Source organism: Strix uralensis, chromosome 3 (assembly GCF_047716275.1).
Source record: "Strix uralensis isolate ZFMK-TIS-50842 chromosome 3, bStrUra1, whole genome shotgun sequence".
NCBI lineage: Eukaryota > Metazoa > Chordata > Aves > Strigiformes > Strigidae > Strix > Strix uralensis.
In genome coordinates this window covers 76,122,371-76,194,459 of record NC_133974.1, presented here as the reverse complement: position 1 = coordinate 76,194,459, position 72,089 = coordinate 76,122,371, and the positions used below count along the sequence as shown (strand labels likewise).

The following is a 72,089-nucleotide window of genomic DNA, read 5'->3' as shown; positions in this document are numbered from 1 at the left end:
CTGAGTCCCAGCGCACAAGGGGGCAGAATTTTTATCTTCCCCCTTTGGAGGCAGACGCAGAGCAGAGGGGTTGTTCTCTCCATGGGGGCAGACAATGAGGCCTCTATGAGCAATGGAGGCATCTTGCTGACACGGGTTCATCTCCATCGTGGTTACCAGCTCCTCACCCCCAGGCGCACCTGGCAGGGGTGTGTTAGTGCAGCTGTCCCTTGGGACATGCCACTTCGTGCTCAGTATCTGACCAAAACCCCAAGCCCGGTGCTTCAAGCATGATCAGTGTTTGGTTTTTTGATTCCCTTCTTCTCTTTTTAATCCAAATACCGCAGCGTTTACAAAGTGTCGATTTACTGAGCACACAGGGGCTGTTGCTGTAAAAACAACCTGATGTTGCCGAGTCTCTGCAGGGCCATTGTCAAAATGTTTGACACGCTGTTGTGAAATGCCCCAGTCAGACCAGCCCACACATCTGCTTGGTGTCCAGCTGGGCTGCGCCCCCAGCCCTGCCCTGCGCCCTGCCTCGCTCATGAGGCGGACATGGACCCTGGGAGGGTGCAATCCTGCCTGCCACCCTCCCCGAACAGGGGCAGGACCTCAGGATTTGCCTCTGCCCAGCCTCTGGCCAGCAGCTGCCCTGCAGGGCCTCTGCTGAGCTGCAAGGCGAGGGTGTCATGTCCCCCACCCTGGCCCCACAAGGCCCGTGCTCCTTTCTCATCCAGATTGAAATCTGATAACCTGTTACTACATGATGCACATCATTACATTGCCCATTAGTGGCTTACTGTCTCTGCAATCACTGTTAAGGCATGGCTGCCACGTTCTGTGCTAGGTGCTCTGTGCAGCCTACCTGCCCCCTGCTCATGCAGGAATGGGTCCAAAAGCACCTGTGGAGTCAACATGGATGTTAGGGATTTTTTTAACCTTCTTTGAGTCTTCCTTCTTTGACTCTTTCTCTTGCATTTTTTGTTGACTGTGTTACGTCCCCCTCCAGCCATGCTGCATTCCCCTGCCTCGCCATTAACAGGCAACTCTGCTGCCTCTCTCTTGATGTTTCTGCTTGATGTTATATATATCTCTGGTAGTCTACCAGTCTCTACGGTTCTGTGGGAAGGAAATGGCAGGAGCAACAGGAACAATGCTTCCTGGAAAAAAAGAGGCCTTTTGCCCTGTAGAATAAGTGATAGTCCAAAATAACTCAGTAAGAAAGGCAATCAATCAATTCACAGGCAAAAGTTCATATGGCTGTACCAACTTCAGCATAACCAGGGCAGCTTACCACAGGTGAACAAAGTCAGTCGCCATAAACAATTGATCTGAGGCTCAAGGTGGATCTGGCTTTCAGTCTCCCCATATATACAGTGTATAGAGCATAGAGGGTCGGGTATCCCAGGAATGGATCCCAAACTGATAGTAAGTCAAACAAGGCATCCTCCAAGGGCAGTACTTTCAATGTTCAATTTCCAGATCTAGACAGCCTCCTACCACTGAGCATTGTAATAACACCCAAGTATCAGATCTTTTGTATGTGTAGGACCTTCTGCTTTGAAAGGCTGAAGCTGAATCTTAAACCAAAAAAAGCAAGAACAATTGGTTGAACTTATGTATGTATACATGAAAGACTTACTGAATAAGATGAAAAGCAAGAAGAGACAGGAGTGACTGGATAAACAAAGAGTTTAGAGGAATACACAGACAAGACAGGAGCTCAGGGCCAAATCACAAGATCAGAGAAGAAACTCAGATATTTGTGCAAAGAAAGGTAAGCATAATAAAGAATGTCTGAGCAAAAAGTAAATGAGAGAAAGAATCTTTTGAAGAGCTACAAGATATACAGAACATCTCTTGATGCATCTTAAGTCTATGTATTTAGCAACTATAAGGGATCATCAGGAGCAGTGTATCCACTGCAGGGAAAGGGAGCAAGCTCAGCTATTCTCTTCATGCAAAAATGTGCTGGCCTGTCCCCTGTAGAGTTGTAGTAGCATCTGAAGTAGTCTGTCTGGGACAATTGCTTCTCAGTGGCCACGTCAAGAGAAAATGAAAGTGTGTGATATTACTTCCACTTACCACCAGCAGCAACAGGCAAATGCCTGGCTTCACTTCTGCTGTTCAGATGAAGCGATGGGAGCGAGGTTTACTCTCCATCTCTGTGCATCAGACTATATGGTTAAGGCAGACCAGTTACACTGGGCATCCGATGGAACAAGGTGGCTAGCTCTCCTCCTCTTCTTCCAGCATGTGTAAGATGATACTCACAGATGGGTCAGGCTTGCGGACAACTTCAGTGCGAGACAAATTTATGAGAGCAGGTTTGAATGCATGCTGTGCTTCTGGCTTCCCACCACATTCTCCTGGATGTTGAAATATTTATGGGGAAAACAGTCTTATGAGTTGAAAGAAAGAGATAATGAGCTACAAAACTGCTGATTGCCATAAAGACTCATCCTCCTTTGGCAGACTTAAGTTTCTCCCATTAACTTGTAGAGATAGGCTTAGTCTTTCTGGCATGGAAGTGACTGCGGTCCAAGATTTCACTTGTTTGATGAAATGGGAGTAAACACCTCTGAGCCAGTAGCTCTTGATGAGATTCATTCTGTCATTATTCTCCTTTACAGTAGAAGACTGGGGTATTGTGATAAAGACTGGGTGAGCTCTCCTTAAATGTTTATGCTTGCTTTCCAAGTCATAAAACTTTCCAAATATTACATGCTATCTCCTCAATTTTTAATTTTTAAATTTTCTTCTGTTGGCAGTAAAATATTCCTTTGATTGATAGCAGAACTCAGGCTCCATCAAAGTTCAAGCCATGAATTCCCTGTGGCAGCCAAAACCACTGAGTAAGGGAGCCTGGCCTGGAAAGATTTATGGGAGGGAGGTTCTGGGAACTCAGATTTGGGATGCCTGGAAGGTGTTGGGAATGTGATGCAACTCAGCTGAGGGCTTTCAAGCTGTCATGAATTGTGCTTCAGAGGAGGCGAGCTGGAGAATCATTGTTTCTGATTGGCAGGTGGATAAAGCTAACAAAATTGTTTTAAACATCATCCTGAGATGAAAACCTAAAGCTAAGGAATCCTATTCTAGGATCAGGTCAGAAAGTCTTTCATATCTTTAAAATCCATCAGGTGGCTAGCTTTCCCCAAGAACTGAGAACCTTTCCACAGTAGCTCCATATGGTCCTGCAGGCTGCCAGACCATCCCCCACCAATTTTCTCTCAAATTATACAGTGGTAGACAGCATGAGCGGAGAGCAGAGAAACCCCCATCTCTACACTGTGTGAGTATGCAGGTCATGGCTGAAAAGAACAGGAGGCAGCACCTGTCTTTTAAGAAAGATTGATGTGGTTAGAAGCAAACTGGAATGAAACAAGACTGTTGAAGACCACAGGTACCTCCAGCTGTCACTGCTGACACCGAGCCGCTGGAAGAGAGACAAGTACATATGGCTTTAGATCAAAACCTCACTCACACATACCTTCTGCATGGAGTGGGAGACTGCTCAGGTAGTAGGTGCGGATCCTTTTGGGGCTGGCCTTTGTGGGAGCAGCTAGTACCAGCCTTGCCACTGGAGCCATGCCATGGACAAACCCCTGCCACTCCCTGCCTCTATCCATCCCCACGCCTCACTGGGGAGCTGCCACTGCACAAACCTCTCACACCCATGTATGTCCCAGTGCGCAGAGAAAAGTTTGGGGATACTTGGAATATTTGGACACTCCGGCATCCCAAGGATTCGCTTTCTAACAGTTGAAATGGCATTTCCTTTTGAAAGGTTTGGTAAGCTATTTGAGAAGAAAAAACATTTGGAAACATTTTTAAAAGGTCAAAATCAAAATAAACATTTGGAAAATAGAGAATCCGCTCACCCGGTCTGGCATGTTAATTTCCTTTGGATTTGCTACGTGTAATTTTTTTTTTTCCAGGGCTTCAACATTTCTTCTTTTCTGGTCAGAAAAGAATGTCAGATCTTGACAGTCCTTGTGGGGCTGGAGGAGCCTCTCCCACTTGGCCCTTCTGTGCATGCATCATTCATATGAGAAACGGGCCCTTGGACTGTAAACCAGTTGAGCAATTTGCTTCCAAAAGGAAACCACCACCAGAGTAGAAAAAGATGTCGAGAACAAAAGTTATTGTTTAATGTGATAAAGAAAATCAGTGTTGAAAACAGCTTCCACTGTATCCCATTTCCTACAGCTTTGTCATTTGAAAACAAAGATTCTACTCTCTCTCCTCCACAGGCTTGACCTAAAGCTTATCTTTCTCCCATTTATGTGTCTTGAGTTCTACCAATTTTACACTCCCTGCAGTTTCTGTAACTTTTCTTGTCAGGTTCATGGGGCAGGGATACATTTGTTAGCCACTTTCCAAAGCACAGCGGGCTACTGCTCCCTGATGCAGGCACTATACCAGCACAGATAATAAACAAAGAGGAATGTGCCAAGCCATACAAGAATTATCACTTTGAAGTCTTCTCTCTTTCTGTTTTTCTCATTGCAATTTTAATGTAGTTATTTAGAAGTCAATATATTTCACCCTTGCTGCTCACTAAATAGATCAGCAGAGATGTAGAGCTGCTGAACATGCTTAAAGCAAGAAGGAGAAATTGTTTGCCAAACAGATGTAGAACATTATTACTAATTTCTTATTTGTCATCATTCCTCTCCAGTCAAGAAAATATCGAATAATTGAAGTCTGAAACTGGTAAGAAACCTTATGGCATTTGGATTCTGAAATAAAAGAGAAACCCTGTGTCTGCAGTCATCCGGCAATTTGTCCTTCAGCCTTAACATGTTTGTTGTCCTTGGCGTTATTTTTAAAACATCTCTTATCTCAAAAGTTATCTTCTGACAAGTGGGGATTTCTAAGGTATTGACGGTGCCCTCTCTCTGACCCTGTGAAGGCAACAGCCTGAGATGTCTGGGACGTCTCTGGGTTTCACTCACCAGACTGTTGGTGAGTACAGGCTCACTTACCCTGCATTTATTCTCACGGTGCATCTGATATCCTAAATGCAATGAAGCCATGACAAATGCTTTGCTCCCACTATAGTGCAGGTTTCCAAATTCCCAGCAATGCTCCCTGAACACTAGTGGTGCTACCAGGCAGAACGTCAGTTTCTCAGACCCCTTGTTCTCTTACTTCTGCTAATATTATGAGACTTTCTGAATCCATGACATGTGGTAGGGTTTCAGAGCTGCACTGAATGACCAGTGTCCCTCCTCAGAGGCAGGTATCCTGTGTCCCCTACCCTGACAGTTCAAAGGGCCCCACAAGCTATTGGCTTTGCTCAGAATGCATGAACTCTTCTAAAATAATAAACATGAGTGTCTTCCTGCGTGGCCAGCCTCTGGCAGCCCCAAACCATTCACTTAGAATTGCCAAGCTCTGATCCCCAAGCATGGAAGTACCTTACTTGATTCTGAGGTGACAGCTAAGATCAAAAATGGACTGAAGAGAAGCCAGCTGCAGGCTGTGCAGTGATCTGACAGCAGCTGATAAGAAGGGCCATGCCCAGGTTAGCTCCCAATTCCTGAGGCTACACCTTGCACCTTTCCCCAGATTGGAAAGGGGATGAGGGCAAGGTACCCCAGAAGAGCTACCTTCTCCATGTAGTCTGCATCGCTCCAGGCCTGGATCAGGACCAGATATAGAAAGAATTTGACCTCAGGTCTCCTCAAAAGGCACTCATCTCACCTAACTTGAGCCATCTGCTACACTGCTGCCTAAAAGTAATTTTGCACAACATAACCTCTCTGCATAGGGCAATAGAAGGCAGCAGGAAACCTTAGGATAAGAGCCGTCTGGCCAACTTAGGCATCTACAGTGGGATTTATCTCAGATATGGGCACCAAAATGTTTGTGTCCCCATGTAAGTATCTGTGGTAAGATTTAAAGTCTTCAGTGAAGAGCTACTCCATGGAGCCAGCAGAGCCTACAGAGCCATGCAGTTCACTTTCATTCCCTTGCCTAATCATAGGTGTCTAAGGGTAGGCACCCTGTGGGGCTGGCAGGCACAACACAAGACCTATGGGTGACCACAGCCTCCCAGGGTCATGTCTAGGGACCCACACGAGATGCACTATTGCATCTCAGGGAGGCCTGTGTTTAGGCAGCTGAGTGCCCCCTCTAGAAAGCATGTAGACACCAATACTCAGGTGTTTGCCTAGAGCTAGATCCCTCCACCGCTTCAGGATGAGCTGAGACTTTCCATAAAAGTGCCTATTTCTCTTCTTTGACTGTACAGGAAATCCACCCAGCTGGGCAGGTGTCAGCAGCTGTGCTGCAGATGCTGGAGACCCCCAAGTCTAGGGGAATACCATGACCACCACCACAACAAGTGAGTATTGAGGGGCTCTTCATGTTTGTGTGAAAAAAATCCTTTGGAAGTACTGACTTCTTTCCAATGAAAAGTTTTAACCATTTGGGGTAGGGGGAAAGGAGGGAAATGGTTTTATTTGTTCTAAAATAAATATCAGGTTGACAGATTTCTCCAACACTGACTAGCATGCATTTCTTGTCCATTTCAGGTTTGAAGTCTATTGAAAAGGTTGTGACTGCTCATTGATCCCTCACGGTGATGCTAAAGGCAAGCAGTGTTCCAGGATGAAATCTTGTCCAGCCAAAATGATGGAAAGTCTCCTATGAACTTAATTAAGGGCAAGATTTTACCCCTAATTTTTGTGACCAAAGTATTTCCATGGGCTTTAGCTCTTCTTCAGCATATGATCCCCAGCTGAGGCAGATCAGGCCACCACAGGCAGAAATACCCCCAAATGCCACACACTTGCAGAGGGATGCTACAAGGGGATTTGAAAGCAGCAGGGCAATGAAGAGCTGGAGGAGGCTGTCAGGAGTCGAAGTGGTCCTGGAGGAGGTTGGAGGAAGGCAAGGTGAAGACTTTTCTCCAAACTGCATGAAAGTGCAGCTTGAAACTGGGTGAAAGTTCAGGGCTGTGCTGCCTTTATCCAAACCAGATTTCCTAGCTTCACTCTCTGTATGCATGATTATTTTTTAGTTATTATTTCCTAGCTTTTCTGTTGCTGTATGTAATCACTCCGAGGAATGTTTAGCTATTTTCAAAACCCTGCACTTCATAACTGAGATGGATTTTGGAGGAGGCCATGGCTTTGTCTGCACCAACAAGCAGTCCAGCACAGTTGAAGCAGATCTGTTGAGTAGGTCAGTGCTGAGGACCCACCTCACACTACTCAGCGCCTTGCGGTTTTCTTCAACCCAGCTCCAGCCTGGACTGGGTGCCCATGAAGAAGTGGCACATGCTACAAGCACTCCGAGGGACCACTCTCACCCTGGTTTCACCTGGCAGGAGCCCAGTTTGAGCTCCTTGAGGCCAGTCTGCAGTACAAATCCTTGCAAGTTGTGAATGGGGAAGAGATACTTCAAAAGCGTGCTCCTGCTCCAACCAAGTGCTGGTGTCAGCAGAGCCCTGCGTTAACTGTAATGCAGGGACAGCAGAATAGCTCCCCTCTTTGCCCCGTCAGAACAGACTGAACTATGGTGCTCCTAGCTACAGCAATGCCATTTGGGAAGTGCTGGTGTGGCACCAGATGGGGAATGAGCCTGGCAAGGCCAGAGGTGGCCGCTATCAAGGCATTAACTATAGGCAGCTACAACTATTTTTCCTACAACCCACAGCAAACCATGCTGATCCAACCCATCCAGAGCACCTGGGGGTACAGAAATGAGTATGTAGGAAGTGGTCAATGAGGAGTTAAAAACTAAGCTGGCATTATTATGAAAGGGAGAGGGAGAAAGCTCCTTTCCAGTCACCTCTCTCTAACTGGTGCTAACAAGCTGGGCTAAAATGCACCAGCTCAGCTTGCACTCAGGTGCTGACAGCTACCTGTTGAGATGTGAGTAACACCTGCCAGGCTGCTTGCAGTTCATACAGCCTGTAAAAACACAAATCACTTAATCTCTGGACTGCACTTGAAAGGAGTCACTAGTTCAGGCTCAGTTTAATTGTCATTTATATGAGTATTTCTGCTTGGAAAAAAGCAGGAAGCAAAGAGGGAAAGCACTGAAACCTCCCCCACTCCATGATCACTGATCCACCTCTAGCCCTGCAAAGGTGATAGATGCAGTTAGCACAGTGCAACACCAAGCTGCTCTGCAAGAGCACAGTGCTGCCCAGATGCAGCACTGTCAGCTCTTAAGGGCAGATATGCTCTCTTTGAGGGCAATTCTTTCAGTGCTTGGTGTTCTGCTTGCCCAGAGGTATTCTGTTTCTGTGTACCAGAGATATTCTATTTCTTGAGCCCAGCTTTTACTATCTCAGAGGAAACTTTGTGAGAGTAAAATGCTCCAACTCAAAAATGGAAATGAAGATAACTTTAAGTTTGCTGTTTAAAAAAGTACTTAATTGATGCAGCTATCTCTGGGGTGAGAAATACAGTGTTACACTTGGTGATTTTGTGTGAGTTGAAATAATTAAACAGCACTCTAAAGCTAAGGGTTAGCTAAAGTCTTCTCTCTTTCCAACCTCTCTTCTAAATTGTCAGTATCTCCCATGTGCTTGTTGCCTCCTTGTCCAGGAATGGATTCTCATCCCTGACAAGAGTTCAAAATATTCATCTTGAATGACCCAAAACCTTTTCCTGGATCCATGAAGACATAACTCCTGGGTTTAAGTGGGAAATTTCTTGAACGTAAACCAAATATTTCATGATCTGATCATGCAAATGCCCATGAGTCAATAAATCTATGGCAGTTGCTCATGCACATAAGCGTTTGCAGAACTGGGTCCCCAAAAAGGATTTTTTTTAGCAGGGTCAGCAAAATCCCTAACGGTTAGGGGTCCAGTGCATAAATTTGCATGCTTGTTACAGTTATGTAAACCTTTTGGATCGGCAACACTTGGCTGTAAATACAAGGAGTAAGACAGCGGAAAGAATTGTAGCACTTCTACTATTAGTCAGACCCCCAAAGAGCAGTGAGCGTCATGAGGAAGAAAAAACACTGGAAATGAAATTAACCAAACTTTGCTGAAATGACAATAAAAGCTCATTGCAGATGGAAAGTATATGATGTTACCAGAAACGCCTAACCTTTCCAGGTCCATTCCAGTCAACCCTTCAGCAGATTTGTAACTTGAATCTTCTTGTTTTCTGAAATGCAACATGTTGCCGCTCTAGCCCTCTGATCACAGTCCTGACACTGTCAGTGTCCTGCTGTCTGGTGACATCTGTCCTCCCAGGCCTCCAGGATGCTGTGGACAGCTGACCTTGAGCTGGTGCAGATGTTTCACAGGCAGTACCATGACCACAAGTGCAAAGTATGTGAAGAAGAAATCACAGATCTAAACAGGCAGCTCAGCTTGATGAAGGAATGCAAACATATTCCTTTGGCTCTTGTTGATTTCGTAAAGCCAGCATTTCACCACATCTCTGAATTTCCATATCAGTTTCATGTTTTGCAATAGTGGATATGGCTCCAGTATGACCAGGGACTCTGTCATGCATCTGAGGACATGACCCACTCGCAAGAGAGCATGGGTGCCCCACAGGGCAGTCCTTTTGAGGAGACCTAGAGGGGTGCTACAGGTCCCTTAAGCCCCAGCAAATTCACGGCTGGTGTTGTGTGCATTAGTCATATGGGTGTAGGAAAATGGATGAGCACCATGGAATTTGGTCTGGTGCTAGGTGGAGGAGGTGCCTGCCCAGCAAGGTCTTAGTGTATGGCTAAGGAGCATCTACTTTCCTCCCTTGAAGTTTTAGTAGTTAGCAGTTTAAAAATTCATTGGGTTTTGTGGTTCAATGTATTTTAGTTATTTTTTAACCTGGTTTCTGCATCACTCTGTTGCTTTTCTCCTCAGCTCATGATGAGAGACAAAGCTCAGGTAGTGATGCTGAAAGCTATTTAGTCTGGTCCAAATTTTGCTTTCAGGTCCAATGGATAAAATTAGTGACTAATTTAAGTATGAGCTATGTCAGGACTGTTCCCTCTGACCTTTCTGTCCGAAGGCAGCAGAGATGGTCAGCAGCTCCCTGGGCTGCAAGAGCAGGAGCACAGCTAGCCGATCAAGGAAAGTGACTGCTTTTTCTACTGAGCACTCGATAGACCACATCTAGAACACTGTCCATTTTTGGGTGCCCCAATACTAGGAAGACATCAGTAAACTGGAGAAATTTCAGCAGATGACTACCAGTATGGTCAGGGCTGAAGCACTTGCTTTGTGACGAGAGGCTGAGGGAGCTGGGCCTGCTCAGCCTGGAGAAGACATGGCTTCATTGAGACCTGACAGCAGCCCTTGGTGCTTGCATCAAGGATGGAGCCAGGTTCTTCACAGTGGTGCACAGGGAGAAGAGAGACAATGGGTATAAACTGAAATAAAATAGGTTCAGTTTGGATAAAGGGAGAAGCTTTTTTCACCCTGAGGACAGTCTAGGAGGCAAACAGTTTGCCTAGAGATGCTGTGCCATCCAAAGCAGGTTGACAACAGTGCATTCTGTCAATGGACTGACAGACCAACGGACTGACAGATGGAGTCCTTCATGTCTGTGCAGTGCCTGTACACTGAGGCAATGCCCATCTTAGGTACAGCAGCAAAACCTTTATTAGCTCTGCTTTGTTATTACTATTTTTTGGGGGGGATCGTTCTGAATGAGGCTGGATAATTAATTAATGATTATGAAAAGCCAGCTGCTTCCACTGTTCCTATAATGAGCTGGGTAAATAATCAAACACTGTCCAGCTCTGTGTCTACACCAATTTCATATCTGTGTAACTTCACTTAAGCTACAGTGGAAGGGGAAAGGAAGGTACCATGAGCCATTTGCATCTGACCGTGTGCCCATAGTTGACACATGGCACACACATACATCAGGGGTTTTGTTGCTCCTTTTGCAGATATTTCTCCTCTGGTGCTTGCATGATATATGCATTCTTTCCTCATGGGAACAAAGTCTTCTGACACAGAGTGCAGAGTAACACAAGCTTTGGGTCAGCAAATAGTCACAGAGTAAATAAAATGTTGCCTTCTGTTCACAAAAGGGTTTTTTTTCCCTATTAATTTAATATAATTACATATCAGAAAATACTTCATAGACTAAGCTTTTCAAATTAGCCTAGTCCATATGATGCTGGGAAGCAGGGATAACACTGATCGTTAGGGGAACCAGTCTTCTGGTCTAATTTGTGAAGGAGGACATGGGTGACCAGGTTGACCAGGGACCAGCTACAACCTGTGGTGCCATTCTTATGGTCCCCAGCCATCTGACTGCCCTCTGTGCTCATGTTATTACATTACTGGGTACCATTAAGGGACCTGGCCTGCCAAAGCTTGGGCCTATTTGGGTCTCAGCAAGGAAAATGTTCCTCACCCCTGCTCTGAAGGAAACAGCACATTTCAAAAGTTTTCAGATAGCTCAGCATTTCCTTGTCAGAAGATGCTGAACTCAAATCATGTCTTTGGTAACCAGTGGATTCACAGTGAGACTTAATAGAGATAGGGGTGCTGACGCTCTGCTGGTGATCACTATGCTCCATGAAGCTCTAAAGGCCTAGTTATAGTACCTTGAAGTGCCAAACAAGGTATTTAATATGGGTCTAGGTTTCAATGACATTCTAGTTTCTGCATTGTTTTTATAAAGTGGCCAATGAACTACAGCTGTAGAAACTGCTTACTTCAGAAAACTTACCTGTGGCTTTCAGGGGGCAAGGGAGACCTGGACCTGGAATAGGATGTCTCAATCACAAAGGGAAGTGATTGGGCTTGAAAAGCATGGGCTTAGAGTTTCCCATACCAGCCTGTGTTGTACTGGCAGTACAGAGCAGACACAAACTCATCCTGGCCAGCCACAGTCTGGATGCAACATGTAGGTACCTGCCTCAGAAATGTTCTGGCTCTATTAGGTCTTCAGGCTTTCCAATCTTGGCCCTTTCTTCTACTTCATATATTTGAGAAGACTCTTTAAAACATGGGTGAGGGAGCAGCGGTGTTAGCAGGAGCTGTGTATTTTCGAATGCCTTCTCAGCACAGGCCAAACAGTGAAACCGCTGAAACCCCAAACCAAGCTGGTGACTTTTAATTCCTTGAGGGATTTCTGTCCCTGTCCCCAACATCCTGGAAATGGCTTGACTTAGGAATGTAATATTTTTTTTCCAGTTTAAGATTTCCAGGGACTTTTGCAGTGTTCTTCAGAAAAAAATTGTTCTGACACTTCAGTGCTTTGAAAGCTTTATTGGTGGGGGGTAGCAGGGAAAGAGCAAATACTGACATATGAATGATGTGTGGATTAAGAAAAGTGTAAATATAAATTGGGTTAAGTATTTTTTCTTATCTCCAGCTCACTGTACTTTTGTCCTCTTTCCAGCTCAGCAGAACTTTTAGCCAGCTCAGATGTTTCCTCAGAGACCCATAAAAGCTCCACAGCCTAGAGCAAGCCCCATAAAATAAGTAAAACCTCCCAGTGTGAAGTTCTGCCTCCCTCCCACTTAGCAATTAACTCTTCTTCCTCCCACTTGCATACAAGTCAGCTTCCCACACACTGAATGCCAAGTTTTCTGCTACTCTTCTTTCACACCAACCTCAACAGAAGGGGAAGGGATTTTTAACCATCCTGTCCTTGGGCTCTGCTGGGTTCTTCTCCAGAACTCTCCTGAGACAGCTGCAGTCTGCTGTGGGCCTGTCTTGATTTTATTGGCCATTGAAGGACACTCAAATCTCCTTGCTTTCATCCGTTTCTCATATGGGAATGTGTCTTACCCATATCTATACGCCTTCATCTCTCTTACTACCATCTATGCTACCAACTTAGAAAGAAACTCTGGCTCCTGAAAACAAAGGTCTTGGCATTTGGCAGCTCTTCTACCTTGTACCACAAGCATAGAGAGGTTACAGTAAAACAAATTCCCATGGTCTCAGGTAACTCACATATCTCCCTGTGACACAACCCCACACTGTCCCAGCTCACATTCCTCCTCTGTTGATGGCAGATCTGCAAAAAGTCTCTTAATTCATTTTTTGACCCTTTTCTGGAGGATGAGAAATCACTTCTAACCTCCATTTCCTTCTCCTGCAACTCTATATTATAATTACTTATTGCTGAGCCTGTTTGCTCAGAAACTCTGGAACCACAGTGCAGTTTGTTTTAAAGACCATTTGCAAGAGCAAAATATCAAATGTTGGGAATGGTGCCAACATTTATTATATGGAGTTCCCCCTGTAGCTAGTTCTTATGAAGCATTCATCATACAACATTGCAAACAGCATGTGACTGACTGACTGACTGTTTTCAGAAACAGCAAAGTCTCTTCTATAGCTGGCTTCCAGCCCCACTACAGCTGGCTAGCTTCTGCTAGTTTCACAGGGACAAACTGGATGAGCAAATACATGTGTCTGAATACGGCCTATTTAAGCTCTACATAAAAAGCTGAAAGCTCTGGAAGACAAGTCTAGGCAAGGAAGACATGTTCAGATGTGGATGCACCATTTCTTGAGATGCTTTCTGGAGTTCAAGAGCGGGTTAAGCTGTCCATGTCAACACAGCCAACAATTGGAGCATCCACACAGCAAGGGAGCCAAATGTAAACCTGGCACTGATATTGGCTTCTCTGTGGTAATTCCAGATATTAAGATTGTCATTTCCTACCTGAGTGGAAGAATTGCAATTCATCTGGGGTTTGACTGTCTCTGTCGAACCATGTCTGCATGTTCTGGCATGTATTATTTCCCATTAGATCTACTCAGACCTTGGAGGAGAACCACTTCCTGGTTCAATGTCACAAAACACAAAGCAGTGTAACAGTAGCCAAATAAACACTTCTCATAAAACAGGGAAACAGCAATAATATGCATGTGAAGAAAGCCACATTTGCTGTGTGACTAGAACAGACTCCTAGAATCAGTCAGGAATGGGGGAAATGACAAACAAACCCTTACACAGTACTGTTCACTCTCTAAAATACTGTTTTCTGTAGTCACTTCCAACCTTAAAGGTAATGAGCCTCATAGGTGAAGCACAACAGAGACATCTCTGCTGACTTTGTCATGGCTGCTCTGCCCTCCTGGCAGCACACCGAGGCAGAAAGTGCAATGTGATCCCAAACACAAGCGTTTAGTTTATTGCATCTGTAAACAGTTAGTCGTCTAATTTTATATACCAATTCAAATTCAAGATCACTAAATGTTCTCTTGAGGCTGACAACTGAAGCGAAACCGTAACTCAACTGAAGTGAAACCATAACTTGTCCCCAACCCAGTACTGAGGCAACCAACTACTGCTAATTAATGCCATTTTTTAATAGGAAACCTCAGCTTTCAGAAGGCAGATTTTGCATTTTCAGTAAGTGAAAAGTTTTTCTACTGCAATGTAAGGAAGGAGATGGGGATTAATCAGCTGGTCTAGAGCCTCCAGCTCCAGCCTGTTTCCTTGCAGCTGTTAGCAGCTGGCTAACCCATGCCCTGGGTATCCAAATGATGGAGGAACCTGTGATTCTGATTGTTAGTTGAGGCCCTGAAAAAGGACTACAACCCATGTGTGTGAAATGTGTGATCCTGTACCAAAGTGGCTTTTTACAGAGTTTTTCAGGCTTAGTGACAACAACAGAAACAAAGGGCAGTGGAAAAGACATGAAAACAAGGCCCCATATTGAGGAGCTTTCCCTATAACTGGGCTTCCTAAACAATGCACAAGTCTCTCAGGACCAGTGAAACTTGGAGAAACCCATGGCCAGATTTTGACCCATGCTGAGAGATCCCGAAGATAGATCTGAGTCCAGTCCTGTGAAGCATCAGGAGTCAGTGGGGATTTCAGAGGGTCCCTTTAATACTTCTGTAATTGCATAAAGCAACATTACAAGGATAATATTTATCAGGGGATTCTCTTATACAGGAAAACCCTCAGAAATGGTTCCACTGACACTCTTGCAAATTCCTTCCCTGCTATTCCTTGGTAGGGTGAGATCCAAGAGGACCAAAGCAGCCTTTGTTTGCTGTACTGCTATTGAATGAAATGCAAGGTGTTGAATGTAAGAAGACCTCAGGTTTAGTTGCATGCCAAGGACATATATTATCATCATAAAGGGATGAACAAGGGACACATGACAAAGTCAGCAAAAACCCAGAGGACAAATGGCTATCATACTGATTCTTGCCTCTTTTTCTTTTTGGAAAACAAATGTGTTGAGTTTGATGTGGCTGACAGCTATAGAAAAATGAATGCATATCATGCAGAAGCACACTCCCCTCCACAATAACTGAGCCAACAAATAAAGTGTTGAATGGAGAGATGCAAATTAGGCAATCTCACTTGTTTTACATAAGAGCTGTAAAAATGTCAATATTCCATATACTGCAGAAATTAACCCACATTACAATATTTTTACCTCCCAATTGATACATTACACAATTATTTCAAGAAAACGTTTTTCACAAGCCTGAAGTTCTTCTTTGGAGCTGTGACCCCTCAGGTGCACAGAATGCAGAAATGAAAATTTGGATGCCAAGAATGGAAAACTGCATTTAGGCACCAGGATTATAGGAATGCCCCTCAGCATGGAGAAGCTAGACACCTGTCTTCAGCTGCTTGCTTTTGCTGATGACAGAGCAAAGATCCCTGAACCAAACATGCTTGCATTGGCAGACCGTGGTTCAGCCCTCCTTTTTTGCAAAGGAAGCCAACGCCTGGGAATCTCAGAAGTTTGAAGGATCACAGGAAGTGCATCACATTTTGATCACTCAGCTGAACTGACCTCAAGATGTTTAGGGGTCACTGGCAGTAGCAATAGACATTGTACAGCCTCTTGAGAGTGCCGCGGTAGGTGGACCAGTGAAAGATTTCCAAATGTTTTCAGAATTTTCCAAGTTCTTGCAACTTGCATGGGGGTTTCACATGCACTAAGTTGCCCTCCCACTGTTGACAGCATATCTTTCCCTTGTCTAATGAGGATATTTTTCCTCCTGCTGTGGGGATTCTAAAGCAGGTCCAACAACCTTGCAAAGTCTGCAGAAATCCGTTGTGGTGGGTCTTCAGCATGACAGCAAGCCCATGCCCTCACTCTGTCCTGGGTCACAAACTCAGTCTTGGGCAAAATGTGTAAGCGTCATTCTAATGTGTAAGCATCTTCTAATACCTACTTAATCCTACTTAATCCACTTGTTTGAAACATTAGTGTATCACTAAGACTCATTAAGAATTTGCTATATAGTACCATGTGTTGTACATCTGCTATATACTTCAGTACCATACATTTTTCTCCTCAGATGCAACTCAAACCATCCTTATAAAGCTTTTTGTCTCTATATCTTATATGATGGCTCTTTGGAGCAATCCTGTTTTCAGTACAGGTTAATCAAATGTGATGTGATATATTGATTGATGTATACAATATTATAATACGCTCCAGATATACACAAGAATTCACTAACTGTATGAATAAATGGCATTTCAATCACTCTGAGCAACATGTTTTTTCTTGTTTCTGAACCTTTAGACTTTTAAAGAAAAACAGTCCAAACAGATTTCTCAGCACACATGATATCAGAATATTTTTCAAAAGAAAATTTCAAAAGGAAGAAACCAAAGCAGAGTGTTCTTTGGAACCAAAAAATCTTAAAGCGTATTTCTATCAGGAGAGCTGAAAATCCATAAAAATAGTATAACCTTAAAATGTAAAATGAGTGCTGCAGCAGCAGCAGCAAAGGCAACTAGGTAATGGCTGATCAATTATAAGATGCTCCGATCTAACCTAGACCATTTCTGTGCAAAAAACAAGTGGGAAAGTTGGGAATCACCAGCTTTCCCACCAGAGGAAGATTCCCCATCACCTTGAAAATCATGCCGTGTTTGCGGAAAGATCTGTTTTGAGTCTTTGCAGACTGAGGACTAGTAGAGCACCTGACAGGACAGCGGATGGGTTGCAGCATGACCATGGGCGCACTGTGCTGATGCAGGCTGATGCAATACAGTGGATAAGCTTATCAGTGTGTGGTTTTGAAAGGTAAACGTTCAGAGCAGGATAGTACCAGAAAATGAGTAGTAGAGGTAATAATAACCCATAGCGCTACTTGAAATTAATGGATGAGTCTTCATTCTGGTTAGTAACTTCTCTGTTTTGTTTAGGTTACACTGCCTAAAGCCAGTGTTGACAATAGTATTCATTTTATAGGTCTTGTTTGTTCTCACATTCAGGGAGAGGAAATAGTAACATATTCACAGCTTGGAACATTTTCTCTTGTTTGTTCACTGCTGATTAGCAGCATAAACTAAACACGACTTCAACTGACTTGTATTTACATACTCTTCTGTTTTGGTAGAGAACACAAAAATATGTAGTGTACCTGCTCTTTGCAACCTCTCATCTGTACACACATGTCTTCAGGCAGCTCTGCCTGTATGGGTCACGATGTCACACAGGTTTGGGCTCTCACCTGCCCTCCCCTGGGGGATGGGACTTCCAGCATCTGCCCAAGGAGGTCTGGTGAGATGAAGGGTGCAGCTCTGCAGGTGCCCTAATGCCTTTCTCAAGGCTATGCCAACCAAAAAGCAGGGCAGCCAGGACACTCTGAGGAGCCATTTGGAGAAGCCCCTTCCTTCATCTCCGCAGCTGTGAATACAGACCTTCCAAGGCTGGCCAAAATGTTCCTCACCACCCAGTGTGATGGCACATGTAGCCTGGGGAAGGAGATGTAGCCTGGGGAAGGAGGTGAGTCGGTAGTGCCTGAGTCCAGCCCATGAGCTTGCCACAAGCAAGAGACATGATGCCAGCACTCCTGCTCAATAGGGACACCCATGGGCAGCATAAGAAGGGCTCATACAGGAGAAATTTTGCAGCCTGGGTCAGGCAGGACAAGGGCTAGCATGAAGCCAGAGATGCTGACTGAGCTGGAGGAGCAGAGAAGATTCAATCCCAGGTTCTCTCTTGTCTTTTATTGCCTTCATTTCATTCCCTCATGATGCTACTGACCATAGGGAAGGGACAAACACTGCTACTGTGTGTTTTGGGGGGACTTACAGAGTTGTGGCATTAACATCTTATCTGTTTATGCAGTAGAGAAATGTGTGGGCAATCCAGTTTAAACATCTGCTAGAAGACATTGAGTGGGACAAGACAGATCATGCCCATGGGTGCCAGGGAGGAACACCAACCTCTGAGTGCTCCATTATGAAGCATTTTTGGACATGCCCTAGATCATACATTCAGGACACAGTCAGTGCTTCACTCAGCTCCAAGAAAGAATCTCCAACTACAGAAGCGAGAAGGTCAATGAATGGAAAAAATGGAGGTTAATGATGGAGAATCAGCAAAAGCTTGTGGGGATTTTATTAGCAGTTTAAATAAACACAGCCATATTTTTAATGCATGAATAGGACCTGAAGCTCACAGAACAAAGACCTTCAGAAGGATGAAGTGTGGAAAGCAATTAGGTGGGCAGAAAACTATTGCAATTACATTCAAGAAGAGTTTGAAAACCTCCTGGAAGTAGTCTGTAAAGCTTTTACTCCTACTGCAAGATACACTGGTTCTTGCTACCCACAGTACTTTGGGGAAAATCACAGTGCCTGCAATTTTAGCAAAAGTACCTCCTGAGAAAGCACAGCAGGAGCACACTGTGTATTTGCACTTTGTCTGTTTCTACTTATAACCTTCCAAATCTTTAGACATAACAGATTGCAAGTTTTGCCTTGTGAAGGACGGACTCCTTAGAGATTCTCTCTAAGACCTGGGAATAGACTGCAGCTCCTGAACCAAAACTGCTCTCAACAAAGCAGTTTTCTCACTATGTGTGTGCAACGCTGAATGTACATGCCATCTGCACTCCTGCCACTCAGTCCCTGCTGTAGGAGCCTGCTGCAAGGCCTGGCCAAATAGCATCTCCTGCCATCTAGAGGCTTTTTGCGTAAGCATGAGGTTATCCCCAATGCTCACGTGTGACCTGAGCCCCAGATGCAGCTATGAGCTTGCATAAGTCACATTTGGAAAGCATGTGCAGGACCTACTCTACCAAGGTCAGAGATTCTTCATGGGAGTCTAGGAGACTACACTCCTTCCCTCTCTTGCCCTCACAGCCTCCCTCACTTCCTCAAAAATGGTCATCTGGGAGCCAGCTTGCACCTTCCATTTAGAAAAAAAAAAATGGCATTTTTTTTAAATTAAGGTGTTTATTTCCAAAAAGGTGATCCTTCCCATTTATTCAGTGTTGGTGAGGCCGCACCTGGAGTACTCTGTGTTCAGTCCTGGGCTCTCCAGTACAAGGGAGATACAGATATAATGGAAAGAGTACAATGAAGGGCCACAAAGATGATGAAGGGACTGGAGCATCTCTGATACAAGGAAAGGCTGAGAGAGCTGGGACTTTTCAGCCTGGAGAGGAGAAGGCTCAGTGGGATCTTATCTGATGTGGGGAGTAAAGAAAGTGGAGCCAGACTCTTCTCAGTGGCATCCAGTGACAGGACAGAAGTCAATGGACACAAACTGAAATACAGGAAATCCCATTTAAAAAAAAGAAAAACATTTTTTATTGTGGGATGGTGGTTAAACATTGGCCCAGGTTGCAGAGAGAGACTGTGGAGTTTCCATCCTCGGAGATATTTAAAACGCAAGAGGACACGGTCCTGAGTAACCTGATGTAGCTGACCCTGCTTTCAGCAGAGGCAATTGGACTAGATGATCCTCAGAGGTCCTTTCCCACCTCAGCCATTCTGTGAGTCTATGATCATTTTTGTCCAATAAATAAATCCACTGTGACAATTTCCTGGAGTTTATGCTTTGCTTCTGTGAAATTTTGATTCTGGTTTTGTCTAGCTGCATGGTGCAGTGGTTGATATTACTCACAGACTTGTACACTTCTTCAGGCTGGAAGGAACCTTTGGAAGTCAGGTCCAACACACTGCTCAAAGCAAGGCCAACATCAAAGCTAGATTGGGTTACTCGTGGCCCTCTCCAGGCCAGTTATGAGCACCTTCAGGGATGGAGTTTTCCCCACCTCTCTGGGCTACTGTCCCTGTGCTTGATCACCCCCATGATAAAAACATTTCCCTAATGCTTCACTGGAATTTCCCATGTTGCAGTTTGTGTCCATTGCCCTTCATCCTTTCACTGTATGTCTCTCAGAAAATTGTGGTTCCATCTTTTTTACAATCCCATTAGGCTGTTGAAGATCTATTAGATCCACCAGTGAAGCCTTCCCTTCCTGAGGCTGAACAAACCCAGTGATTGGCCTCTCCTTGTACATCTTGTGCACCAGTCCCCTAACCATTGTGGTCATCCTCTCCTTGATCTACTCCCGTATGCCTTGTACTGGAGGGCACTCCACATGCAGGCTCACCTGTGCTGAAGAGAGAAGTACATCACTGTGTCCTTGCTAATGCAGCTCAGTCTGTGGCTGACCTTCATTGCCACAAGTACGTGCTTCCTCAGCATGTGCCATGTGGAGGTTCCCTCAGCTCTTCTGCTGGTCAGGTTGTGTTTGGAGCTGGGTGACACAACTGGCACAGAGGAGCAACACAACTGGCATTGAGGAGTTATGGTATCTGTTAGCACCCGAGGACCTGGACCTTAGGCTGTTGCCCTTGACACTTGAGTTCCCAATATTGACATCATGATTATCGCACTTAGCTACAATTCTGGCGTTATTCTGCTCCGGGTGCTCATTCCCACCAGGACTGTACATTTCACTGACTGTTGTGCAAGCTGGCACAGGGATGTGGCACAAGTCCTGCAGGGGTGCTTCCTGCTTTATGGGACACAGAAGCATGATGAGAATGGGAGCAGCAGTACAAGGCATGGCTTTGTTTTCAAATGTTACCAGCTAAGGGCCCTCAGGCAGACTGGCAGCTCTCCAAGGGTGGGTTTTTTTAGACATCCATGGATGTCAGCTTTGCCTTGGGAAGCAGAGTTGAGCTGCTGCAGTGTCGACCTCATTCCCTTCTGCATTTACCTCATTCTTTTCTGCCAGAGGAAGGCAGTTCTTCACATGAATAACATCTATCTGCCTGGTGAGAAAAAAGGACGTGGATTTTGGGGACAGAAAACCGTATAGTTTCTTGTAGGGAGGAACCACAAGGAGCATTTCACATTGTTCAGTGAGTTGGGTTACCTCCCGCAAAGGCCTTCAATTATCTTTCCAAGCAACGCCCAATGCTTCCTTCATCACCAGAGAGCTCTTCTGTTCACATCCTGGGTCCACATGCTGGGCTTTGGCTGCCCCCGAGAGCCCTTGGCATTTCTCACATGGTGGCGATTGTTCCTGCTGCCTTTGAGGCAGAAATCCCAGTTCTCTCAAAAATATGGTACAGTGATCAGAGATTAGCATCTGGAACTGACCAGGGCCAGACAATGCTCCAAGCAACTTCTTCGCCTGTCTCTTCCTCCCCACCCCTTCCCCTGTTGTGTTTTTCTCCCTTTCTTTTCCAGCTCTGTACAATTCCCCACCAGGCAGGGCCCTGGCATCCCTCCGCTCCACAGAGACTTGTACCAGAGGCGATGCAGTCACAAGCTGTGTGGATTTTCTCCCTGTGGAGATCCTCCCTCTCCTCCATCCCATTCCCTCAAGGATCACTCTGACAAGGCAGGGGTGGTGCATCACCCTTCAGAGTCTCTGAAGGGATATGACATTCTCCAAAGATGATGCCAAGGGCTTGGAGACCAGATGCAGATGTAGCTTTGCCAGCAAGGTGGGCATGGGTGGAGAGCTAATGGAGGAAAAGACCTGTCCCTCTCCCATTAGCACCATCCAGAGCCGTATGATGTCCCCTGGTACACAGCACAGTCACAAAGCTAGCTATTTTGATGGAGACGGCATTTATCTCCAAGTGGCCATGCTGCTCCTCTTACAGTGGCACAGCAGGACCAGTGTGTCATGGGGACAGCAGGGAAGGGTGGGAAGGAAAGGGGAGGGTGGCGCCTCGGTCAGGGCACTGCCAGGGCCTTGGAGAGAGGAACCGGATGAGAAGTGGCTTTCTGACCCACATGGCTTTAGTCGCCTCTTTAATCATGCCACCTCTTAGATAAACAAAGAGCAAAAATAGTATGATCTCTTCAAAAAACTACCATCACGAAAATGTGTTACACTGCGCATGGGACAAAGCATGCAAATGTGTCATTCAGATCACCTCATACAGCACAGAGGACTTACCCAGAACTCAAAGTGAAGGGAACAGACTGCATAACATTGCATTTCATGTGTTTCCCTGTTGTGTCCTACTGCTGACTCTGCCCTGCCTGGTTTAGCCTCAGAGAATATTTACACTGGAGGGGAACAGTGTGCCGTGCCCTCCACTCCTGTCCCCAGCACCCCCTAGTTCCTCCCCAGATGAGGCTGCAGAAAAAATGATGGCCTCAGCTCTTCACTCATGCTGACATTCCTGAATGGAATTGTCCCACCCCAAGGGTATTTCTATCAGAGAATAAATAAACCACATCTCTGCAGATGAACAAATCGAAACCCACCTGTGGTCTCTGAAGGTGAAAATGCAGAAAGCATTGGCTGTGGGGAGGAAACATCCATCTTTAAGCAGTAGGACAAACCATGACTGGTGAAACCAGGCCTTGCTCTTTACAGTTAGTGGCACAAGTCCCACTCACAAGTGCTGAAGACTGGGCTCTGGACCAAGGCATGACTTTGATTCAATAAAAGAAAAAAACCCATTTTATTATTGGATGCCTCCTCTAGAATCATAAAAAGTCACTGAATAATTTAGGTTGGAATGGATCTCTGGAGTGCTCACATTCAAACTGTTGTTCACAAGGACTCCCAAGTCCTCTTCTGCAAAGCTGCTCTCTGGACAGTCACCCAGCCTGTATTGCTGCAAAGGGCTATTCCATCCCATGTGTGGGACTTCTCACTTCCCTTTGCTGAACTGCATGAGGTTTCTGACATCTCATTTCTCCAGCCCGTAAAAGTCCCTCTGATGAGCAGCTCTGCCCTTCAGCACATCAACCACTCCCCAGCCCCAGTTCAGTATCAGCCACAAGCTTGCTGATGGTGCACTCCATCCACACACTCCATCCCATCGTCCAGGTCATTAGACAGAACTGGTCCCAGTACTGGCCCCTGGGGTGACACTTGTAACCACCTGTCATTTGGAATTTGCACTATTTTTGATCACAACCCTTTGAGCCTCATTACGCAACTAATTTTATGTCCACCTTAAACAACTATCCAAGCCATATCCCACCAGTTTGTCTATAAACACAGTGGGAGACCATGCTAAGCACCTTACAAAAGCCAAAGTCAACGACATCCACTTTTCTCCCCTTGTGCACAGAGCCAGTCATCTCAACAAAGGATATGATTAGGCTGTTCAGGTGTGATTTGCCCTTGGTAACTCCACGCTAGCTGCTAACCACCTTTGAAAGGGAACAACACACTCACATGCTTTCAGACCCTTAGAAAAAGTTGACACCAACTCCTCTGCTAAGGACGACTTTTTGAAAGCTAACAATTTGTCACTTTGTCAGATTACTTGACACAGATGACCAGAAAGAATGAAAGAGAAATTGAACCATGTATCATAGGTTTATTAGGGAAAAAAGTTATACTTCAAGGCCATATATTTGGCACTGTACTGAAGCAAAAGCATGTGAGAACAATTAAAATGTTAAAACCCAAATCACCATGAAAAATAAAATGCTCTTTTAATCACTTTAGTTCCTTTTTTGTCCCCATACAATTTACAATAACTACAGGAAGCAAATGAAAAGGTATTAGAACTACACTACATGTAAGCTGGAATGAGAGTGAGAGATGGACCAGAGACCAGATCTGTCCCCCAGGTATGCTGCTACTCTCCCAGGCTATCAGAATGGGGGAGTCTTACTAACATGAGCAAAAGCTGTTGAGATGTTACCATGAAACAGTAAGACTGTGAAAGTTACTGGGTAAACCATTAAAGCTTCCAAATGCCTGCTAAAAAAATCATCGTACCTTTCATCCATGTCAGCTTTTGCTTTCTGGTCTGGATGGAAGAGATTTCAGTAATATTTTAAAGGAAGTGTATCCCAATTTGTCCCCAGGACGGATCAAAGTCAAATGAGTTTCCTGCTAGTTGATTCTTGTATTGGTAGCTTGGGCTTCTTTTTGGAGGGCAAATAAATTAAAGGCAGTTTCTAATTTGCAAGTTACTCATCCCATGTCTCTGCACAGTGAAGTGAAAGATACTGACAAGGAATAAATAACAAATAAGGTGAGGATGGATTGAAGAAAAGTAGAACTAAAACTTTTAAATAGAAAAGGATAGAAAGTTTAACTGATTCTGATAAACTGCTGAATGTGTGCTTTTTCTGGACTATACAGTGCCACTCTAACATAGATAGAGGGGTAGATTCCCACTGAATGTCCAGTCCAAAGGCTGCCAAGGAAGTGGGACACAGGTCTTTGATCAGTAATTCAAATGTTAGATCAACAGTACTCACAAGAAGAATACAGCTCTTTCCTTGGTTAATATATTGTGCATAGCAATATCTCAAAGAATTAACAGCACCTTTTACATAAAAATTCCAAACATATTTATCTAGTGAACAAGAAAATCTCAGCATCTCTAAGCAGTACTTCTGCAGATGTACAGTACTGTATTTATATAGATATAGATATACATATATCTCAAAGTGAATTTACACTGTGACCTGGTGATTAGTCCAGCACTGGGTGAACCCACAGGGTAAGTCTTCAGGAGAATATATTGCCTTTGGTTGGTGGCCAGTTACATGGCATAATTGCAAAGGGGAGCCCTGGTGGGCAGCAAAGGACAGTTTAGCATCCCATTAAGCAAACACAGCATGCTTAGGTCGTTCCTGCAAGATATAAGAAACTTCCAAATTTTCATAGCTAATACAGTTCTAGTTTTCACAGGTCGCACACATTGCAACCGCCTCTCTGTGCCTTAAAGACCCAGAGGAGGAAGGTAGGACACCAAACTTATATCCTGTCCCTGCTTCCCAGCAGAAATCAAGCAGCACCACAGATTTAGGCTGGTAAAGGGGGGACCATGTTTGGCTTCACAAGGGTTTCTTGAGCAGCTGGTCTTCACTGGTTTGCCTCATTTTTCTTTTTTTTTTTTTTTCTTTTCTGAATCAGTTGCTCACAGTCCTCTGGTAGAAATAATTTGAAAAGCATGGTCTGCCTAAGACGGGAAAGCAGACTGCTACCATTTCCCTGGGATGGGCACACCACACTCATACCAGCCCACATAGTAGTAGGGTGTTGTGTGTCCAATGCGTCCAAATGATACAGGCTCCTGGCGGTACTGGCGGTAATACCCTGTCAGGAGAAAAACACCCGTTTGCATTTCAAAACAAAGGCATAGTAATTTAACAAAAGTAACAGACACAGCAAGAGTCAATCCCACAGCCCAAATGAAAACTTAGAAGCTGTCTGGTAGGGAGTTTTGTCAAATGGGTATTTGCTAGCCCTAGTATTTGGCCTAGATCTTTCTTCAATGATTTAACTCTGGTCCTTTATATTTCTTGTAGTTTTGATTGGTTTTACTGTTCAAAATCTCTTGAACTATTCTGTAATGCAGTGGTCTGCCAAACAGCTTCTGCATTTCACTCCAAAAGGTGGCTATATTTCAGCTGTGTTTATGAAGTCTGTAAGTCAGTTTAAATATACGAAGGACTTTGGGGCAAAAAATACCATCAAATCGTATTATCTCATAGGGCTCAAGAGACTATCAACAAACATCAGCTTTTCACAAAACAAAAAGGTATAATTTCATGCAGTAAATATGGAGTTAAGCGCTTTCTTCCCCTTTTTCTTCATCTGCAGAAAGAATGTGACTGCTTTAAGCATTAGGAGAGGTGCAGCATTCTTCTCTGCATAGCTCGTGCACTGGAACATCTGAAACACTCATGTCTTGTGCCAATAATATAATTTCTGTGTGCTCTCTATCTCTGTCTCCTGGACCTAGTAATACACATCTGGATTAATCATCCCTCTTCTGAACTGAGAAATACAGTACTTCCCAGCGATATATAAGTATCAGTGACTATTTCAGTTTCTTCCTGGTAACGGCACCATGAAAAGAATATCAACAAATAATTTAACATGGAAACCATTAAAGCCAACTGAATAATTTATATCAATAGACTTATTGAAAAGATTGGCTGACTTTCATAAACTGTGTTCATTTTGTGAAGCAAGTCGTCACCCTCTTGGCTATGTGAGCTGAGCAGTTTACTCAGAGGAACTCCTAGGTGAGAATTTTCATTTGGAGGGAGATATCTACCAGGCCAGAATAAAAGTCCTTCAGTCCAACCTTAAGTCACTGGACATACTCCTATGTGTTTTGCATTGAATGAACTAGTCAGAAACCATTTGCAAAGGCTGTATTTGCAAAGATGTAGCTGGTCGTTTGTGGCATATGGAAGAGTTTTTGCACTTCGATTCAATGAGGCAAGTCTTATAATTAGGAGAAAGGTTTCATAGACCTATACAATTTTTTTCTTTCTGTTTTTGCATTTTGTTCCTGTAAATTATTTGCATTATATGCCCCTCTCTTTCTTTCTCTCTCTCTCTCAGCACCCACAAGTCTTGGGACTTTCATAACCTATTCAGCTAGGCCCGAGTACAACATCACCTCATCACCTACTGTATCAGCTGGACTCCTCATGGAGCTGCCAGCAGCTGTGGACTAAGAGCCCCACTCTGTGCTCCATTCCCTACCCCTTAATACTATGGATGGGATGACAGGCACCTGGCCAGCATCCCACTCCCCCATTGCCATACCTCGGATGGTGGGCAGGGCTTCAACATATGACTGAGGTCCCGTTCTTCCATCCAGGTGTGAATCCACAAACTGGCAGTGGTCTTCACCCCTTCCCCAGCTATCCCCAATGCTGTAGAAGGTGTCTGAAGGGTGATACAGACAGATTATTTGACTCGGCATTACTTTGCTCTTTACCACCAGGAAAATAGATGTGGGAGAAAGCAGAAGTATTACAGTGGCAAACATGGTATTACCAATGAACAAACAGTGGCTGGAAAGAGGGAGAACGCTACCTCACAGTATGGAAGGAGAAATTATGGATAAGAGAAATAGTTTACAGCTCAGTAAGGAATAGGTCCCATTTTACAAGTCCATGGACTCTGCACCATTTCAACTGACCAGTCATTTCAATATATCATGAGAAAGTAAAAATGCTGTGTATGTCAATACCACTAGTTTGATTGTAGTCTCAAATGAAAACTAAAAACTGTGGAGCTCTCTTTTTCTAACAGATGGGGTGGGTCCTGCCACCCTGTTTGTTTCTTATTGCATATTCAAACACTGCCTTCAAACTATACCAATGCACTGCAATAAGAGTAACGCATTAGCATAATCTGAAAAGCCATTGAGATAATCCCAGTACCTCAGATCAACAATATGGAAAGTTTCCTTCAGTATCTCTCAGCAAATACACCCGTAGAAGAACTACTGTTAACTCTTAGGAGTACTGCTCACCCAGTCCCTATAATACCAGACTTTCCTTCACTGTTCCCCACTTCAATCTGCCCCAGGGATCTCTAGGGTGTATTGCTGTGTCTGACCATGTGCAGCTAGGGCTCACCCACCCATGGAGAAAGCGTGGGACTTCCCAGGGAGATGTGTGGGGAGCAGCACTTTGTTTTCACAGTACAAAGCACATTGCTTTCTCAGGGTACAAACACACACAGGCTTTTCAAAGGAAACTTCCTCCTGTCCTCTGTCTAAAGAGCTCTGCTTGAAAGCTAATGCCCAGGGCATGAGTGTAATGTAAAAGCAGGGCGGTTTGGCTACCACACTGGACCTTCTCGAGAGAAGGACTCCCAGATAGCCATCATACAATTCTTTCACAGATGAGGTGAAGAAAGCGAGAAAATGGAGATGACAAGTAATCATATGTCAGAAAATTAATCTTGGTGCCTACCTTTCAGGTCATCACTGAGGTAAATCTTGTACCTTAAGGAGTTGCAAAGAACCACTCCTACAAATTTGCGGTACCAAGTTCGTTTCACGTACTGCTTTCCACTGCAGTCTGAATAGGTGGGGTCGTATTTAAAAGTGAATGGGATCCAGATAGGCTCACCACCTTGAAGAAAAAAAAATTCAACATTAAGGGCAGACTTTAGCTTTTCAGCCTGAGTTTTGCTGAGGTTAACATCTGATGTTTTACAAGAGATGCTGCAGCAGGTTAATGTGTAACTTTTCTATATCCAGAAATACTACTACAAGAACAAATATAAAAAAACAAAAGGAAGGGACTTGATTAAGTAACTTCTAGGCAGTAGATGTTAATAACTGTTAAAATAATTTTAAAAATATTATTTCATGTACTGAACCACAGTTTTAAGTAAACAGTCTCACTGTTTATAGTAAGACATCTTCTCTACCTTGTGATACTTAGGTTTTTTTCTCAACAGAGCCTGATCTTAGGTCTGACAGTGACACTGTCTAAATACAGTCACTTGCATTTTAACACTAAGTACAAAACTTGACCCTTTTGCTAAAGAACGGCTGTTAAGAATTCTGTGGTGAGTAACAGCCTGTGATGTGAAGTAAAGTCTACTCTTGCTATTTGGTTGAAAAGAACAAATCAGAAACATACTTTTCTGTTTTGTTTTCTCACATTACGTCAAAACAGGTGAGTTTCCAAAAACAGACAAGCGAGACCTTTCCTGGGGAACTCTGTCCAAAGCACTGCTGCAGAGGAGACTGCTTAATTGTACTGCAAAACACTAAATATTCCTACTGGCTTACCTAAATGTTTGCTTTATACTAACCAAGACAATATAATTTCTTTTTAAATTGCTGTTGTAGTAATGTATATAGAATTACACAAAAAGCTTCCAATGTGATAATTGGTATTTTTCTCTCTGGCTACAGCAAAAAGCCCTGTTTTTACTGTGCTATTTTGTGGTGGTTTACAAATGAGATTGAGTTTTTCCTGTTAGTCATTCTTCCCGCCTCTCACTAGGCACACAGATCAAATCCTACAAACACTTGCATGTGAGAAGAAATCACTGATCAGCAATCCTCAAAACTCTACTGGTATGGACCCAAATCTAACTGGACTGTTTTTATGCAATTAGTCACATGGTGAAAGGATTGCAGGATTCTGGCCATAGCTTTCTCTTTAGAATAAACCAATATCTATTTCTTGAACGCAGTTTTATTGCTGTGAATAGTCTGCTTTTGTCCACCACTTTTGCCCACCTCCAAAAATCCTCAAGGATGAACTTAGCATGTCCTGTAAGAGCTGTGTTGAATGTTCAGAAGCTCTTCATTTCCACAGGTTCCCAGAGCTCTACCACCTCTTTTTGGTCTATCTTATCTCTACTACTGCAGCCACACAAAAATATTTTCTCTTTGTCCAGTCAATGCAGAAACTACAAGCGCAAAAGCCATCACTTTCTAACACCTCCCTTCCATGAACAGACCCACAAAACAACTGACAGCAAAAAACCTGAAGGTGACTGGGAACAGGGGAAGGCCACCGCTTTCAGAGGCCTCCCACACTGACTGACAGAGAAATAGTGTGCTCTGCAGTATCTGTGCATCATCAGAGACAACTGAGAGGACATGTTAAAAACAGACTAACAAGCATAATAAAACATAGAAGGGAGGGACACGCTGTACATTGTTTTAATGAACAATGTAGTCAAAAAGCCCCAGAACCAACCATTTGAACAGCTTAGGAAAGCTGACAGAGTGTAATAACTATGAGGTCTTTTTTCTTGCATCTCTTCTGAGAGCATGTGCTGCCTGGGGTTACCCTACCAATGTACATGTCCACAAGGTTGGTTCCAGCACCAGGAAATCAGATCTTCTGATCAGGAGCTGAACTGTCTTATTGCAAATTCAGAAATGCAAAGCAAGCTCAACAACTTCATGGCATATCATTCAGGTCAGTAACAAATCCTTGAATTTTTTAGTATTTATAATGGCATGATGATCAGTATAGATGAGCATAACAGCTAGAGACAGGAAAACCTGATTCCACAGTTCAAGCTATACTCAGGCAACTGAAGGACACAGATACAGAAGCAATATATTTTAGTGCTTATTTTAAGCAATTAAAGCTGTTGTACCAGGCAAAAGATGGGCCAAAATCAAGTGCTTATTCTAACATATCTTTACAAGATTTCTTTTCAAAGACCAAAATAAGGGGTCTTAAGATAGAAAATATTTTGTGAATTAGCACAATTTACTACCTGATCCTGCTCAAAATTGTAACACAAACTGCATGCTAACATGCTTCTAACACCTATATTGTAACTGTTTTGCACAGGTTTTATGCATTTCATGAAAGAAACAGAAAAATAAGACTTACCAGGTGGTCTGACAATGAGGAGAGGATTGTCTAGAAGAATGAAACAAATACAAAATTTAATATTTTGTTCTAAACCTTGTTTTATGATATAAAACATACAGTGTCACTCAGTACAATGTCAGTTGCAGGGTAACTGCCTTTAGGTCCTTTATGAATGTGAGATTTACATGTCTCGTCAATTTGCAGAGCTAATGAGTGTTTGTTATTCCACTGTTTTTCTCAGTTGATGAAACTTCCCACAGGATTGTATATTTATTCTGATTTAGATTTAGCAACTGCCAGATGGAAAACCACCTTTGGCCACGTGACAAATGAAAGAACAGTGCTGCAAATAAAACTTTAAATTTGGTGGATTTAACCTGTTAAATAAAGCTCACAAGGCAGCTGATTTTGAATGGGAAAACTAGGCATTTAGGACCATAAACTGGCAGCCGGATAATCAGCAAAACTCCCTGCAAGATACAGCATAGAATCACAGAATCATGGAATCATTTAGGTTGGAAAAGTCCTTTAAGATCACTGAGTCCAAACGTTAACCTAACACTGCCAAGTCCACCACTAAACCATGTCCCTAAGCACCACATCTACACGCCTTTTAAATACCTCCAGGAATGGTGACTCAACCACTTCCCCAGGCAGCCTGTTCCAATGCTTGATAACACTTTCAGCGAAGAAATTTTTCCTAATATCCAATCTAAACCTCCCCTGGCAAAACTTGAGGTGATTTCCTCTTGTCCTATTGCTTGTTACTTGGGAGAAAAGACCAACACCCACCTCACTACAACCTCCTTTCAGGTAGTTGTAGAGAGTGATAAGGTCTCCCTTCAGCCTCCTTTTCTCCAGGCTAAACATCACCAGTTCCCACAGCTGCTCCTCACAGGACTTGTGCTCAGACCCTTCACCAGCTTCCTTGCCCTTCTTTGGACATGCTCCAGCACCTCAATGTCTTTCTTGTAGTGAGGGGCTCAAAACTGAACACAGTACTCGAGGGATGATCACTTCCCCAGTCCTACTGGCCACGCTATTTCTCATATAAGCCAGGATGCTGTTGGCCTTCCTGGCCACATTGCCGTATTTTTGCAATGCTAAATATTATGCTTGGATTTATACTTGAGCTTCTTACGCCTTTAAAAAAAATCTGAATACGTTATGGAGGACCATTTACTTCTCTTGCATTTTTGCCTCCCTTCTGCGAAGACTTACTTCCAGGGTTCTTAATGGAGCTTATGAAGCAAGCATTACAGGTTAAATAAAGCCCAATGAGCAAAGGCAAAGACTGCATAAACCCCATGTCATCAAAAGGGCAAAATTTGCAAGAGACAACAGACCTTTCACTCAAGACTGAAAAATTTGTCCTTTATTATTCAGTGGAGTCATTGGCCTCTGGCTAAATGGAAAAATAATAAGAAGAAATGGGTAAAAATAGCTCATTTAATGTACTATTTTTAGAAGGGGGTGTTGCTCTTGAGTGCACTATTAGCCCTGTGAAAGAGCATCATGCCTTGTCAAAAAAAGAACGGAGAACTTTGCCTGTCTGATGGAACAATTGTTTCCTATATTTCTTCCAGAGACAGCTGCTTCCAACTGTTCAGCTGTTCACAATTACAAAACTAATTTACTAAATGTTTGGTTGATCTATCAAAGACATTAAACTTCCCATTGCTTCTGTATTGTTGAACATTAGTAGTCTTTTGTATTTTAAATTCAACTTCCTGTTCCCCTGAAGCTCACTTTAATGTCACTTACATTTTCATAGTGGCATTAGGAGTGCATATTATTTTCCTAGCTTTACTGAAAACAAATAATTAACCTAAAAAAAAAAATCTCAGTTTCTGAAACCAAATAATTAACCTAAAAAAAAAAATAATCTCAGAACAGCAAGTTCAGGATAATCACCTTTATTACTGTGCTGGTTTCAGTCATTGCCCTGCCACACCTGTTATTAGGAATTCAGTTTTGAGATTCATATGAAAAGCAAAGCATACCAGATTCCGTGATGAATGAGACTGAAGAGCTAACAGGTCCATAACCAAAGGGATTCTTTGCTTGGACTTTAAAATAATAACTGAAACAAAAAGAGAGGGAAAATAAGATTAAAACATTGATTCCACTTCAATGGCTAAATTATAAATAATACTAAAAAAGCGTGAGAATCAAACCAGCAGAATTCCACTGAGTTCAGGTGTCCTTTGCATTAAATGGAGTTGGATACTGAGCCAGGGTGAGAGCTGGCTATTACAGATAAATTTCTCATTTTTGCAATTGCTCCCATGTATATTTGTGGATCATTTGTTTATATCATCCCTCTTCCAAAACCACACACAACTACATCCACTTTATACGAAACAACCAATACCAACAGACAAAAAGAGAAAGTTGCAAGGAAATTAAATTCTGATCTCAGGAACAGTTTTAAATCAGATTAACTCCTATTAAAGCAGTGGTGTAAACTGCAAACTAAAACTGGATCAGATTTATATGAGATCAGAAGCTAAGCTTTCGACCTTTCTGTAAAAACTCTAGCAGCATTAAGATCACAATACTTGAGTAATATGAGAAAGCTTCACATGTTGCCTTATTGATTCCCCCGAAGTATTTAAATCACATGCTTAACTCAAAGCACATGACTTGCCACTAGAACTCCATTCTTTGCTCAGTAGAAGCAAAATTATCCTCATCCTTAGAGAAGAATATGTGTAAGCACATTTTTAGTTAATTTCCAAATACAATGATTTTTAGTTGATGCCTACCCTGACATTTTTTCCCCAGATTAATGTTTTCTTCTTTCCCTTTTATCTTTCTATCTGGTACAGCAGAAACCAATTAGAATGTAAGACTACTGAAAAAATTTCCAGCACATCATTTTTAAAGTGCCTGAGTTTAGGTTTTCCTTTCTTGCCTGCTTGCTCAATTTCATTCTTGTAAAGAAATTAATTTAACCAAAAAAAATGAGTGTGTCTCTGTAATATACATATAGTATTTGAATCTTGATTTAGCCTCTCATCCCAAAGCAGACATCCCCAAAAGCTCCATACACGACCCACTTGACCGGGCAAGTGATTACTTGCAGGAATGCTTCCCATGAAGCACTGGATTACCTCCCCTGGTAATGCCCCATCTGAGTAGCAGGCCTGACGCTCCTCAGGTAGTGAAAGTGAGCCTGCACCATTAAAAACATCAGGTTGCTCTTGGTGGGAAAGCCCTCCCCATCCTGCACAGAAACCTGCCAGCACTGCCCCACTTGCATGGCTCACACTGAGCTGAGACAGGACATGCCCCCTGTCCCTGCTGTGTCCCACAGCAGACACCAGAAACTGGATCCACTCCTGCTTTCTGCAGCCAGTTCTGCCTGTAATTAATGACTATACGATGCTCACAAATGATTCATGGTTTTCTTCTTTTAAAAGACACGCACACTGTTGCAAAAACAAACCATGTTAAAGAGCAAAATTTAGCAAGGCTGTGCTTTTTACTTGTGCCTAGCACAATCCTCTTGCTGGCAGAAATATTTGCTTGTAGTTTTAAATATTGACCTTGATTTCTTGACTGCAGCTGCTGAGTGTTTAGCACGGATCAAGAAAGAGGAGAGGAGAGGCAAAAGGCCTCCTGTGTGCTCCTCTACTTCTGACCACCCAAACGGAGCACGGCAGCCTGAGCGCTGCTTTAGTCCCCTAAGTTGCCAATGCTCTTATGGGACACCTGCACCCATCCACACCTCCTTCACCCACTTTCACCTTCTCCACCCGGATCGGGGCAGGGGCCAGCAGCACAAGGCTGACCACAAGGATGAGACACAGGGCAGTGATTCCTCACGCTGGCTCCCAAAATGGCTGCAACACAGCACCGAGCTGTACTGACCTCAGCCAGCGCTTAGTGTAACTACTTCAGAAGAGCAGGAGAAAAAAGTTTTCCAGCCCGTAATTCTTTTCCGTAATGCTTCAAAGCATAGTGAAAATATCTGTATTGATGCCTGACTTCCGAATGCTTCCAAAGAGGTATAATTTGATACCACCTCCGCAACACAGTGGCACCTTCTGAGCAACCCTTTCAATGCACTTAATATGTGTGTATTAATGCTAGCTTCAAAACATTCCCATGAGATATGTAAGTGTGATGATCCACATCTGAAAGAGGAGAGAGCAGCCCAAGAACCCGTGCACCTATATAAGTGGGGAAAAATATGCAGTTTTTTATCTAATGCATAATGCAAGAACTGATTACTTATGCAATCAGGACAACGGTACATTCAGGTGTCCTGTTATGTACACAGAAGCCCGTCTGGGACACATGATTGTTTAAGTTGCCTGCCCGACTGTCTGGAAAAAAACTGTGATGAAGTTATGAGTACATTTTTCTTTGATAAATTGGAAAATTAGTTTCTAAGCCTTTATATTACACAAGAACCCTCTAGTTGTGCCAGAAAGAGAGCCAGGTCTCATGACTTGCTGACCTGTGATTTAAACATAGATGATGCTATGATTGCTGTATTAAGAATGTCAATAAAATAATGCAGTCAGGATATATTTCTTTTTCAGACATGACAAATAAAAAAGAAATTGCCAAAGCCTTCCTAGGTCCAGGCATCTGACATTTTCATTAGTCATAATCCTTCAGCTGATGGATTTGCCAGGAAATCTCAAATCAGTATAATTCAACTGTTCTTCATCACATAAATACATGAACAAAATTTGTAATATATAAGTTGATTGTGCTTTGATTACACTTTGCTTAGGCAGAATTGCAATGAACTGTTACCAACAGGCACAGAAGAATCACAATGGCAACAGATGCAATACCGTTCTTTGTTCATTTTCAATACAGACGAGAAAAAAGCTTTTCCTCCTAAGAATAAACCTCCTTTGAGATTTTATATACCACTTCACATGTCAAGAAAGGACATAGTACACTGATCGGGCAATGAATATGTAATATTTTTATTCATTTAGACTATATGACTAATCGCATCACCATACCTGTCACTTGGAGTAAAATGATTTTATGACTTAATTCAAGGTATCTCCCTTCTGTTGGAATTAAATAGCTGGCACTCACAGCCACAAAGTGAGATAATCACTCAGCATGCTAATTAGGGAAGCAGCTGTTTTTAGAAAAATTAGTTAGCTGTAAAATCCTTTTTCCAGCCTCTCCAAAGGCATGCCTGCATGGACCCCCAACCCCGCACCATCTCGGCAGGCTGAGATGGCAGGATGACAGCCAGCCATGGGACGCATAGTGGCACCATCCACAGGTGCTGCAGGTGGCAGGGCAGAAGCCATTGCACCGTGACCACATGCCAGCTGCAGGGACAGTGGGATGGCTGCTGCTGGACCTCCATCAGCACTGAGTGAGAGCTAGGCTGGATGCACAGAGGGTACACGCAGAGCATGCGGCTGCTGCCTGTGGGAGGGGAACTGGCATGCCCAACCCAGTGTCCAGGAGAGAGAGACACGCACTGCCCAGGAAGGAGAGGGGACAAGCCAACAGACCCACTGCCCAGCAGAATCAGTGGATAGGGGGAAAAGAGGCTTGGACAGGGTCGAGAAGGACAGGCAGGTTTCCTCCCATGAGCAGGTGGAGAGGGTAGCAGGGGCTGAAACCCTCCTCCTACAACTTCCAGAAGAAAAACATGTAAATCAGCTGCCTGAAGGTTCACAGGCTAGTGCAAAGTGTCTCCCTCCATCAAAAATGGTATAGCACTACATCTGTCATCAATATTTACAACAAATACTATAACAAGACACTGGAGCAGACCTGGAAGAGGAGCTGGTGTGGGGTAGGTATGTGCCACACAGGTCTACCACCTGCACAGGACAAGGGTTTCATTGACATCTTACCTCTTTTGTGCTGCTCTGATGATACGCCGTAGCTGATGCTGCTTGTTGGACATACTGCAACTTTGCTTTAATGGCGATACAGATAGGAAACAGAAATTTACGGTGTATCTGGCCCCTCAGAGCCAGAAGATCCAGACTCTGCTTGTGGTTGTGAGCCCTGAGTAAATGTTTGAGAGCCTCCTATGAAATGCTCTGTGCAAACACTGGAATTGGTAGCAGGCACTGTGGGATCAAAATTTTGTTCCCTCCAGGGAACAAAAACCAAGTGGACAGGGAAGCAGATTTGATGAGACATGGAGATACAGTGGTAAAGGATGATGTTTTAAATCATGAGACACTGACACAGCTTTCCTGCAAAAAGGCAGGAAAAAGTCTAACTGTGCTCAAGATGGAGATTGAAATGTTTATGATGAGGATTATAATGTTTGTGACTGCAGGAGACTGGATTTAGTGATTGAGCGGATGCTGTCCAGCCCTTTGCATCACTTTTCCGTGACAGCTGAGAATTAAGGTTAGGGAAGGGACATTGTCAAGACTACCATTTTTAAGACTTAATAAGGTTTAAAGTAATTTTAGTGTTTACGTTTGCATGTCACAAAAAAGCAGCTCCTGTGTCCACTGAAGCTGACCAGAGTTTTGCAAATGGAAAAACTTCCACCTCTCAAATGGAATTTAGACCAGGTCTCAGAAGAAAACTTATGACATGGGTTAAACGTAGACTTCCGTTTTGTTTCTAAAACCTAAATACCAGGCAGATGTTTTCCAGGATATGTTGACAGCTTTAAATCTTCTCTGGGGCTGACTCCTGCCAAGATGCCAACCCGTTTTGATACGCTGTGCACGCGGCAAGATTGCACCACCAACAGCCCCTCATGGGATGCCCAGCAGTCAATAGCATCCGCATACAGTAAATCCGACTCAATCAGAGATTTCTCACAAAAGGCACTAACAATGCAAACACAAAATTTTTAGACTAACTTCAGATTTCATGTCATATTTTCTTAGTTAGGCATGGGGTCTTTTCCCAGTGGTTAGGGAGTTATTTTTAAGACAAAAACTATGCAATCAATTCAGTCTGTGGATTTAGAGAATGTAAATGAGATTGGCTGATACACACAATTTCTTTGTTGTAAAGAACCCTCCTTCTCCACCACAGACCCCACATGAAGCCTTTATTGCCACCACAAAGCATACAACAGGGGCCAATGGATTATACCATTCTCCAGTAAGATGCTGGGGAAATAATATGCTTAAAACAAACAGCACCTGCTTGAACCTCCCTACTTTGAAACAGAACCTTAATATTTGACATGGGAGTTGCTAGGTTCATGGAAATGCATAAACCTATAACCTTGCTGTTCCTATAAAACTCCGTTCAAATACAGTCAAGTTGTGACCTTCTGAAGCCTGGAGTTAATGTACGTCTCAGCAGATGTATCACAGGTTGGCAGCTCAATTCCCACCAATTCCCCCACACTGAGCGAGTCTGGGACAGTGGCTGCAGGGCTCCTGGGCGCTTTCACTGCATCTGCTCTTTCTGATGACCTGGAGCCCTTGAGATGGTGAGCACAAGAAGCGGAGAGCTATCACTGCCCTTCAACACTGTCCTTGGGGCAGCAGGAAAGGGAGACTTGACTGAAAGACAATGAAGAGGTGAGAAGCTGTGGCTGGAAGGTGGAAATGGCAGAGAGGCAAGAGACAGGAGCCCGGTCAGGGTAAGCTAGGGCATACAGGCACGCCTCCCTGGCCTGCGTGAGGGACAGGGTGAGAGTGGAGGAGTGAAAACTGGTGAAGGGGAAAAGGGCTGGCGATGTACAGGAGTCTGGGATGTGGAGGCAGGAACTGGGACTAGTGGCAGGAGAAGAGAGGTTTAGGGAAAGGGTATCCTCAAGTCACAAGGACAAGGATGTACAAAGGCAGGACGGTCTGCACCTGCTTCCCTCACTATCTAGGAACAGAATTTAGGAGATCTCAGACCTCTTCCATCTTGTTATAACAGGTGAAACCCACAGATAAGCAGTGCCCCATACCACCTTCCATACATTAGTAACAATGATGTTTTATAACAAGGGCTCTAGCAGAGGCAGAGCATACAATTGCAGCTCTCTACTGTGCAAATAATATTGCTTTAATGCACCATGAACCACTCTAAAGGGCTTGCACTGGGGTCTAGATTATTAATCTTCAGAATAGGTTGCCTTTTTTTATCTCTTGGATATGTAAGAAAAAGCCTCATGAAGCATGTGACTGACAGCACTGTAGACAGAACAGGAGAGGATAAGGTGGCACAAAGTTTTTCCAGGGACGTGTCCCTGGTGCACCTGCCTAAGGAACTGCTGCTGAAGTTGCTCTGGTGCTGGGTCTCCCTAAGTGATGCCATGACCTCAGAACTCTGTGGTTGGAGGGAACTGTCTGGGGAGGAGACAGGGGAGTAGCACCCCCTTCTTAACACACACTGTGATTTCTTGGTGCTTGGATGTTTCAGGGCCAGCAGGAACAGCTGCAGGTGCAAGGCACGTGTGAGTCTATGCTAGAGTCAGAGCTGTGCAGAGAAGCACTGTGATGTGGTCAGAAAAAATATGCCTGGTCATATTTGAGACCCAAATGCTACACTGCATTGACATTTCATAATTTATTTTATTATTTAATATGTTAAGATTTTAGATGAAGGTCATGCTCAAGCATTTCTCTGTTTTCTAGATTGAGGTTCTCAGTCAACTGCTTTTAACCTGTAGAACCTTCCCTTTGTCTATAAATCATCTTGGAAAGAAAATATACTTTAGGTGACACAGTTTCTTTCCTGTGTTGCCCTGGCACAAACCCTATGTGGCTGTCCTAGGAGTGCATGCTCTGATCTGCAGCTCATCATCAAGTGAGGTATGCTAGTCCTAGCTCACAATCCCAGTGCATCTCCCAGGTTACCAAATACATGAGCAACACCTGCTACCAGTGTCTAAGAGACTGTAGTCATCAGCACGTGAAGAGCAATCACTTCACCCAAGACAGCACCAAACTATTTCAGACTCAGAATTTGAGAGAAAAGTATGAGAGACACCAAGCATCTGTCAAAAGAAGTAATTTTAATGTAGTCCCTCTGTGGCCATTTACTTCCCACCCAATTGCCATGAATTATTCCAATATCATGCAAAGCATGTATTCCTGTTCTGCCATTTCAGTGACACTTTTTGCAAGATAAAGACCTAAAGCTCCTGCCAAACTGACTTCTAAGCAACTGTCACAGCCTCATTACATGCCTCCAAGTCTTCTCTTCCAGCACAATTCATTCGAACAGACAGCAAAAACAGACCAGGGAGTGGCACCTCTCCCCACCAGCCAGGTATCAAACCTTGGCCACACCAGTATGTGGAAATGGCCACATCACATCACACCAGGGCTACACTTCAGTATACTCTTCCCCCTAAAATTTGATTCAGTTATGCATAAGGCTATAAAATGCATTTTTAAAGTAAGATTTTCTCTGTTACTGATATGTGGTTTTATATCACAAACATTTATGCACGTACACAGTCATCTGCTCCAGGGCCAATATGGTAAAAATAATATGCAAGTAGCCGTGCAGTTTAGAAAAAGAATTTGCTGTCAAACAGAATGAGTAAAATCTATATCAGATGTAAGCATTTATACTAAGGCCAAGAAAAACAATTAACAATTCTCAAAGTTTGTTTTACTTCCCTAATAGAACTGAAAAAGAGTGGATCAAATTCCCTACCGTGTGTTGGGCTTCAGGTTCTCAATTGGCAAATGAGTAGTCCCTGCAGTTCTGGTTGACCACTTATTCTTTAAAAAGTCATCATAGGATGCACTGTAAACCAGGTAGCCTGTAAATGGGAAAGACAAATCATTGTGAGGATTCTAAATAAATTTTAAATAAATTATATCCCTAGGTGTCATGGTAGATTTTATGGGTCAAAAGGAGTAGAAGCATCTTTGAATACAAAAATGATTCGATGCCTAACTCTCCTGGAAAATCTCAGGCTACAGGAATTTCCTGTCATTAGCTAATAATGATGGAGCATTATATCAAAGGATGGTACCCAGGTGCAAATTCTGATTTAAAACACAGTGAAGGCAAAAGATGACAGAAGCAACCCATTCACTGTTTTAAGTGATACACTGACTGTGCAGAAACTAATATAGTTAGAAATGCCAGGGGTTTTTCTGGAAAAAAAAAAAAAAAAGTTATGCAGACTGCGCTTGGTAAGCTACTGGATCAACGGCCTTGAAGAATGAAACAGCCTGTTCAAGTGCCACCTTCTCCCTTCCCAATTATCCCATTATTGCTGCTTCATCTCCACCAGCTCCCACCCCTCTGCCATGGCTGTCAGCCACAGACCTGGGCGAGGCTCCTTTAAAACTGGACGTTAGCACCAAAGCAGTGGCATTTTCCAGTGCTTACTTCAGATCTTTTGGGTCCACTGACAAAGAGGGGTTGATTACTTTCTAAAATATTTTGGTTATGTACTCTAGTGTTTTTCCAGCAACTTTTGAGATTCATTCTTGAAGTCAGTTGGGCTTCTCTCTGGCTCTCAAAAGGTCTAAAGACATTAAAGGAGATCTAATTTAATACATTTGTTTAACATATTCCCCATCTCTGGACCTCACTTATCAGACAGATATTTGAGCAAAATTTCAGTAAAACAAGGTAATTTACTCTGACACATTCTTTTCCTACAAAAAAAGAGGACTAGAAGACTGCCAAGCCAGAAGCCTCTCTACAGGCTCCTGTAGCCACGCTCACTGCCAGGCAGGACTCAGACCGGCTCCAGATATGCCATCACCTTTGCTCAGAGTGGACAGAAGCCGAGTGTGAAAGATGATCCAAAGACAGGCTTGGGAGGTGCCTGCAGTTTTGCTGAGGGCACTACCTAGGGGCAGAAGTGCTCAGCTGAGCAAAGCACTATCACAGCTATCATCCAGGTGAGAAGTGGTGCCTTCAGAACCACTGGCACATAATGAGTGCCAAAATCTTGATATCTGGACCGACATGGGCTGGTTGGTCTGGCACTGAGGGACAACACAGGGACCTTTCTCACTCCTCAGAAAGTAGCTCACCTCCTTTAAAAAATTGCAGAGAAGTGACAACTTCATGAGCCATTGGCTCAGTTTAAGGCAAAAATGGTCATTTGAGAAAACCCTCCCCACTACCCCATCAGGAGAGCAATCCTCAGGAGAGTACCTGTTACCATGTCTCCTCGAGCAGGTTTGGCCCAGTCAACGATGACAAAGGAGTGACAGCCTTCAACTGCCACAACAGTGATGTTGTGAGGGGCTTTAAGGGGACGCATATCTTTCTCTCTGAGGTCATTAGGGATTATTTCATCGAGGCTTTCCACTTGGAAGTGCTCCAGGGCCTCTGTCAAGGAGCAGGGGGCTGCTGGATCTTTATTGAGATAGGTCACATAAGGAGCTGGAAGAGACAGGGAAGGGTGGTGTTTAGATAGCAGTTTGTACATACCACAGAGGAGCACACAGGCTGGCAATTTCCTGAAAAGAAGAAAGGCAAGGTTTGTGATGCATTTTAAAATTTCTCCCCTTCCAGCCCAGAGACAGTTCATTGCTGCCAACAAAGCATGGCTCGCCCTCAATTTGATTGATGAGCAGGGAGAATGAGATGCCAATATTCAGGTCTACCCCTCACTCACTCAAAACTGTAGCCAATTATGCAAAGACAGAAGGATTGTCTTTGCTACGAGAGGTGGTCTGACTGCAGGACCTTCCACAGGCTACCTCCAGCTGCTCTGGAAGGTGGGGTTGGAACTGTCACCCAAACTCTCTGCCTTTCCACTCATGGGAACAGATCCCTGCCAGGGCCTTAGATCATCTAAGACTTTACGGGTCTAAGTGGTTGGTTCTTACACAAACATCTTAAAGCTAGAGTGAAACAACATAGGGAACAGGAAGAGTAATTACAAGGTGAAGTCTGGCCACGTTAAAAGAAGGGATTATTGCTGCGATCCCCAGGGTACTACGGGACCAGGAGTCATGAGTCCCTACCTTCCAGGCATGTGCTCTCAACCTGTAACTTCTATTTTTAAAAGCTTTACACTGACTGGAATTGCACTTCAGATCAGGAAAAGATTAAACCATCTTTTTATTGCCTTAAAAGTCACTGTAACATTCAAAGTAAGGACTATAAAACTCGCTTTGGAAATGTTTATTCAGTTGCAATAATACAATTCATTGAAATGGTAATATTATTTCCCTAGAGCCTTGAAATGTTCATAGACCAACATTTCTTGGTTTATCTTATTGGATTTCATGCCCTAAAGGGATTTTTTCCAGATCTTGCAATGAAGTTAATTTTAGCCTCTCCAGCTAAATGAATCAAGAAGCACTGTCAGTGAGAGAGCCGAATAGAAACATCATGAAATTGTTTGGACAGGGAAACTGAAGATGCACTGGAAAAAGTCTTGGCATATATAAAAACAAATGTTTTACTCCAGCAGCAGAGCTCCACTCTAAGCCACATGAAGCTTGTGGATATTGGAAGGGAAAGCAAGACATGAGTCAAAGCTGACTCTCCATCCTCTGAACTCCCATCTGAAATGCCAGGTGAGCCAGCAGCTGACCTGACCTCAGTTCAAATGCCAGAGGTTTGTAAAGGGCTGCGGGGGGGTCACCAGTCGGGGGTGAAGGCTGGAATGCTCTACCACATCGAAATCCCTCCAGTCTGGGCCCCAGCTGCTTCTGTGACAAAGAAGCAGAGCAGGTCTGAAGTGAGAGCTGCAACACATACCTACACACTTGAATGGCTCACATATAGGAGCCAGCCTCATGGCTCATGTCAATGTATTGGGGGTTCCTTCACCAAGTTCCTTCTACAGAGCAAAGATACAAATAGCAAAGTCAAATTTATCTCTGTTGGTTTTACTTTTTGGAAAGTTCATATCCAAAACATCATTCATTCCTTGACTTTGAAGCACACCTTTGACATACATGCTCATGCAAAGGTGGGTGAAATCACTGGGGTTGCATGGGTCAGTGGAAAATAATTTGGTCCCACAGAGGAATACTCACACTTACATGGAGACTTGCACTGATTGAACTACTGGTGTGAACTTAAAATGATGTAGCTGAGCTGAACTGAGCACCAGAGTTGACAGTCTTGCTCTCTTACTGACTTCAGCTAAACCAAACACAATGCAGAATACAGAGCAGAGCATTTATACTGAAAGAGTACAAAGAGGTTTGCACTGCTTCAACAAATTCAGTGTGGGTCCATACATACACATGCAAGCATCAAAGCTATGAACAAAGCTCTGCTGTTCGGGCTTCCCAGGTGACAGTCTGTCCTGGTTTAACCAGGATAGGGTTAAGTTTCCCCAGCAGTGGGGGGGAGCTCTAGCCGGGTTATTCAGATACCATGCCGACGTCACATCCTGGCAGGTCACATTTTCCTGGCGCTGAGCGAGGTGCACTCGTGGTTTTGTACATCGTGCTTCAAACTGCTGTATTTGGTAGCTATTTTGCTCTGTTCATTGCCATCACTATTACTGTTATTGTTATTGTTGTTGTTGGTTGTGTTGCTATTGCATCGTTGTATTAAACCTTTCCTTATTTCAGTCTTGGGGCTTTGTATTTCACTCCCTTTGTGGGGGAGGGGCAGCAGCCGCGTGGTCTCAGACCCCGGCAGGGGCTAAACCACCACACAGTCCTTACAAGGACCACACACTAGTCTGTTGGACGTATTTGTGCAATGGTGTCAGTTTAAGGGCTGACCTTGCTAGAACAAGAATCCTTTGCCGCACAAGTAGTAAGCTACATAAACCAAAAGACATCCTTACCAGTGAACCGTTTCTTCCCAGCAATATCATATTCTGACACAGGGCCAGTGCCAACAACACTAGTCTCCGGATAGACAACATCCAATTCTGTCGTTGTAGAAGCAGTGGTGGTGGTGACGGTGGTGGTGGTTGGTGGCAAAGTGCTCTCAAAAAACTCATAGTCTTCAGAGGAAACATAAGATGAAAATGTTAGCTTGCTTCACATTATTTTGGCTTAAGTATGAGAAGGAAAACATTCTGTCAACAGCCACAGTCCCAGAGCAGTGCTACGCACCCTGCCCTAGCTGTCTCACACTCCCCACAGGCCTCTAAGTCAGAGTTGGTCACACCTGAGCCTTGTGAGGGTTTCTACCAAACTGATGGGCAGCGAGCATAAAGCCTTCGCATTAGAATACTAGCATTGTTGCTGATTTAGACCTCACTCACACAGGTAAAAAGGATGACAATAAACAAATGTATTCATACACCAATACCCTGAATACACTTTGTCTGGCACCTCCCCTCACAACCCCCAAGAGAAGACAGCACAGTAATTGAATCCCTAGCCGCAGCCCTCAGATGCCAAACCAAGGAGATAAGGGAGTGAAAAAATGGCTTTTTAAGAAAACTCTGTGTTATTATTCTAAAATGCTAGAGCTGGTTCATACCGCTCTTACACCCTCCTGCAACTTAAGAGGCATGGAGTCTTGCACTTACCATTCGTGGTCCCATTAGGGCCATGAGGGAAGGCAAACTGCCCCCATGAATCTCCTGATATTCAGTACTCCTTGATATTCAATCCTATTAAATCCAGTGCTCCTTGAAAAGCTACTGTGCTACCAGATTGACACACAAAATGAAGGGAAAGAAGCATCTGGCATCCCTGCTGTGTCCTCATACAGGTGGTAGGATTCAGTTCATGGCTTTGTTTTCTGCTTAAAATGCTAAAGCATTTGTTTTCTGCTTAAAATGCTAAAGCATCTGTTTTCTGCAGGTGACCTGCACCTAAGGGGAGGCCTGGCAAAAGACCTGTGCACTGAGGATATTCCACTTTCATGGGGATGTAAGGAACAAGGGATGTAGGACTAGTGCAATTTTTAGTTCACACTCTTCTCCCCACATTACAAATGTTGGCCTCAGTATGAAGTGATCAGACTAAAAAGCACAAAAGTCTGTATCTTCCTCTCAGCTGCTGCATTCTCTTTTTAAATGCTTTTCTGTTGTTGGTTTGACTTAAGATCCCAGCACTGCATCCACAAAGAAAAAAACTTATTATTCTAGAGCCATAAATTCTACTATTTGACTTTAACAAAGTACTTATCCACTTTAGTATGTGGGGGTAGGAGCTGGAATCTGAGGATTAAAAGGAGCAGAACATCAGGAGTCACTGATGGCAGAAAGTGAATGCTAGTTCCAGTAATAGAGAATTTGCATTCCCTATGCAAACTTACAATTAAATGTTGGGACTTGAGGTTTTCTCTTCAGCTAAGTTTTGTGTGTCCTGCATTATAATAACAAGATGTCAGGAATATAACTCTGCAAAAATCTTTCCCTATTCTCCTTTTACCTGTTTTCAAATCTCTTTGATTTAAATTCCACATGAATTCAGCAGATTAATTATTTTATATGTAGGAAAGCTCATTCAGTATGAGCATGTTTTATAGTCTAAATGCAGACCTCACATCAAAAAAGAAAAGGATAAAAAAAATATATTCACAGTGCTGTAGAGTGCTAAAAACTTAATAAGGTATTTCAAGTTTCCAGGGGTCAGATATTATTTGGATCTTCTATTTTAGAAGAGTTGATTGACTTTGACTGGGCTGGAGTTAGAAGTTGTACCTGAGAAAGTAAAGCTAGGTTTGAAGCAGTGACTGTATGATGCAGCTCTGAACATAATTTATTTCCACAATAGGTTCCTGTTAAATTGCAGGACTGATAGAAAGGGACTTTCACATCCAGAAACAGTTGCCTTTGCACCCTTGATCTTCACATGTGATGCAGGACCCTGGAAAGCTTTTCCAGCTCACCACTGCTTGCTTAAGCTCCCATCCACCAACCTGCCCCCTCAAACCCAATTCCAAAGAAAGAAGACAGGGAAAAAAACAACCCCAACATGCCACTTGCAACAGACTTTTACAGTTAAACAGTACCATCATCATATATCACATATGCCTCTGGAGTTGCTGTCACATCTGAATCCAGTCCTGAAAATGTATCTATTGAAGGAGAAAAAAAAAATACGATAAGATTTGAATGGTCTCATCCCTACCCTCCTAGTAAAATACTTCTGGAATAAAGTTTAAAATAAAAATCTTTAGCCAGTTGATTTGCAAAGCAATAAGATAACTGCTTAGTTTCCAAATAACACAGTGACAGTCCACTTGGCATATTTAGAGTAACAGATGAGTGGCTAACTGCAGTGGCCAGGAGTTTTGCTGCGGGAAAACGGGTTCAGCGCTGCTACTCAAAATCAAGAGTAATGCACCTTCCAGAAGCTCTGCTCCAGGCTCAGCAGCTCTGGAGCAAAGGCAGGCTGCCAGCAACCGCGTAACACTCAGGTCAGGATTTGACAACGTTTTATAGTCTCAGAAGCAGCAACTGTGAGAAATTCATATGAAAAAACCAACCAAGCAGCTGAAATAAACTGAAAACTTCTATTCAACTATTTCTGCAGGGGAATAAAAATCAAACAACCCACAGAACCATGACATTTACAGACTGTGCCTATGCTAGTAAGTAATGCAGCCCAAAAGGAATGGATTTGTAGAATGAAGTAACTGGTGCTGGATGTTCTGGGGTTTTACTTTGCACTAGCTCTAGTCTGATCCTGTGGACTGAATGCTTATTACAGGCTGGGGCACATACGTGTCATCCTGCAGAACTGCTTCGGCTTTAGTTTCATCCAACAGGAATTCAGTTTGTGCACACTGAGATTGCTCCATGATGCAAATGAAAGCATAGCAAGAAGAGATGACTGTGAGGTGCACATCAAAAACTCTCCCCAATCCACCCCAAAAACCAATGCAAATGCACCCACAGGCTTCCCAGATGCCCATGCCTACATATTATCTCAGTATCTCTGCAAGTCATGTATCCAGATACATCAACCATCAAGTACCTCATCTTGTGAATTCTGGCAAGGGCTTCCCTGCACACTCTGAGAAATGCATGTCTCCATGTTTGTTATTCAGGGAAGCCAAAACAGTACACAAAGCTCAGATTAGCCATGAAAAGCAATGCAAACAAAACAAAAGCATTGTGCTGGAACCCACTGCAGGTACACTCAGAAGTCTTCAGTGAAATGCCAGGGCTGGGGAGAGGCCAGTGTGTGAAAAAAGGCAAGAGAAAGACAGCTTGGACTTCAGGATACTACACAGAAACTGGTAATGTTCCTGCAACACTTGATATGAAAGCAACAATGTTATTTTTACTAAGCCAGTAATAGAAACAATGCAAAATTTCAACTGCCAGTGTCAGTTCACATATGTATAATCTGAATGTTACATTTTCATTTTGCAGGGTTTTTTTATTTAGAACCAACAATTATTGTACAAGACTGATTTTTTTCCTACTACAATGAGGTTTTTTTAAATACATAGTAGTGATTTTAATGCCAAAATAAGCTTTGAAAATACAGGAAATGGGTTAATTCTTGTCAGACTTTCATCTAGCAAAATCTGACATTTTCTCATGGTAGACTTCTGCAGCCACTCATCAAGAGATCGTCCACTTGGAAGCTACTTGACTTCTCTGAGGGTAGCCAGTGACAAAGTAGATCCTTTGCTGAATTCTGCAGATCTTCTTACCACAGTTGGCCAGCATCAGCCAATGTCTGTAATGTAGGCAATTACCTTTGACTATATCCAAGTAAACAAGAGGCTCAGATATGCAGAAATTTGAAGTCCTTCATGTGAAGTTTTCAACTCATTCACACATATTAGCTAGTCAGCCTTTGGCCTATGTACAATCCAGCAAAAACAAACGTTATTTTCTATTTTTGTACTTGTTCGGTCTCTTCTACTTCACTGTCTGTGCTTCTTTAGTATTAGCTGTGGCATGGCGATGATAGGGGTACTTCCCAAAAGACCTCTCACTTTATAATTTTCTGTATATACATACATACACCAACCAGCTGCAGTTCTCCAGCTTGCTTCATCAACCTTCACCGCAGCTCTTCAGTGAACCCTGCCTGTACCAAATGAGGCCAAGTCTTGCTATGACCACTTGACATAGACTTTTGGCATCTGTAAGGACGGCACACTGCAACCATCACTTGATTTTATCACATGTAACACGCGGTTAAGACTCCACCTTTTTTCTCCTTGTGAGTTTATGAAAAAAGTTTAGCTGATTTCACTGACAAATCATGCTTGTGTGGCCAAACCCCTTTGTGAAAGTTAGAGAGTGCTGAATCTAGTGAAATGTTGACAATAAATTCTGCTGGGTCGAGCAAAAATCCTGCCAGAGAGTAAGCAAATTTGCCAAAGCTTAAGTAGAATGTTTGGCGGTGGGTTTTGGCACTTGCAGACCCCGACTGTTTGTGAGTAAAGCACTTAGCAACAAATATCAAGCTTTGGCAGAAAAAGTATTTCATTAAATGATCTGGAGTATTTTCCAGACTCAGATTAAAGGGAAAGACAACATAAAAATATGATTTGAAAATGGTCAAAGGAAAACTGCATTAAATGTTTTGATAGTTCAGGCAGTAGTTGTTTATCCCTCTTGAAACAGACACTGCACTTGTTAAACAAAACCAGCCATCATTAAATAAATACCACAAAGATGCTTTCTTTTCAGGCAAGTTCCTCTGTGGAACAGGCAGGTTGTTTTGCTGCATTTGTCAAATGTTGAGGCAGGTCACCAGGATTAAAAAAAAAAAAAAAAAAAAAGATCAAGAAAATCCTAATAATTACTCTTCAGAGAAACTTTTGTAATTGCAAGGTAGGGACTAGTATTGCTCAAGCTATATACCAGGTAAGAAGTAGAAATCTAGCACCGTTCACTCTTCCATTGTGATGCATTTGTAGACATACTGTCAAAATGCCAGTCAGTTTAGGAGTGATTTAAGGGCCACTGAACATGAAGCCTGTATAAAAAACTAGTTTTCATTCATGCCTCTAACAAAGGTCAAGGATTCAGCAAGTCCATCTGGTAGAAGGCAAAAAACCCAAGCAGAATGTTTTAAAATGTTCATAAAAATCACATGAAAATTCCCCAGCCCACAACTCTGCTAAAAATAATACTGCAAAGGTTTTTGCTTTTCAGCTTCTGGAGCCTACATTCATATTAACCCCAGTCATATTTCATGAACTCTTACTGTTCTTACATGTATTCTCAAAAGAGGTCCTTCAGGTATCAAACAGCATAGGCCAAAGACAGAAAATATTACAGGATATAAGCGACATTTAAGCTAAGCAAAAGCATCTGGTGGGAGTGGGAGAGACTCTACCAAAAATCACAGTCCCCTTTAGGCAACTTTGAAAATACCAGGGTGACTATATATAACAATATTTGTAACACTTTTGTAAATACAATTAAAAACAATGAAAGTACTAAAGGGAAAACCAAAAATCTTCAAAGAAATACTTAAAGATGATGGTAATTTTTACATACATATGTCTATGTGTGTACACATCCATGCATATGTGCATCTGCAAGCACACTTCTATAAATACACACTGTCAAACATGGGGCTAGTCGTTAGGTAAATATTAACACTAAAAATCATTGTAATTCCACCTGGACAAGGCGCTAACATCTCTGACTCATTACTTACCCAGTGTAGCTGGTAAGGGAATTATCAGTCTTCTGCTTCTGAGATCCTTTCCAAAGATGCCATCCTGAGACTCGCTGTGAGTTGCTGTAGCAACATCCTTCCATATCTCTGCACCCTTCAAAGTGATAGTTCAGCTTCCTAGGCCATGGCTACATGACCTACTTGTAAATCTACTTTGGCTTCAGAGATACAGGTGTATGGGGGAAAGGTAAGGAGGTTTCATTATCTGTTAAAACTCACTACTCCAGTTGGCAGCTGTCTGACTTGCCAACCTGTTGTCTAGGTTATGACCATGCTCCTACTGCCCATTTGTAGACTGATTTGGGGACTACCTACAAATGGAAAGGATAAGGACTACCATGGTGCTCCCTGACCTAGTTTTGCAAAATAAGCAACTAACTGGTTTGCAATGCAACATTCAGGTGATGAAAGAGTAAAACATGGTAGGAACAGACTCAGTGCCCTAAGACTCTAGTGCATTTATACTTGTTTACTTTGGATTTCAGTTTGGCACATTATAAGCTTGTATAACTGCAACAGGGAAATAATGTTTTCATTTTTTCAAATATATTTTCAGATGAGAAAGAAATTAGTGTACAAGTCTCTGCCTTATCTGTGCAGAGACAGGGTTGTCTTTCCCCAGCTTCATCCATGCTGTGCTACATTCCTGCTAGACAATCTCTATCTCCGAGGGCTGGCAAGAGAACAAGAATCTCATTTTGCAAAAGCTGGTTCCACCATGGCTCAAAAGAGAGACTTTTCAGAATTTATTGTGAGAAAAGAGCATAAAACAGTCAAAATGTATAGTGCCTTCAGGTCCTTCCCTGGCCTGAACTCAAGTGAGGACTTCCTTATATGCAAGTGCTTTGGCTACAAAATTACTGCCCATACTTCTGTTCACATGCGTGAATATATGTGACAAAACTGGTTCCAACACAAGGTAAGAATTTTACTGAAATCAACATACTTCCACGAAAAACTTCCACTTTGAGGAAAGTTGATATTTTCCAATTAAAAACCTTTTAGCATCCAAACCCTTCTTTAGCTGCTCTAATCTCAGCTCCTACCTTATCACATGGACCAAAATCTTCAGAGGCAGATTCTTTTCCGCTTTATATTTGTGTAACTGCGCTGTACAAATAGCACAACCAAAGAAGTTCAAACAGCACAAAAGGAAGTTACCTTCTGCATTGCACTCTGGCAGGCCATCAAACCCCAGCAGCAAGTTGCCCTCATCATCGTACTGTCCATAGGTGCCTGGAGGACAGGTTGTGGGGGGCTTCTCAGTGGGTGGTTCAGTGGTGGTTGGTTCAGGAGTGGTGGTGGTAGTTGTAGCAACAGTTGTTGTAGTGGTTGTAGTTGTTGTGGTAGTTGTTGGGGGTATTGTTGTAGTAGTAGTTGAGGGAGTGGTTGTTTTCTTAATCATTTCAAGACCAATCAGAGGTTTCCCTCCAAGGCTTATTATTGGTTTATCTTGTGCACTCGCTACAGGTTTACTAAATCTGCCATGTCCAAACAAAGGTAATCCATCAGGACTCACCATTGGGGCACCCTTTTCATCTAGGAGAGAGAAACAAAACAGAAAAAACCCCATCACTATTAATCCATTTTGGGCTTATAGCATGGTATTTATCGATAGTAGATATCACAAGAGCACTGAGAGTGTGGTTCAGTACTAAGCTGACAGAGAAGGTTGTTATCTAGGAAAGAGTCATGGCTAAGGAAGCTGGAAAATGGTTCAGAAGAACCTCAGATAAACCACAGTGGTGTTCACTTTTATCGGCTGTTTGATAACAGGAAGACTGCAGGGAGGTTTCACTTCAGAATCACAATGTAGAGACAATGCCTGCATTTAATTGAAGTCAGTCTTGTAATTGTTGATGAAAGGTATGATGAACTGCTCCCTAATGTCAAACACGTGCAAGGAAAAACTGGGATGAGCTGGTGAGATGCTGTCACTGCAGATAAACTTTTGTGCCAAATTCTGGATACTGTAAATAGTCATGGCAACCAGTTTAGCAGCAGGCACTGAATTTGCATTCAAGAAATCTATACAGGTGGACTGATATGCAAACAGCAGCATTTTCACAGATCACACACGGGGTTTTTTTACTATTTGTGGTCAGTTTCAGAAGAAAAAATAAAATAATCACATACATATGGCTGGTACAGTGCTAGTGGTGGGGAATAATTACTTCTATGTATACAAAGACATAAACAGGAGTCAATCCTTATCCTAGCTCAGTTCTGCAGTCCTGTCTAATGCTGATACAAGTGAGACGGATTTGGGTGATTCTTGCTGCCTCATACTCCAGAGCCCCACAGGATGTTCCAAAGCCTCCCCAGGTCCTGCAACGCCCTGACTGCCTGATGGAGACCTGAGGTACAAGCAGCTCCAAGTGCTTGCATGGGACCTGGGGATGCCTGAAGCATTCAGCAGCTCAAAGACTTGCACCATGTGCACAAAACCTGTAGATTTTTTTCTGTAAGAAGGAAGCTGCCACTTACCAACAATTGTACGTCCATCCCCTCCTAATTTCACTCGGAGAGGGTTGCCTTGGGAATCTTGGAGGTATTTTCCTTCAACATTTAACACTAGCCCTCGGTCAAGATCTACAATCTAAAAGCAATAGATGGACTCAAGTTTAGCTAACACAAGAGGAGCTAAAATGAAATTTCACAGCAACAGAAATCTTGGGGAAATTCAGATGCTAAGTGTGATGTTCAGGAATAACTACAACACCCACAGACTTTTAAAAGTGAGTCACTAATTGTATAGTAATCACTGAAAAACAACTGCTGAAGAAAGCAAATCCCCAGGAGCTGGGCTCCAGAGCTGCACAACAATCATATCATCTACTGTAGCTCTCATGTGCAAAGGAGCAACTCCCTTGATTTTCTTGGGCTGCACAACTCCTAAGGTGGATTCCTGCAATACTGATTTGAGTATGACCCCAAGACCTTTTGAAAACAGGATTTAAAAGCATGTCTCCTAAACAAAGAAAAAGAAAAAAATAAACTAGTTAATTTAGATTGAAAGAGCAGTGAAAACAAAGTAGCTAAGATTTTAATTGGGGTAGGAGACTGAAGAAAAGCCTCTGTCTCATAAAACAAATCTGTCTGAGAGCCTGGATGGAATTCAAGACGTAACTGTAGTTAAAGTCCAGTCCTTGTTGCTATTTCAACCCAAAATAGCTGAATTGTATGCTGTTTTAACCTGAGGTAACAGACACTGAGCCACAGAACACAAAAATGCAAAAGGTGCTGGGAGAAAACTGGGAAGAGAACTTGAGCAGCAGTTCCAGGTTGGCAAGACAGACTTACATTTGGTGATGGGGAAAAGGCTGTAGCAGGAGGGACAGGAGATCATGAGATCAGTCTCTGAAGCCCTCCAGGCCCCAGATGTTGACATAGAACCTCTTGATTTACAAGGTGTTTGTCCTGCTTGCAGCAATGCCCTTCTCTCGTGGGGTTGAGAGAGACGCCCCACAGCCTCCCAAGGACCTTTTCAGCCCACTTTCCGGAGTCTATTTAAAGGGCTTTGGGTATGCTTTTTGAAATGCCTCCCTTGAATGTGACATACCTGATGAACCTTTTTATGTTCCTCTAATGCAAACACTGAGATTGAAGAGGCCATAAAATAAATGTCTTTATGTGTCATGCTGTGTGTGACCAGCTCTACAGATGCCAGGGAGGATGGTCACAGTCTCCTGCTGCTCAGCATTTGGACGAACACACAGGAAACACCAGTTCCTTCCCTGCATTGGTCGGTTATAAACTCACTGCAAAGGATTTTAAAAGACAAGGTCTGGGCATGTAGGCACCTAGTGGGGCTTTCCTATCAATGGCATCTGAGATCATCTGAAAATATCACTGGAAACATGTCTGTACAAGTGGCAAAATGCTTAAAGATACCTATGTATGTACATTTAAAGCACTGTGACACTTACGGAGTAACTTTACATTTCAATACTCTTGTTCACGAGCTTCAACCTGGAGTGTGAGTCTGGGAGACGCATTGCTGAACACGTCTTTCAGAGGAGCTATCCCAGGTAGTCCCCACTAACACTGCACGGCAGACAAGCCCTGTGTCACTGAGGACTGTAAGTCCCACTGACTTTGAGGAAAAAATATTTCACTAAATTCATGGGAGCAATGCTATAGTTGAAATTCAAGCCATCAGGCTTTAAATCAGACATTTAAAATGTTCAAATAATGAAATGCAGAATTTCACACCAGATTTCAATGAAACAGTGGAAACCAGATCGCTAAGTAAAACCTCACTTTACAGCTTCATTGACTGAGGACACTGTTCTCCTTTCTTTTCTTAATAAAAATGTAAGTACAATAAAAGGTTAAAGCATCTTGAATTTGGAGAGAAGGTCACCCTACCCACTTTGTTCCTTGAGGGCCATTGATTACTCTCTGTCCACTTGGTTTTCCATTATTACCAGGTATTATTTTTCCATTTCCATTTCCATTTTTCGTTGTAAGATTGGGTCTGCCGTTGTAACCTGAAACGGAGAAGAAAATACTATTCTGAAGAAAGCTGTGCAACCTACAAACCACATTTTAAAATGCAAAGAAATGCATTTTCAGACTGATCTGGTCATAAACGAGCACAGAAAGAGCCCTCACCACACTTGGCAAACCAGGCATTTAATTTCTGCTTGGAACAACTGTTGTGACACTGTCAGATCCCCACAGCTGACACAAGCATCTGAAATGGTTTCTCCTGAAAAGGTTAAACACTCATGGTTTGTTTCTACCATGTTTATTTGGTCTCTTTATTCCCTCTTGTTTTTTTAAGAAAGCAAGGCAACATTTCTAGATGGCACTACAGCCATTAAAATGTTTGTGATCTTTGTAAACATTTAAGGAGTGGGAAGAGGGAAGAAACCATTATTAAACACAACGACTTGTTCAATCCTATCCTTATACAAAGCTGTAGTGATTAACTGCAGGAAAGGAGAGAGGGGATGAGAATTACCTCTTTATTTTTTTTAAACCTGTAAAAGGAAGGACTCTCCTTCTCTCGCTGAAAAAACACTGGTACACAGAGGCACACTCAGCTCAGAAGTGGAGAAGCAGTGGCACTGAGCTGCAGGCCCCCCAGGTCAAAAAGGGCAGAATTTTTCAAATCCTAGCTCAGAGACATGCCTCCAGAAAAATATATGAAAATATATACCTATATTAACTGAAAAAAAATATACATTAGCTGAACACTCCTCAGCTATTAACTTCCCAATTGCATGGCTAGCAGTAAGCTGGTACACAACCTCCACAGAGAAATCTGTTCTTTCATGCCATGTATCTCATCCTCCATGGTATTATTTAAGGTCCACTCCCACCTTAAAGCTCTGCAAGCTGGTAGACCTCTACACAACATTGAATCTGACTAAAACACAGCAAATACAATAGTCCAGCCTGACTGAACAAAACATTGTTATCTACATATAGCGTAGAAGGTATTTACTAAAACACTCAGGTCACTCAATGCTATTTTGGATGTCCATGCATTGGAGGGAGAAAAATTATTTCTACCTAGCAAAGTCACTGAGACTGGGATTCTCCATAGGTGACATGGGAAATTAATACGTGACACACCTCGATGTGTAGTGGACCCTCTGTTCTACCACTCAGGGTCAGCAGATATTCTGCCAGAAAGAAAGCCTCTAACATTTGGGGTAAATCAGAGCCATAAAGTTATCAGAGGGCCTGACTGTGATGTGAGCAGTCCTCAACAGGAATGTGAATCCCTGAGCTGCCACTTAAAAAAAAGAGGAGAAAAAAGAAAAAAGGCTTAAAAATTAATTAAAGAAAACAGAATGCCAGGACATGATGAGGAAACACCTTACTACCTAGGCGTGGTCAAAGTAGCACTATATAACCTACAAAAGCTTTTAGTAATCCATATGAAGAAGAGCAATATACCTGAGAAGTTGTCATATTCTGAGTACACATGTGCTTTCAGTGAGCATTCAGTGAAGTCATTGTTCAATAAGGAACATAATCCTTTTTCCAATTTAGCACCTATCTCTGTCATCTCCTCTGTGGATCATGGGATCCTGTGAGGATCAGACCACAGGACCAAAGGTCTGGGGTGCCACATTACACCAATTAGCCCATGTCCTCAAGAACTGGGCTCCCTGAGAACCACCAAAATAAAAATAAAAATACATTATACTAAATAACTGAACGTGCATTCTGATGGAGGACTTTTCATCTAACTGCTGATCTTAGGAAAAACACAGTCCAGTGAGATTACTACGACAAAGACAAGATACCTTGTCTATAAGGAGGTCTAACAAATTGCCGTTGGGAAGGGTTCCGTAGCCTCGAGTTCAACAGTCGCTGGCGAGGGGACAAAGTGGAAGAAGAAACTGTTGGAGGAACAGTGTGTGTCATGATAGATGCAGAAGAACGTGGCCAGACAAAGCTTGGTTTAGACGGGGTATGTTTGTTAGAGGACTGAGTAATCCGTGATGCTATGGCGGAACTTCCTGGTGACTCAGGAGAAGATATTTTTAATGTTGGGGTTTTTTCCTTCTCTTCCTCTTCAGAGCTTACTTTGTGAGGTAGAAGAGTGTCCATAGATTTCCTTTTATTGCTAGTAGTGTCATCGTATGTGTTCTTGTTACCTCTAGAAACAGAAGGGGACCATTTTGCTGCCAAAGATGTGGGTTTCTCTTCCATTTCTTTCTGATCATATTCACTGTAATAATCACCCTCTTCATCAGAAACTGACTGATGAGATTTAGATGAAGAGGAGGAAGGAACTTTTTGAGGAAGTTCAGTTTTGGACATTTTTGAGGGCAACAGGCTATATTTTTTGTCTGTTTGGGACTCTGTTCTTGTAGCGACCCTTGAGCGAGCAGGTAATGAAGGACGAGCTTGTCTCGAAGAAGTGGATGACAACCTTGGATTATAGCGGTTGTCTTTTGCTGTATCACTGGCAGAACTGGAGGATGGCTGAGTAAGTTTTGGTTTGTAGGAAGGTACCTGAGAACCTGGCTGCTGTTGCTTTGATAGAGATGAACTTGAGCTTCCCTGAGAGAAAGATGCAGGTAATCCCCTAGAAGAGGACACCTTTTTAGGAAACACAGGGTGGCTGCTTGCTCTGTCACTTCCTTCTGTTACATCCTCATCATCACCTTCCTGCAATTCTTCATTACTCTGGGATGAGACGTGAGATGGGAGGCGACGGCCCCTTGAATGTAGTAAGGAAGGACTGGTTTGTGCTCTCTGTGGATGCTCTGAGTGAGAGGTCTTCTCCAATGGAAGATGAGAAGGGAACGTCTTTTTAGGTAAAGATACACTTGGTTTTGATCGAGCAAGCATTTCTTTTACCTCTCGACTGTCCTGCTCTTCAGACTTATGTTTGGAAAGAGAAGACTGCAAAAGAGAATGCTTTTCTGGAGCAGCTGCTTGACTTTGTTGTTCTTCTGAGTCAGAGTGGGATGACTTTTCACTGTGTGTGTCTCTGAGGTGAGAATCAGAATCGACCTGAGGATTTCTTCTCTTGGAATAGATTGCTGAAGAAGACTGCCTGGAAGAGGGTAGAGAAGGAAATAAGGGGTTTCCATTTTGTGAGTCCTCCCTATAATTCTTATCAACATCCTTTCTGTCAGATTTGGCACTGGTGGAGGAGCGAGTGTGACCAGAAACAGCAGACCTTGATGAGACTGCCACCGCAGCTAATTTCGAATCCTTCCATGTGCGAGAACTGGAGCCTGAGGGAAGCCTTGTTTGTTGTGACCTAGAATTGGTCTGTCCTGCTCTATCTTCTGCTTCCTCACTGCCAAACTCATTATGGCTATCATGAGCATGGGAATCTGCTGATTTGGAAGAGGGATGATGTGAATGATCTAGAGACCCAGACCTACTAGGATGGCTTTGGACAACCTCATGAGAGATAGCAGACTGCCGATTTGATGGCAAAGCCAGGCGGCTAGGTTCTGAAGTTTTAGAAGACACTTTCAGCGGCATGGCGTCTGGCTTTCTTTCCACACTACCCGCAAGATCATTATTTTTGACAGGCAGAGGATGGGAAGAGGTTTTAGAAGGCACATCAGTGCTGCTTTGCATCAGTTGCTTTGTTTCATTATCTGTATATTTAGGACCAGACAAGGCAGAAGAGTGTTGTGCTGATGATGGTGGCTCACGTTTCTCTGTGCTCATCTGCCGTGACACCTCTGATGTGTGGGTTCGAACAGAGGTCCTCCCTGAGGCAAGTACAGGGTGGACTGGCCGACTAGGGGACAAGGGTCTAACATTCCTCCTCTGATCCTGGGCTTTTGGTGGCATTGTTGGAGTTTCTTGGGAGGAATCGTGATCATCTGTCACCTCGGTGGATTGGAGATCAGGTTCCAGCTCTCCTGTCTTTCTAGAAGGCAACTGAGATTTACTTAGGACCCCTCGAGTCAAGACTTTATTCTTATATTCAGAAAGAAGACTCTTCTTATCACTAACATTAGGTGAACGAACAGATGACTGCTTAGAGGAAAGCGATGGCTGGACTTTTGAAGAAACAGAAGTTTGAGAAGGAGATGAGACAGCAGTCCCAGTTTTTTTAGCCTCTGAATTATCTTGAATATTTGTTTGTTGCTGAGCAACTGACTCCTCATGAGCAGCTGGGGGAAAAAAAAAAGTGTTTATTCACAACAATACAAGAAGCACAAAAAACTCACCAAGCAAAGAAACCAGCCAGATAGCAAGAACAAAACAACTTATGAAAGCATGAGATGACAATTATTTCTGTATTAGCCAGCCTCTGGAGTCTGGCTGAGTAAGTTTTGGGTTGTAGGAAGGTACCTGTGTGGAATTATTGTAGCTTGGGTAAAACATAGAGCAATTAAAATCAAATATCTAAAAGCAGGGACTGCAACATCCTATCAGTGGAATCAAATCTTCAGTAGAGCTTAGTCGTGTTGAGGCATGGTGCTGCATTATCCCATCTGAGGCTGTGGCCCACATTTTTAATTAACTCAGCAAATCTGGTGTCCCCACAACAGCGTCTTTTTGGCAAGAAGCAAAAGCAAGGAGTAGTATCTGAGTAAGCCACTCTAAGTGACTTTCAAGAGTGGGAGTTGTCAGGAATAGTGCTACCAAAGACCCAAAGCACTGTATCCTTTAGGCTTTGGATAAAAAGAGCACACAAGTGTTTTCATGCAGGAAATAGAGTGTGATATGCATTTATTTAAGATGTTAAAATGTCCATAAAATGTCCTTTTACATGCTGCAGAGTGATAAACACTTACCTACAAGCATCTCTTTGGACAATATCATGATGAAAGAGCTAACAGAAACGGTATTAAGGAAGTAAAATCCCACAGGTTAGATGCAGTGCAGAGGAAGCTAAGTCAGTAAGAATTAACATAACCAGGACTGAGGCAAGAATGGGTGGACTATGCAATTGGTGCATGGCTCGGTGCTCACCTGCTGGGATGGCGACACTGAAGGCTTTAGACTGAGGACCTGGTCCCCTCCTGTTTGCTGCACGAATTTTGAAAATATAGCGCTCCCCAGCCTGCAGACCATCTATTATGGCTGATGTTGTAGCTCCAGAGTAGGTGATGGACTTTGCTCCAAATGGCTTGAGAGCCGGGGCGTATGAAAGAATGTATTCTGAAATGATTTGGCAGACGGTTGGAAGGAGGAAACTGAAAACAGTCCTGTTTCCAGCGGACAGACTGTATGGGTAGGATGAATTAGAACGTGCATTACTAAAATTAATACACTAGCAATGCACGCCGAGTCAACAGCTGGAGTATAAAGACATGAGAGAGAGATATATACACAGGTATGTAGGTAAGTTGAACATCTGTTCATCTTAACAGACAAAACCAAATCACATCAATGACCTAATGACTGAGACAAAATATGTTAGCTATACCTTCGTAAAAATACATAAGCAACAATGTCCATTAGAGTGAAGTATCACCAAGAGGAGCTGGATGACAGCCGTGTGCACTCCCAGAGAAGGTGTCGGGGACAGGATAAAGTTACAGCACCAACTATTGCATGATTTGGTATGCTGCACCAGGAGACCTTTTTTTTGTTCTCTGAATGAGTCCTCTGAAATGAATACTCTGAAAAAATTAACTGCCCTGAATCAGAAATAACAGAGGAAACCTACAAAGAGAAAACATGTTTGAACACTGCCAGGAAAACATGCACTGTCCTACTACTTGTGGAAATCTAGTCTGAAAGACTGTGCAAATGTTAGGTAGGGCAGATTGCTACGATCAGAATACCTGTGTTGTTATGGCTGATGAACCACGAGCAGATTTTAGACTTCCCAAGAGAAAGAGATATTTTGAACTTACTGATTAGCTATCAGATTTGCAATCAACAACACATGATCCCAAGAATATTATTCCAAAACATAACTTGCTCACAATGGTGGACAACACACAATTGTGTTGCTGACTGTAGCTATGTCCACAGCAAATAAGAATGTTAAAAAACTTTCTTTCCCACAGAAATTATTTGGAAGTATAAAATGGTGTATTCACATCATTATCATTCAAGACATTAGTATTAAATTTAGGTGACATTGTTCATTACTATTAATTAATTTCTTATCTTACATTTCCAACAGAGACTTGACACAGCTATAATTGTACTGTACTTTTTGACCCTAGTCATGCAAAAGCAATTCTGCCGGTCCACTGTGGTGAAACTCTACCAGCTCCAAAGGCCATATACTCATTCCTCAGCAGTGGTGGAGCCTGAGGGGCATCCCCATGAAAACACCAAGTCACTTACTTTAATCTTGGAAACAATATTATTGCAGTCAAATATAAGTGTTTCCACCTGAGTCTTTGCTTAGAGGGGTTTTAGCTGTAATCTACAGGCCAGTAGGTAAAATTCATGCCTGGATGATTGAGGTTCTTATTCAGAAAAGATACTTCTACCAGGAAATAACAGCACTGTATATTGCCAAATGGTAGCAATAGCACTCCTGTCCAACAAAATCAAAATCTAATATACTGTGCTTAACTATAGCCAGGGTCAAACACCACTGCTGAGAGAGCAAAGGAAGGTCTTATTGCCACTTAAGAAACTCACCCTGCTCTCACTTTCCAGTTTAGGATTACTGTGGTACCTGTGCTCTGTATTAGCTTTCTGTATTGAGAGAAATTTCACCCCTATAGGAATAATTGTAGGCATGAAGAGGAGTCTTCCCATTAAACTCCCAAGGAGTACAGGTAAGATTTCAGCCTTGTGCAGGCTTCCTTTTCTTTTCAATCCTCTGTAAGAGGCACAGGTATCGGACCAAAGCAGGATTTTGAAAATAAAATTCCAAGGGCTGCCAGTTTTGCCTCTCTACACAAAGAAACACAATAATACTTGAGGAGTCACAGTGACGTGATGGGAAAATTCTAGAACACAGTAACACTTTTAAAAACATATTTTTTTTTTCTGAAAATGAGCCCATATTCATTGTGTTAAGAAATAAGCCATGGATGGATCATCAAAATTGAGGAAAAAAAATCAATATTTTATATGCAAATGCATTTAATACTCAGTTGAAAACAAAAATCAACATATTAGAAGGCATGATAAGCTTTGGATTGGGTTTTTTTGTTTGTTTTAAGATACACAGGAATTGCTTTAATAGCAGAGGCACTGGTGTAACTTCTGGTAACTCTCAAAAGACTACTAGAGGGCATTTTCTCCCATTACTTTAATATGTGGTATAAATATATAAAAAGACAGGGTTGAAAAACAAAAGGACCAAAAGACAAAAATTCCTGATTACCATGTGCTATGAAAACAACTATGAAGTGCTAATTCAGTGATTTCATTTAGCCAGTATAAATAAAATTTTTGTCATTTATTTAGTTTAAAAATAAGACCTCTCCTGTAATACTTCATACTCAAGAAAAACAATGATATATTAGACACATATAAGTGTTCAGCCCTTGAATATCAGGTATCTTTAAAATTATTGCCTTGGATGAATAATCTAAAGATCAGCAGACAAAAATGGACAAAGGGCTACAGACTGCTCAAAATTAGGAGCAGATTTGAAATTTCAGATAATGTCCCTGCATGACCCTACTTTAAGAAATAATAATTCTTGGACACAATTGCAGCTCCATTGAAGAAATTGGCAAGACTCCCACTGACTTCAAAGAGGAAGGAATTCTACCACTGCCCTGAAGAACACATAAAGTAGGTCTTGTATGCAGACATGGTGCACTTCCCTCCAGGCCAAAGGTTTTTTTTTAAATTCTGAGATGTTATAGTGCTGATAAGGCACCTACAGAAACTTCTGTAACTTGAGAACACAATCCCATCAACCACTGGAGAATAGGAGCAGCCTGTTCATTTTCAGGGAAAAAAAGGAAAAAAAAAATCCGAGAAAGCTTTTTTTAAAGTCCTATGCAAATAGTAGCCACTGACAAGTTAGCTTTATGACTGTGTACAATAATACTACAGCACACGAGGTTTATGTGTGATATCTGTTGAAATCACTATTTGCACTTGCTTCTTAAGATGAGGCTTTCCTTCCATGATAAACTAGAAATAAAGCACAACATAAACCCACGCGCATTCTTGGCAACTAACCAACTTTTTCTTCTTCACCTAATTGTTACAAATCCTTTGGGAAACTTCCTTCTTGAGTTCCATTTCCACCTGCTTATTAACAGAAGAAGAGGTAAGCGTGCACATGTGACACCCCAGGAAGCTCTGTGACATCCCAGGCACATGGTGACAATGGCTTCCCAGTGGCGGTGTGGAGACACTGGGCTGGAAACAAGAAAATCTTGCTTGGGTATAAGCCATTAACAAGAGAAAAAATCCCGGCACTGTCAGTGGTTCCAGCTTGCTGCGGAGTGGCAGTCTAGCCTCAAGAAGACCAGATCTTTGAGAAGGTTAAAAACTGACAGTGGTGACTTACCTTTGACTTTTCCTTCACTCTCTGGGAGAGCATCCCAGGATGCTGCTACAGAGGTTGGCTTCCCCTTTAGTGGCCAAACATCCAAATTTTCAGGTGCACTGGCAGGAGCTGTGAAACAGCCATACGTAAAAGAGGCAAGTGAAATCAGCTGACTTACACAGCATACACCTTTTGGTCCTTCTTCTCATAGCAGAAATTCCTATACAGCCTTTTCAAAGATAAATGTGAAGAGCACACACGGCTCAGGTCCATGTGTGCCTGTATTACATCTATCAGACTCCTGTGGTGAAATTTTATTCCATAATTTTAGGAACAGGCTGTCTGCATGAAACTGCTGCTGTGGTTTAGCTGGAATGACACGGTAATTCAGTTGTTATGCACCACTTCCCTGTACCAAAGGAGCCCCACAGCTTCTCAGTGGTGGAGGCAGAATTTAAATTTGCTGTCCACAGAGAAAAACAGCAGCCAGGCTGCTCCTCCCAAAGAAAGGGGCACACCCAGCTGCAGGGGTTCAAGGTACTGACCCATCCCCCAGAAATACCCAAACCATCTCCCCCTGTTCTCACCGTGCCACAAGAGCAGCTGTTCTTGTTGTACCACAAGAGCAGCTCCCAGAGCACTGCTGCAGGGAGGCAGGCAGCAGCACAGAGGCTTTTCCTATGTTCCCAACCCTCTGCTGCCCCAGGTAACCACTTATTCTGGATTTCCCTCAAGTCAGCCTATTTCACAGCTCAAACCCTAAGAGTTGTGTTATGTCAAGGACGTTTTGAATACATACCTGCCTCTGGGGTCCGTTGGTAAACAGACACGCTCCATTTGCCTTCCTTTTCTCCCTCCAAGATTTGGACGGCAAACTCGTACATGGTGTCCGGCACCAGATTCTCCACCAGCGCCCGTCGGTTGGACACCTGCTTGTAATCCCACCTTGCCGATTCGCCCTTTTCCCGATAGCGAACACTGTATTGCCTGGGATCAGAAACACACAAAGATAAAAAATTCACATGTCAAAACCTAGCATTAGCAGAACCAGAGAGGAACAGGGCTGCTCTCCCCAGATGCAAACAACAAAGTACCACCATCACCAAGAGCCAGCATCTTTTAAGCAAACATTTGTGCCTTCCTCTAACTGAGTCTGATTGCTTTCACCCCAAGGGACGGACCACTCTTTCCAGCCTCTTACTCAAAACGCTCCCTGTCCTGGGGGGGGAAGCTGCAGGGCTTTCCGAAACAAGCCAGGCATCCCAGGGGGCTCCACACCACCATCTCACCGCCTCATGGCCATCCATGAGCATGGCTGGATGGCTGGGAGCCCCTCACTCCCAGAGCAGCAACAGCAGCTCAGTTCCCACATGTCTGCCCAGATAACTGCTTCCACAAGGAAACTGAAAACATCTAAAATTACCACTTCTCCTGCTGTGCCCCTCGGGGTGTTTTAGTGTCGGGTTGCACAGCCCTTCAATGTTCCCAGGCTGAGCAACAGAGTCCAGCACTTTCAAACCTTTGGCAGTTTCCAACCCGTTTCTCTGTTTATTTTGGTCTCCAACTGCTGCGGCATGCTGATGCAGGGGCACTGATGGGCATCTTTCCCACTGCAGTCATGCTTCCTTCACCTGCCATAGGGTCATCTCAAAGCTGTAGTCTTCTCTTGACAATCCAACTCAACACCTCACCTCTGTGGGTTGTGCCCTGTTCCCCATCCCATCTTTTCCCATGCATGCATGGGGATTTTCTGACCATGGTGATATACCAGCATTTGAATAGGGAAATATCCCTAGCTGGTGCTGATGACATTTCAGAAAGGATCCAAACCCAGTCATCCAGCAGTTACACAGACCTCTAAATATTGGAGACCAGGGTGCAGGGAGTCAAGGAGGATACATCACCCCACATCCACCCACATCAGGTTTTTAACAACTTCTCTGAAGCATCCCCTACCAGCCATTGTCATAGGGAGGGATATGCAAATTCAATTACTCTCATAGCCAACTGTAATTAAATAAACGCAAAAGCAATCAGCAGTGCATTGTCAGCAGTTCACCTTCAGTATGCATTCAGAAAAGAAAACAGGGCTAACTACCTATTCGCTGCAACCTTCTGTTTTTCATACAGTGGGTCCGTCCAAGCAACAAGCACAGATTGAGAGGACATAACTCGAACAGTTATGTCTTGTGCCACCTCCACCTCTTCCTCCTCTGAAATGGCAAAACAAAATAGCATATCAATAACAACATTGGAGTTCTCATATAAAACAGTAACTGTCTTCAACTGACGTTATAACGTGCACACAGCAGAGATGAATAACAAATACAGCGGTAGTGGAAAACCAAGTACATTGATTACTGATGGTACCCCACGGAAACATAATTTCTTTTGATAGTTGTTTGCTTACAAGACCAGAGTACTAATATATTCTACAGTCCTTCAATATTCTATCAGTCCCCAAACTGTCACCTACAGCAAATGTCTTATTAACATACTGACATTCACTGTCTCTGGCAAGCTCACTGCTAGAGCTACCTGGAGAGCAGAAATCTTGCCTTATGAAAAATTTTGAGATTTCAAAATTTGGTTTCATTTTGAAGGGCAATAAAATCAGGGACTGTCAAAAATTCTTCACATAGAGAATTCCTGCATATTTTACATTTTTGAGTGCTTCAAACTGGTTGTTTGAATTCAGCTTTTCATTTTTTATGGTATATAAGACAAAAGTAAAAAAAAGCTTTGAAAGAAAAAAATAAAATCATTGAAGTTGGCTGTTTTGACGTATCAGAATATCTTTCGCAAATAATTTACAAAACTTTAAAAGTAAGTGAAACCAATTTGATTTTTTGAGGTTTTTCATTTTGATGAGGCTCCTTTTTCTATCTGTCCATCTTTTTCCAGTGTAGTCTACCTACAGCCTCATGAAGAATTTATTACTTTTCCTATTAGTGTCACAGTGACTACTTCCAAGTCTCCCAGAGGCACAGAATGCACAAGGTGCAACTTTCCAGCCCCAGTTTTACAGAAGAGTAACACTGGAAAAATATCAATGTCTCAGGAAAAGAAAGAGGACAGTAAACTCTGGAGTACGATTTCATTCTCCAGGGACCTTAGTCATGTATGACTGAAGTCCAGGGAAAGATTGCCCTTCTATTCAGCAGGTGGCATGTTACCCCAAAACCCAGTACTGCCCACACAAAAGGCAAGCAGCAGAGAAGCACATTTCACTTTTTCTAAACAGGTTTCTAATTTCTCAGACAATTCCAGGTTTTCCAAGCCAAACAGCTACTACACAAAAATGGCTGAGAGGACCCATCTACTACTCACAAGTGACTTAGGGGACATACTCACAAAGTTTTGCAATGGGAGCACCTGAAGAGAGAAAGTGAGCTCAAGCATCACCTCACCAGAAAAGGTGCGATGTGGGACTTCAATACACTATGGCTGTCAGTTCTGACAAAGGTGTTCTCTATCACCATCAAAATATCCAAAACACTCTGTCACCCCCACGGCATTTTCATCCCAATGCGAGGGGGAGAGAAAGCAGCGCTGGCATGGAGATGACTCAGAATCTCACTCATCCTTTTTAACCTTGGCAGCAGTATGTAATGCCTTCTTCCCCAAAAAAAGTGAAAACTTTTGCTGACCAGGTTTAGGCTTCTGGAAATCAACCCTTCAGAAAAGGGGGTGGAGATCTGACAAGAAGGCATACTATTGTGGAGGTCCTGGCTTTGATTTAATCAACTCTTCTTGCAGTGCATAACATTTGCCAGTAGCTAGAGAGGAGGAGATTAAAAAAAAAAAACAAACAAAAAACCCAACAACAGAAACCCAACCAACTCATATCGCAGAGTTGTATCATTTATTAATCCTGCTTGAATTACAGAAGCAATTGGAGACATCCATCAAGCTCTTTAATGCACAGCGAAAAACCTAGCAGCTTCAGCACCAGAAGACTTGCAGTCTAAAAATCACAAAGCTACTTCATTGCATTCAAATGTCTCCATGAATTGACAACAAATGTGAAAGAAACATACCTGTGACTTTTCTTTTAGTTAAAGATGACCTATAGACAGGTTGGCTCCGTCCTTGGGAGCTCCTTGATGGCAGTGAAACCACATGAACTGACTCAGAGGCTGTATAAGCAGGGAAAAAACAGAGGCTTTCCTGTAACCTTTTTCACTGAAAAAAAATTTTAGTCTTTTTCAGGCAGAACTCTGTTTTATTCTTTTTTGAGACACAAAAGGAGAAGCTTACTTGAAAGTTAATTTATTTATAGTCACAGCATTTACGTCAGTTCAATATGCATGCAGTAAGAACGGTAAAGTTGGACGAAGTCCTATATTCTAAGACTGAGTTATTCTCCTGATAATTTGATTATTTAAATAACATTTGTTCTCCCTCTTCAAAAAAACGTAGTATAAAAGTAATGAAAACAAGTAGGAGGTGCTCCTAACCATGTTACATAGTATTTCTCATCAAGATTAAGTTCATTACTGAACTCCCACTAAGTCCATGACAAGATTTCCATTGACTTCTGTACTGCCTGGACAGGCTCTCAACCTGCAGAGCAGTGGTACATACTGGGCATCAAACAAAGAGCAGAGCATCTCCCACACATATGTATTTTGGCCCTGTCACCTTGGCACAGACACCAGAGTGTCTTGGCACCTCCACAAGTGGTGCATAGAAAGATGAAAAAGTGAATACTAGAGAAGGGATGAGAAATTAGTATGAGATTCCTGTTAGGAAAAGGAGGAATGACTGAGAAAGGTGACTGAGGAGTTTGCTCTCTTTGGAGAAACAGAGATAAAGATGTGCGTTTAATACAAAACCCACAAAGCAGAAGGGGAAATAGACATTTACACTGCAAAGCCAGGAATTCCGACAGACGTGTAATTTTGGAATCATCACCCGTTCTGTAAGCCAAGACCAAACTATCTGTGGGACGAGCTTCCAGCCTACAGGAGAGATTTTGAGAAAGAAGCCTAACCTCAAGCAAATGCACCGGAACAACACAGGAGCGAAGTAAGACTTGTAAGTGCAGGCCTAGCACCCACTCAGGCAAGAGGAGCTCAGGCAGCAGGACAGAGATAGGTCAGCCACAACACAGGCAAGTGACACAAATAGTGCAAAGGGAAATGCTCAGCCTCTGGGGACATAAAACTGTTGCGAACTCCACTGATATCATTAGATAGGAAATCCTTTAAATCAAGGGCAGGTGACCTAGGGCATGAGTGCAAACCATCACAGCACAGCAGGGTGTGGGACACAGAAGAGGCCAACCTGACTGTCTCAGGAGCCCTTAGTGACCAGGACCTCATGAAGGAACTGGAGAGAACATGGGCACACAAGTGTAACACTCTAGTATGGAGCCCATGAAACAGTTTTAATGGTAAGCATGGATACATTTAATTAAAGCATTAATTTTTTCTCCACTGGCCTGAAGTAACATAGGGACACAAAGTGTAAGAAGAGGACAAGAAACAATGGATTTCAGAGCAGTCCTACTGCATGTAAGGAGAATCTGAGCTATGGCTCTTCTCCCCAGCGCTTCCCTCTGCTATTAATATGAGCAACTTGCACATGATGTCTCTTTAAGCAGCATCAAGTTTGCTACACCTTCTACCCTTGCCATCATATTTTTCTGTTAAGAACATGTTCAGAATGCAATTATAGCGAGCATTTTAATTTATAGGAAGAAGTCATTTTGATGGCTACAACAACACGTGATCTGTGATCACGTAGCAGCTGCAGGGGATTACAGAAGTATGCTATCTCAGCTAGATGTTATCAGGGAAATTTGACTCACCTAGTTTTCTTGCTTCCTGGTTTTGTCGTTCTTGCAGCAGCGGAGTATAGCTCATCCTTCGGCTGCTCTCTCCGTACCCACGGAGGTAACCTTGGGATCTGCTGCGTGGACCCCTGAAGCCTGCTCCATAAGGTGGCTTCCACCGAAAAGATAACTTGCCATCTGGAGACTGGGCGCGCACTCTCAAAGGTCTGTTTGGCATGTCCTTCTCTTCAAAAAATAAGCAAACACACACACACACAACCCATCACAGTTATTATGAAGCACATGACATGTACAGCAGCCCACATATGTCTGTTGCAAGCACATCTATTCAATAACATCAGAATAAAGGGCATAATTTTATACTTTTGTTATTTTGCTATAAAACTCAACTGCAGTAACAACAAGTTTTCCAGGCAGGATGTGCAATACTCAATAGCGTCTTTTCCCAGGCTCTCCAGACAGATGGTTGCAAGACACTGAAAGTGAAAACATATCGTAATACAAGGACTCCTGCCAGAAACTGGGGTAGCTTTCCTGTTTAATCTTTTCCTTTTTTCTTTTTAAAATCCCCTTTCCCTAGTTCAGGCACACCAGTACATTATATCTTTGGCAAGTGCTAAAGGTCAGTGTAAAGTGAAGCACAGAACTTTTTCACTATTTTTAAACTTTCTTTTAGAAAGCAATCCACACTAAAAGCAGGTTCTCTTCTCCTAAACCCATCACTAATAGTTCTGTTCTCTGACAGCCTCGCATTTAACAGGACTGTTTTGCACGTGCTTCATCGACTCCCCAAACTCCCATTATACTAACCCTTGAGCATCCAGCACTGTAACAGGTACCTTATGCAAGTCATTTATTTTTACATTTGCTCGCAAGTTGGCAGCAGTCTTTTAAGAAGTGGCACTGATGAAAGGATTACTCAAGCAATCAGTTTTGTTGCTCTGAACAGCATTCCCATTTTTCACAGCACTCTCCATTGCATATGACCTGCACCAGGCTACTGTGCAGGCTGCAAGCAGAGCAGACAGCAGGAAGGAAGGTGCTGGCAGCACCAGCCAGGACTGAGATCTCCCACACCTCTAGTGATTTTTTGCCTCTTATCTTTTACATTTCACATTCAAAGCAGGTCCCTCTCAGTCTCTTCCAGCAATGCCATTCCACCAAGCACAAGGTTGCATGAACCTGCCAGCACAGAAGCTACACGCTGTATTCAAACCCTCTCACTCACCAGCTAAGCCAGTCATTGCAATCACAGCAATGTTAAGGGAACAAGAGACTGGGACAGCAACAGTTGCCAGAAACCTGGACAGACAACAAAAGACAATGCACCAAGGTACCCTGTCAAAACAATAGTGAGATCCTCTTTCCAGCAACACTTTGGGAGCTCATATTTATTCATGACAGTGCTTAAACATGTTACTTGAAGTCTGTATGGATGTCTGCATGTCCCTATATACACCAAAAGCAGGACCTTTTCCAGTATTTCTTCTCAGTGACACCTTCTATAACTGAACTGCTCACTGGTCTTGATCTGCTGACAAGGCTGCATCTTCTTACATGCTCCCAACAAAGATTTTTCTATTAAATTACCCTTTGGAAAGGATCATAGCGACTCTCAAAGCTCTTTGCTAAGCCTCTCTTGAAATCCCAGTGAGAAATGCAAGGTTTCAGTGTTGATGAGTTGTATAACATGCAGAGAACCGCACACTCCCAGGGAACTCTACTTTTCTACTGAAACATGGGGCAACAGCTCAGCATGGTAAACCTTGCCTTTCTGTTTTGCCTACAGAGAGACAGATCATCAGTTTAAACACATGGACTTCAGCAGCTTCTCTCTTCTGGCTGTTACTCACCACCCCAGCAAAATAAAGAAGCTATAAACCCAGATTAATCAGCCAATTCGGCTGGTTTTACAAACACTTTATGTTGCCAGAGCAGCGTATACTAGTTGGATCACAGCAGTGGATCTGGTTCTAAGTGTTTAACAAACAATAAATGCTTTTTGCTATACAATAAATATGGTTCCTTTCATGAGGCTCTCTGACCACTTTTCAAGGAATGTTCTCAGTCATGCATTCTATTAAAAAAAACACCTGCTCCCACACCGTTTCTTTTTCTTGCTCTCCTGAGCAGCTACTCAACACAGATTTCAAAAGCCTGTTAGACACTGATCATGTAGGCACACAGCCTTCATTCACACCACCACCATGGAGAACTGAAAGGGGGCAAAATTTAAGTTGGAAGGGACCCCTGGATGTCTCTTCTCAATCTCCTGCTCAAAGAGAAACTATCACCAACACTGCATGAGGCCAGCCTTGGTTTCCCCTAGCTCAGTCTTCAACACCTCCCAGGATGGAGATGGCACAGCCTCCCTGTGGATGTGCTCCAGTGCTGCACCAGCTGCCTAGGGTGAAAGCTTTTATCATAGAATCACAAAATCACTTACATTGGAAAAGACCTTTAAGATCATTGAGTACAACTGTTAACCTAACACTGCCAAGTCCACCACTAAACCACATCCCTAAGCACCACATCTACACACCTTTTAAATACCTCCAGGGATGGTGACTCAACCACTTCCCCAGGTAGCTTGTTCCACTGCTTGACAACCCTTTTGGTGAAGAAATTGTTCCAAATACCCAGTCTAAACCTTCCCTGGCACAACATGAGGCCATTTCCTCTTGTCCTACTGCTTGTTACTTGGGAGAAAAGACCAACACCCACCTCACTACAACCTCCTTTCAGGTAGTTGTAGAGAGTGATAAGGTCTCCCTTCAGTCTCCTTTTCTCCAGGCTAAACAACCTGAGTTCCCTCAGCTGCTCCTCCTAAGACTTGTGCTCTAGACGCTTCACCAGCTTCATTGCCCTTCTTTGGACACCCTCCAGCACCTCAATGTCTTTCTTGTAGTGAGGGGCCCAAAACTGAACACAGTATTTGAGGTGCAGCCTCACCAGTGCCGAGTACAGGGCAATGATTACTTCCCTAGTCCTGCTGGCCACACTGTTTCTGATATATTTTCCTAATGTCCAACCCAAACCCCCCAAACAAAACTTGAAGCCTGCCACCACCAAGAAGTGGTTTCCTTGCAGCTCCCAATCAAGTAGCAGTTGGCTGCTGTGGGACCCTATCCTCCTGTTTGTCAGACTGGGCCAGCCCTGCTCCTACAGTCTCTCCTTGTAGCCCAGATGCTGTAAGTAGCCACCACCTCCCCAGATCCTCAACATCTCTCCTGAGCAGTTCATCCCTGGCCAGAGGTGAGCAACACCTCCCCTTGACCAGCCATGCTCTCTTGGGTGCCTGTGGCTTGCTGGGCTGTGGTATAAGCACACCATTCAGGTTTCCTCTCAGTGGCCTGGTATGCCATAGAACACCAAGAGCCCACTGGCCCAGGGTGGCCAGGAGGAACACTGCAGCCCATCAGCTCTGCTCCCCCAGTCAAAGCTGCAGCTTCCAACTGGAATTAAAATAGGAAGTCATAAGGGACAAAGGATACAAAAGGAACCAGCCCAGCCAGAGAGCCATATGGAAAGTATTCAATCTAAAACAAATGTGGCTTTAGGCAAAGAGAAGTTTATCAACCCTAATGCTGAATGCAGGGGATCAGCTGAGATTTTAAAACCAGGGCTTTCTAAGGCTTTGATTACTTTCCTCGTGGTAGCACCACACTTTACTGCCCATTGTTCCCATTTCACTAGTTAGCTCCAGCTTTTATTTATCTTTCCTTGTCACAGTTTGACCAGCAGGAATCTGAAGGCATCC

The 72,089-nt window shown here is 43.1% G+C and overlaps 1 protein-coding gene across 1 annotated transcript; it reads right to left on the bottom strand.

The window, feature by feature from the left end:
• Nucleotides 1–23,454: 23,454 nt before the first annotated feature.
• On the bottom strand, nucleotides 23,455–68,546 carry FNDC1 (fibronectin type III domain containing 1). The gene is made up of 19 exons (XM_074862952.1): nucleotides 68,345–68,546; nucleotides 66,570–66,668; nucleotides 64,628–64,742; nucleotides 63,329–63,516; nucleotides 62,551–62,658; nucleotides 59,076–59,264; nucleotides 55,925–58,270; nucleotides 54,030–54,151; nucleotides 52,146–52,257; nucleotides 50,820–51,197; nucleotides 46,012–46,077; nucleotides 43,883–44,044; nucleotides 41,275–41,505; nucleotides 39,808–39,916; nucleotides 32,229–32,308; nucleotides 30,244–30,273; nucleotides 27,841–28,002; nucleotides 26,681–26,803; nucleotides 23,455–25,213 (listed from the first exon to the last, which is right to left on the bottom strand). Exons 1-19 carry the CDS (start codon nucleotides 68,544–68,546, stop codon nucleotides 25,098–25,100), a joined length of 4,938 nt encoding a protein of 1,645 aa, XP_074719053.1. The 3' UTR covers nucleotides 23,455–25,097.
• Nucleotides 68,547–72,089: the final 3,543 nt, after the last annotated feature.

Coding starts and splice junctions, on each gene's coding strand:
- FNDC1 (XM_074862952.1), bottom strand. CDS start 68,546: ATGCCAAACAGACCTTTGAGAGTGCGCGCCCAGTCTCCAGATGGCAAG. Junction 62,659..63,328: donor CCAACGGACCCCAGAGGCAG/GTATGTATTCAA, acceptor GCTGTTTCACAG/CTCCTGCCAGTGCACCTGAA. Junction 39,917..41,274: donor TCGAGGAGACATGGTAACAG/GTACTCTCCTGA, acceptor TCCCATTTACAG/GCTACCTGGTTTACAGTGCA.